At 41.1% G+C, this 72089-nt stretch overlaps 1 protein-coding gene across 1 annotated transcript; it reads right to left on the bottom strand.

The window, feature by feature from the left end:
• Positions 1-36925: 36925 nt before the first annotated feature.
• LOC149309156 (tensin-4-like) lies at positions 36926-65983 on the bottom strand. The gene is made up of 12 exons (XM_089531189.1): positions 65462-65983; positions 60399-60831; positions 56613-57028; positions 55371-55457; positions 54404-54511; positions 51642-51734; positions 49381-49458; positions 48634-48705; positions 45489-45657; positions 44812-44880; positions 38648-38674; positions 36926-37932 (listed from the first exon to the last, which is right to left on the bottom strand). Exons 1-12 carry the CDS (start codon positions 65946-65948, stop codon positions 37791-37793), a joined length of 2181 nt encoding a protein of 726 aa, XP_089387315.1. The 5' UTR covers positions 65949-65983; the 3' UTR covers positions 36926-37790.
• Positions 65984-72089: the final 6106 nt, after the last annotated feature.

The raw sequence follows: 72089 nt of genomic DNA, 5'->3' as shown, positions 1-72089 counted from the left end.
CAGTATAGCTGGTGAGACCAGGAGGAAAATGTCTGACGAACAGGCTGCTTGAAGCTGGTAATGTGGGCCTCCTTCTTCCACCACTGCTGTGTCACTCTAGCAAAAGTGCAGCATCAATAGAATTCTAGCCATTGTTTGCAACTATGCCTTCCTCCTCTTTACTCAAAAGTTAGCAGAAGAGACCTGCTCCAGACTGGGACTCTGGCACAGAGATCTGGGAGGGGCAGGAGGAGGGGCTCAATGTTTTGTTCCTGCTGTGGTCCCAGTTTGGATGAAAGGTGGGATGCACCTAGGGATGGCCTCAGACATTTTAGAATCTCATGTGAAAGCAAAATGATACTCTCTCCCTACTCCAGGTACAGAACAGAGTGGTAGTTGAATCTTACTTTAGCACAGGGAATGAGACAGAATATTAGAATGACAGAGTTGGAAAGGACCGTAAGGGCTATCTCATCCAACCCCGTGCCATGCAGGAATACTCAATTACCGGCGGCCTCCATATCCATGTATTCTTTTTACCCATGGATTCAACCATCTCTAGCTTGAAAATATTCCAAAAAAGATATAGATTCCAAAAAACCAACCTTGATTTTGGTATTTTATATAAGAAACCATTTAACTATGCCATTTTATTTCATGCAACCTGAGCATCCATGGATTTTGGTATCCAGGAGGTTCCTGGAACCAAACCCCAGGAGATAGCAAGGGCCCATGGTACTGCATTCCTAAAAGATGTCCACAGTTCTCGGTCTCCAAGAGAGGGCAGCAGCTGGAGAGTTCATTACAAAATCTAGGAAGATGGCGTAGCTTACACCATGCAAAATTGTAGATATGGGTGTGGTGTGAAATCATTACCCCTCATAAGAATTCTGCCCCATACATACCCATACATAGGAAATATTCCTTCAGTCTCCAAAGTTCTAGCATTCAATAACTTGAAACTTCAGCTGAGCATTTAGAAACACAGTTTAGGCATCCAAAGAAAAGGAGGAGACAAAGCTACCAAGGGATGTAAGCATAGCAAATATTCTAGGTGTGAATTATTTCCAATCAATTGCTCTCTTACAATACTAAACAAATCCGGAGATTGAAGGAAAATTTCATGAGGGGGCAAAATTTGCAGGGCAGTGCCCTCATTTTGCCCATATTTATACCCCTGGCTGAGCCTCCCTGTCTCAAACTGACCAATTGCCTTTGGCCTTCACCATTTGGGCTGCCCAGTAAAGAGCCAGTCAAACATCCAAATGTGGAAAAGAGAAAGAATGATGCCAAACTCAAAGGGATGCAAAATGCAGCTTTATCAGCTGGGTATGTGTATTTAGGGAACATAAAAAACAGGATCCTAACAGGCACAGAGGAGGAATGTAAATGTTTCCTGCTGCGTTGCTCAGAACAATCCCTCCTCCAGGAAACTTCCTTCTGGTACAAATAGGATCTTCAAATAAGAGAGTTTCCTTAGGATTGCAGCAATGGGAGAAAGGCTAAGATTATCACACACGTTGCAATTAGAGAGAACTTATCCCAGGAATAACCAGCAACAAATAATTCACAGGATTTCTAATCGCAACCTCATGTGATAATCTTAGCCAAGATTGCACGACTTTCCCTGGATAATGCCTTTTGGTTCCCCCGATTTCCCCCATGTGATAAAGTCCAGTGTCAAAATAAGACTGAACTGTTTGCTTTGATACATGGCATGGTGAGTGTGTGCACCATCTTGTCCTTTGACTCACATTGAAAAATATCAGAGACGTAACCGTGCTAGCCTGTAATATCAGTATGGAAAGGGATCAGAAAAATATACTGGGAATTACCAGGCATAAGGGCAAAGTGTGTAAGGCTGAAGGTACTTCCCATCAACCCTAACCAGCATAGCCAATGTTGAAGACTGCTGGGAGCTGTAGTCTAGGAAAAAACTAGCAGCCCACATGATTTCTACCTCTGTTGTAACACCAAAACATGACTTCATTTACATTGGAAATTTTACTTGACAAAGAGTAAGGATTTCTGTTTGGAGATAGTGGAAACTGCTGAGATGGTGGAAGGGAAGGAAACTACAGTTGCTCTTCAGACATTTTTTTTAAACCTGCATTAGGAATGTATGTTTGCTTCCACTTCTGCTCTGCCTGTATATTTGTAAATAAAGCAAATGTTAAAAAGACACGATAGATCTCCGGAGATCTCTCATCCAAAGGAAACCAAACCCCCTAGGTATTATTACTGCTCTGGAATCTCTCTCCGCTTCCACTTAGGGAAGTGGGATCACAAAACACAACCCTTAGCTGGCAGTTTATTCCGCTTCCTGTTCCAAATAGCAGATACAAAACACCCTTTTTGGAGGGGTGTGAAAGCATTAATGTCAAACTTTGTATTATTTTTTTTAAAAAAGTTGACTTTAAAATTTCTCCATTTAGAATCATGCATATTTTTAAAAAGATAGATGGCTGCAGCACTAAAATTAGGAGCAGTCTGCTGTAGAGCCTAAAGAGATTGAATTTGTAAAACATCTGGACTAGGTTCTGAACCAAAGTGAATGATCTTGTCCAAGTCAACATCTCTCAGCCTAATTTACCTAAAAGGAAAGAATAAAGTGGGTTAACCCCTAGTGGGGCCATTTATGCATCATCCCAGCATGAAGACACAGATGTGTAGAAAATAAGAATGCAATAATTTGTACATATATGATACACATTCAGCGACAATGATTGAAATGTAAAATCTATCTTTGCCTGTCCTCACAGTAGGAAAACCTCTGACCAAGGGACACCTAGACAACAAAGGGAACAGCAGATGCCAATTGTGGATGGCCTCCTCAAGTTTCCTGCTGCACTCACATCTTAGGATTCTTTAATTTTAAACATTAATATTTAACTTTAAACTTGGATTGGACAATCCTTTAAATATAGGATGCATTTCAGCAAATAGCTGACCCCCTGAGCTAAAGTGGGCATCTTTTCTCATATTAGTTACTTTGGTGACTGGTTACTTTTTGCAGCAACAACCTGGAACAGAATTACCTTTGTGTGTCCTGTAACAGCCATGGATGTAAGTCACTACTTTTCAGTAGAAACAGAACAAGTTGTCTGCCTATTACTCATTACTGACTGTGTGTATTGGCTCAGTCTGTGCGATGGAAGGAGAAGAAGGAAGAGTCAGATGGTTGGCTGGCAAGCCAAGGGCTGTAACTGGAAGGGATCATTTTGCAATCTCTTTTTGCATTTTCTGAATTAATCACTTGGGGGAACCAGACAGCATTTTCCTGCATTTTCCAATGACACTCCAGTGATGGTAACTGTAATTTGTTAGTAATGAATAACTGCACTGTAATAACAGTAACATGTAAATAGCATGTTGAATGATCAGAGTAATGAGTAAAGTAACTAGTTCCTATTAAAACGTAACGTTCTGTGCTCTGCTGTTCTCTCTAAAACAGGACACAGAGTCACCCCAATAGCCTTGTGCAGGATGCCAATATGGTTAAACAGTAAAATAATAATAAACAATGAATGTGTGTTTCCTATTCTACCAGAAAGAAAAATATAATGTTCCAGATAGTTATTTGAACACAAGGTTTGACATCAGCACTTGATACACTGAAGCATTTTCTAGGGCTGCAAGACCCCAGAAACACCTACTTGGGCCTTCATTTTGCCTGGCTTCACCCCACTGAGCAAATAGGTTCAAGCAATGAATAGTCCTTTCCCATTTCTCTTTTCCTCAGTTAAATACTGAGGAAAAGAGAAATGGGAAAGGACTATTCTTCCACCTCCTCAATGCCATGGTCCTAACATGGTCCTAACAGAAATCATGCCCTGACCTAGCTGGAATTTATCTTCAAAAGCCCACAAGCAATTCAGTCACATCACCACAAACAATCCTAATGCCCCCTCATCTTGGATGCAATTGTTAATTTATTGCATAGCTTGTGATTCTGTCTTTTATCCAATGAGGTCAATTTATGGGATGAATTGCTTTGACAAAAGGATGAGCAATCAGCAAAACGGCACCCTAAATGTAGCTGAAAATGTCTAATTTTGCAAAGCTAAGGAAGACCAGGCCTATTTAGTGCTTGGATGGGAGACCACTAGATAATACCATGGCTCTCTAGTGGGACTTTTCTCACTACACAGTCATACTGGTCTGATTCCACTTCACCTGCTATGGCAACATCCTATGGAATCCTGGATTTTGCAGTTTAGGGAAAGATATTTTGAATTTTCACCCAGATTGCTGTAGTGTCTCCCCAAACTACAAATCCTAGGATTTCATAGGACGTTGTCAGGACAGTTAAAATGGAACCATGGTGCTATAACTGTGTAATGTGAAAGACCTATAGGAAAGGCTACAGAAGACTTCTGCTTGATGCAGAGCCATTGCTGCCAGTCAAAATTAACAATACAGGAACCAATGGTTTCACTTGTAAGGCAGTTTCATATGCACCGAACAGGTTACTTAATACATTTCCCCCCAATTCACATGTTGTACTACAAATCATCAAAATCCAAGTAACTGAGTGATGTCCATGCTTGTTTGGACCAGTCTTTCATAACACAATACAACAAACATCAGAGTATCAAAATACAACCATATAACCACTATATGACATCCCATAGCCAAGCAGTACAAATACTTGTTATGTACAAACACTTGCTATGCTTCATCTGAGGGAATCTAGAGTGCCCTTTTGCCCCAGAACATGATGTTGCCAAGACATACTTAGTTTGTCATCAGCTATAACCCCTATATACATGTTGGCAACACTATTGGACAGCAAGTTATTTCCGTCTTTCCATTCCTCATCTTCAAATTCAATCTTGGCTAGGCAGTTTAGTTTTGATTATTTGTGGTGGTAGGTTTTATGACTGAAGAAAAATGGTTGATTATTGCCTAAGTATCAAGGCTGCGGCGAGAACTGTGTGCAAAGAAATGAGATTTATGTCTCTCCACCCTTGTCTTCAGTGCCAGCTAATAACAAATATTATGTAGGCTTTCACATTGGAATCATTCATTTTAATTACCCTTCCATTTGGGAATGAGGTGCTGATAAGATAAATGTCGTTTCCAGCTGCTCCTTCGTTTTCTTGGCAAGAGGACCAAGAACTCTCGGCCTATTTGTTCCCCCGACCTACCTTTCTTGTAGAACTTGTCTGATAAACACACAGAGAAAAGCAGTTCAAGATGGAGGCAGCCGGCCAAGGGCCCCATCAGCATGAATTCTGAACAAATGCCAAGAGCTTGCTAAGTCTTCTTCCTTCACCTCTGGCAGGCTGTCCGGCCTCTTTGGGCATATCAGCTTTCTGAAAAGATGGGAACAGAAAGGAGAGAAGACAGTGAGATCATAGAGTAACAGAGGCAGGGGCAAAAAGGCCTAGGAAGAAAGCAGCTGCCTCCCTCACTCGCAGATAGATTTCTTTTTGAAAAGGCAAAGGAGGATGGAAGAAATGTCTTCTCCTCTGCATATGCTTGCAGTCATGCACGAGACAAGTGAAAAAAACCATTCTGGATTTTTTTCCTTGTCATTTTAGTTAGGAATGATGACATGCCCTCCAACCTTTCACATTTTAAAACCAGGAGACATGTAGCCAAGGCACATCAGAATGTGGTCAAGATGGCAAGTTATTAATGAGAAAGAATACATTAGCTAAGAAGGCTGCATCAGTTTGCTTTCATCTGAACCTGCTGGGAAGGGCAAGATTCCGCTTCTTCCGCTCTTCTTCCCTCTGCTGAGTTAACTGAGTGCAAACTACTTTTGCTTTTAGAACTGAGTTTGCAGCAACTGAGGGGTAAAGGGGGAAAGCTGGAGGAGGAGATAGAAACTGGGACATTGTAAAAGTAGTTGAAAAGTGGGAAGACAGAGGATAAATTAGGACTATCCCTACCAGATCCATGCAAAAACAGCATGGAGATGTAACTTGAAGAAGTCTAGATTGGCCGAATAGGGCCTAAATAGGGCAAATTTGCCAGAGCCTGACTTAAGGTTATCTTCTGGTCCTTACCTTGTTGATCTGTGTTAGAGTGTGTTAAATGTGAAATGGGTGAAATGAAGGTTGGAGAGTAATAGGGACCAACTGAAAATACCCAACCTGGATCTGAGAAGTAGCTCACTAATCCATGCGGCGGCAAAGAATGCCAGTGTGAAAGCAGCTTTAAAAAGAATAACTTTGTCAGTAGTATTATGCAGATGTGCTCTTCCTCATTAAAAATGTTTGTCATCTTGTCCATTCTCTGATGTTGCTTGCCCACATCAGACATGTTTGGTAAGCAGGAACTGATGTATGTTATTACCATCCTTCCTTTTTTTTTTCTTTCCAGATTTTTGACAATCCATTTTTAAAAGATGAATTAATTCTCAGCAAGCATTTGGAGAAAGGCCAAGCATTTGGAGTGACAGAGCACACATTTAGCATTTAGGAAGAAGTCTCATGTTCGGTGCCAGGCATCTCTAGTTAAGAGATCTCATATATCAAGGATCTCATGTATCTGCTTAAGACTCTGTAGCCATTTTCAAAATTTCTACTTTCATGCAACTCTTTCTGCATTGATTTGTCTGCCAAGGAATTCCTGTGGATGCCAGCTTAGATTTGGGGTAATGTTCTCAAATGAACAACTGCTTCAGCTGGATCATTGGGCCAGGCTGGTTGGACTGCCACGTGTGAAGTGTTGCCCTAAATGGAAATGCAACATACTCCTTCGCCTGCACTTTGAAAGGGAGGTTCAACTGTATTATGTCAAGTTTGTCTTTTAGGAAAGCTTGCTCTTCAAGACTGATCCTCTTGGGAATGAGGAATAACTATTAAAATTCTGAGGAACTTCATGGTTTCTGAAGCAGTTTCAAAACCTCTGGACTAGGTAATATTATGCTAGGTAGATTGATAATCTGATTTAGTATAGGTCATAGTAAAATAGTACCCCAGTAAAATCTAGGTCATTATAGTTTCTCATCATATGTCACTCCAAAAATTCGATAGCCTATGAAGCGTCTTATTAGCTGCATGTTAATTATCTTTTATTCACAATGAATCATAAAATCAAGGTTTGTTACACATGCCTAAATCCTGTTGATAGTCCCAACTGAAGTATACCTGTTGAATCATCTGTTAAATGGTAAGCCAACACTTCTGTAAATCCTGCTGATTCAATAAGTCTACTTTAGCTGAGACTGCAAATAGGATTCAGACTATTATATTCAGAGCCATCATAGTGTAGTGGTTTGAGTATAGGACTAGGTCTCTTGGAGACCATGGAAACCTACTGGATTACCTCAGGTGAGTCACATACTTTCAGCCTCAGAGGAAGGCAATTGCAAACCCCCTCTGAACAACTCTTGCCAAGAACCATGTGATAGGATTTCCAGTTAGGGTTGCCATAAAGCAGAAATTATTTGTAGGTATACCACTACCACTATCACCACTACCACTCCCACAATATATTATTCAGAACTGGTATAGGTAGAATGAGGTGCTAATCTCAGGTGACAGAAACATCAGTAATGTTGCAATACCTCTTGGGCCATTCTCTATGCAAAAACAAAGATGTGTGTTTTAGTCTAGCTGATTGCCCTTAAGGTGAGGTGAATGATGCTTTCCTACAAGCAATATTCTGCTTCCAGTCAGGTCAGATTCTGTAAGTGAAAAGTTGAATATATTACGCATGATGGTACCTGTGGTGGGAAGTTGACTACACTAAGAATTTTAAATTTAATATTACCATATACACACTATAAATCGACCTCATGTATAAGACAAGGGCAGCTTCTGTCACCAAAATTATGGATTTTGATATGATCCATCAATAAGTCAAGGTTGTGATGAAGTGGTTTGAGTGCTGGGCTACTCTGGAGACCAGGATTTGATCTTCACTTGGCCATGAAACTCACTGGGTGACTTTGGGCACATTATATGCTCTCGGCCTCAGGTGAAGGCAATGGCAATCCTCCTCTGAACAATTCTCCCCCCCCCCCCAAAAAAAACCCCATAATAGTCTTAGGGTCACCATAAGCTGGGAATGACTTGAAGGCACACAACATACATGCACAAAATTTAGGGGCATGTATAGCAAAACCTAGGAGTATATATAGCAAAGGATGTAAAGAACAAAGCAAAGGAAGATATCAAAGAACATACAAAATTCACTCAGGCATAACTGTTTGGATTCATCCTATAGGCTGGCTGGATGAAGAGAGAATTATGGTAAATCATGGCTGTGCAATGTGTAGGGGAGGCAACCAGGCACAGGCAGGGCTAAGAAAACACACACATTCCAAAAAGGATGACAAGTCAAAGGAAAGAAAATGGCAACTACATTAGCAACAATTATAACCTTTAACTTTAATATGATAACTTTGCCTGATTTTAAATTAAATTCAGATTCAGATCCTTTAAAGTCCAATTCCTCTTAACACTCTTTTGAGGGGAAGTGCCAAACTGCTACCAGGATCACCATTTTCCTGCCCAGGCAGAGGGTGAGGGAGGAATTCTGGAATGGACTTTGGTTTTGGCATGCAGTGTACACAAATACACACTGTTCTGGTTTGGAAGATACCACAAAACAAAAACAGACCTGAGTGTAAGGAAGGTGGATCATGCTCTGTTTTATTGTTCTGGATTAATGTGTGATGAATCAGGTTAAAATCACAAGAAAGCCCTTTGGTTAGAGAGTAAAAGGTGAAACCCGGGGGGAGTTAAGCATTATTCTAAGCTAGGCCAGTCTGACCATTGAAGGAAAACCACAGAAAAGTATTAAAAACTGGAACTTGTAATGCTATTCTTTCCTTACAGGGAGAACAGCATTACTAGTCCCAGTGGCTGCAATGAACAGTGCTGTTGTGCAGTCGAAGGCTTTCATCCACAGTTTTTTGTAGGGTTTTCAGGTTATGTGGCCATATTCTAGAAGAGTTTATTTCTGACATTTCGCCTGCATCTGTGGCTGGCATAATCAGTCTTCTCTGAAGATGCCAGCCACAGATGCAGGTGAAACATCAGGAATAAACTCTTCCAGAACATGGCCACATAGCCTGAAAAACCCACAAAAAACAACAGTGCTGCTGTTTTCACCCAGCATAAATAAGCTCTCATGTTTTGAAAACCCACAGGCTTCTGACTGCTGAAGGTAGGAGAGACAAATTTACATGTTCTGTTAAAATCACACCCTTGGTTCTCTGCCAATCCATCCAGTTATCGTATTCAAAGAGCAGAAGACTTTAACATTTGAAATTGCTGTGATGGAGTACTGCTTCTGCTAAAGAAGCTATTCAGCTGCCAACATGAGAAGGCCCATCTAGCTGGTTGGCATCTAAATTCTCTGTTTTTGAACCCAAGGGAGACTTTCTAACACAAATGAAGCAATCCTTATCATTGTGAAGCAACCTCTTCTTAATCAACAAGGACAATTTGTGCTCTGTATATGTGGACAGCAGGATCTAAATCCAATTATTAGGTCTAAATTGAGTACAATCACTGAATGAATGGAACTTACATACATGCTGACCTACCAAGTTCTCATTGATTCAGTGGGTCAAAGCTAGTTGGGACAAGTATTGTAATTGAATTTTGGCCATTGAAAATAAAGCAGGATTGTTGTGCAAACACACACTACACAACACCAAAGCCACAGGAAACTGTTTGTTCACTCTAGGCCTGCTACAAAGAGAACCCGTTACATGTGCAAATGGGTTCCAGAACTAGGTACATGGCACCATCAGCACCAACCCATACCCTGCAGCATATATCATAGATAAAAACTGGGACACATGTGGCCAAGCAACATGAGAATGTGGTCAAGATGGCAACACTTATTAATGGAGAAGAATGCACAAGCTAGGAAGGCTGCAGCTGTTTGTTTTTCCCTGAGGCTTCTGGGAGGGTAAGTTTCCACTGATTCCTATCTGCACTGCTCAGTTAACTGAGTGCAAACTACTCTTGCACTTTGAACTCAGTTTGCAGGAACTGAAGTAAGCTGAGGACAAAGGGGGAAAGTGGGGGTGGTGAGAGAATTTGGGACACTTTAAAATAATCTGAAAATGTGGGAATACAAAGTATTAATATAGGAGGAAGGAACTTCAACAATCTAACATATGCAGGTGACACCATACTACTAGCTGAAAGTATCACAGAGTTGGAACAAACAAAAAAAAATCAAAGAAGAAAGCACAAAGGAAGGCTTAATGTTAAACATAAAGAAAACAACAACAACAAACTAAGGAGGCTGTACATAAATTCAACCTAGATAACAAGGAAATCAAAATAAGGATTTCCCCAAACTTGGATCAAACATTGATCAGAACAAAACTGCAGTCAAGAGATCAGAAGAACATTACGAACGGGAAGGACAGCTAGGAAAGAACTAGGACCCTATTGCATGGGGTTAAAACTGTGGCTTACTTTTCCCAAATTCAGTCCTAATTTGGGAGGAAGCTGAGTCCTATTACATAGAAATCACCACCAAATCACTGCCTGGGTCTATCCTGGATGTAGCCCAGGTCCTATAAGCCACTTCGGTGGGTCCTTTTCAAATATGGAAGCTTCCGACTTCTAAAAATGATCGCTGAATCAGCTTACATAATCCAGGCTGCACCCAAGATGGACCCGGGTGGCGATTCGGTGGTGATCGGACCCAGCTTCCTCCTGAATTAGGACTAGATTCAGGAAAGGTAAGCTGTGGTTTTAACCCGATGTGATAGGGTCTCTGGACAAAATCCTAAAGTGCAAAGATACACACCTGAACACTAAAGTTCAAGCTACTGTATTCCCCATTGCCGTGTATATATGTGAGAGCTGGGCAGTGAAGAAAGCAGAAAAGAAGATAATTAATTCATTCAAGATGTTGTGCTGATGATACTGTGGATGGCCAAAAGGACAACTAACTGGGTCCTATAACAAATCAAGCTTGAACTCCCCCTGGAAGCCAAGGTGGGGTACAGACTGCCAGAAAGAGGCAGCCGGGAGCTGCCTATCTTTTCCACATAGCCGCACCACAACAAACAAATTGTGTGGTGCAGCTATGCAGAAATAAAAGGAATGCTGAAAAGCGGCTCTTTTTAGCACTGCGGCAAGCTGCCTGTGGCGGCGCGAGCATGTCACTGCTGCACGGGTCCATCTGTATGGCACACAGCAGTGACATCATTGCTATGTACGCCGTGTATATGGCGCTGCACAGCGATGACATCATTGCTACATGCTAGGGTTGTGGGGCTTGTGCACATGTCACCCTGAGGCAACCCTAGCACATCGCCAGGATGTGCTAAAGGGCCCGTCTGTCCAGGGCCCAAGATAACTAAATTGAGGCTGTCATACTTTGGCAACATGATGAGAAGGCATGACTCATTAGAAAAGACAATGATGCTAAGGAAGGTAGTGGGCAGTAGAAAGAGAGGAAGACTGCATGTCACATGGATAGATTCAATCAGGGAGACCATGGGCCTGAGCAGGAAAGTAGAGGATGGGGAGGTTGGAGATGTCTCATTCACAGAATCACCATGAGGTCAACCTGAAGGCTGCTAAACAACAACAACAGCCCCTCCTAAATTCGGACAGTTGGTTGTATACCAGCCCCTATAAACCAATTTTCTTGCAGATGTCCCTCTTCCAACCCAGTCAGATATGCACTCAGTTGTGAACAGTAACTGTGGATAGTATCCACATATATCCACATATCTATGACATATTAACTGTGCAAAATGCACACTGGAGCCAAATTTTCTGTGTACTGTGTTTATGTACATTAATAACTTACAAACATAAGCCATCTTATGTTTGGGGACTGGATAAAACAACATTAGTCTCAAACAAGACTAAAGAGACATGCTCAGGGGCTGCATTCCAGTGGTGGGCAGGGCCAAAGGGAAAAGGATGAGACTAAAACTAGTACTATAGTTTAGACTAAATCTCTTGCTGCCAGCATCTAAGCCTAGGAGAAGCCTTTCAACCTTTTAAAATGTGGAGAAACCCTGTACAAAAGCTGGGAAAGCAGGAGATGATGGTGTCACCTGGGGAAGGAATGTAGCCCTCTGGAGAAGACCAGAGGGGGGAATTTGAACCCTGGACCTGAGGTCCTTCATGCCACCTGGGCTTGAGTCCTTGCTGGATCTCAGGGTGCTGTCTGGAGGTCCCCACCATTAGTGGGTTACTTTGTTACCCATGCTGCTTCATATAAATTTTGGTATAAATGATAGCCCTTAATGACCCCTAGATGAACTCTGGTAGCCTGTCTGCCATTAACAGCAAAGCGTGAGGATATGTACACCACCTCTAAGGGGGCACCTTCATTATCACTCTAGATAGTTGAGGGAGTTGCAAAAGAGGATTATCATATGGCCCAAGAAGAGCAAATGTTTGCCCTGACTTTTGCTGGTGGGCGCGTCATTTGGAAGGTCTCTATACTCCATGTCAGTCAGACCTCTGCCTTGGACACCGGCAGCTCTGTTCAAACCACGTTGCGGAACAGAATAGTCCCACTACCACGCATCCCATTCGATTCCCAGAGGGAGTCTACATTCTGGTACGTATCACCCTAGTGAAGCCTGAAATCCCATTCCACGCTAATCCCTGATTTTCTTGAGCCTTGTATGTGTGTGTGTGTGTAAGCGCATTGAGTGTGTTTCCCCCTATTTCAATAAATTGATCATTTATAATATCTGTCTCAGCTCCATTTATTGGAATTTCCTGGTCTCTTGGTAGACATAATGGGAGGAGATTTTGCAGGGCCATCATAGCAGGCCCCCTCTTGCAATATTGAGCTAATAATAATAATAATAATTTCCTCAAATCAGACCCTTGGCTACAACTTTTGGGTGACAAGAATGGGTTCACATGCTACAGTTTTCATGGGCTCAGTTCCAGGCATGAGACAAGGCTGCATGCAAACCTCATCAGGGAGAAAGCCTTCCAGCTGCACTTTGCAAAAATTAATTGACTTAAATCAAGTTTCTAATTTGCAAAGTCAGTTTAATTTCCAATCAGGAAAATAGGTTCTGTCTGTGTGTATCTGGGTTTGAAAGACAAGCTGTGAGCAACTGTACTTGTTGCTTAATGCACAATGCTTTGTAAGCTCACCAGGCTCCACTCCATGACATCACCAGGGCTTTAGATTTCAGGTTTTGGGCCCAGAAGGGTCTGGGATAATCCTGACCTAGCAATGCTAAATCCTGGCCTAAAGTGTGACCCTGGCCCTGCTGAAAGTTCACACTACTTTTGGCCCAGTACAGAGCCAACATTTGCCTCACTCCATACTTAAACAGAAGCAGCACCTTTTCTTATTGCCAGAAAGTGCCACTTGAGGGAAAGGAGTTTTGAAAACCACAAAAGGGGGAAATAAATGAGCATGCGTAACAATATTGGCCAAGCTACCTTCTTCATTGTGCTATATGTATGTTAACACAATTTATGATCTGGCCCTTCCTCAGACAACAGATGTATGTTTGTGTCTGTGTGTGGGGAGGAGGGTTATGACAAAGTGTTGGAAGAGACCAATGTTATACGTGCCCTAAGGACTGCTCTGTGCCCCATAAGCTAGCCTGCTAGAAGCAAAAATTGGCCTATCAATAATAATAATAATAATAATAATAATAATAAATAATAAATGATTTATTTATAGCCCACCCAATCACAAGGAATCCGGGTGGGTTATAGCAATAAAATACATAGAAAATAAAATAAAATTCAAGAATTATTCCATTCCCAACAATGTTGAAGTAAGAACCTACTATTTGTATTACTAGCTTCCAGACATCATGAAAAGGAAGGAGGATCCTAACTTGTCTTCAGGCTATAGTATAATATAGAACGTCTGAAAAACAAAGGATATGACTGTGGTTTCATCCAGTCATGATTTCCTACTAAATCTGGGGTTTTTTTGCTCCTATGTGTCATAGCCTTTGAGCTACATTCATTGTTAGTCCCAACTACAGCAGTTTTATGAAAAACAATGGAACGATGGCTTAACAAGTCCCATGAATTTCAACACACCTTTTATTTCCTCTGTGGAAAAACACATTGTAACATTTGTGGTAAGAACCAGCATGGTGTGGTATAGTGGTCTGAGTGCTGGACTATGGCTTGAGGTCAGGGTTCGATTCCTCATCAGCTATGGAAACCCACTGGGCAAGTCACACACTCTCAGTCCCAGAAAGCCCCATGATAAGTTCACCTTAGGGTTGCCATAAGTTAGAAATGAGTTCAAGGCACAGAACACAACAACAGCTTTTGTGGTACCTCTAGGATTTTTCCCCACAAAGGGAAAAGGGAAAAAAGTGACCTGCACTATGGTCCTGATACAACATGAGGATAGTTCTAGTGTTTGCATACATTTTTTTAAAAGGGGAGAGACAGGGTGGGTGTTGAGGACATGCAAACCTTGCTTTGTAGATCACTATGACATTGCAGTGAGGTAAAAGCTCAGCAGTCAGCGCTAACATCATTGAAATGCTAAATGAGATTACCAGGAAATTACACCAACAGCATAAAGTGGTAAACAATGAATCTTTACAGGAAATCATGCCAAGAATTAATAAGTAATCCGTAGACAGACCCTCAGACAGAGGAAGGCAGTCCAGTTATGGTTCTTAATGAGTCTTTGGAAGGTTTTGAAAGAGGACAGAAATGGAGCTGAAGGATTCTACTGAAGCCAGAAACAAAGCATTCGATATACAAGTAACAGAGAAAGATAGTAATAATCATAAAGGAGCCAATGTTTACCCCAACTAGAGCTGCTGCTGCTGCGAACTGCCTTCAAGTCAACTCCAACTTATGGAGACCTTATCCTAGAGTTTTCTTGACAATATTTATTTAAAGGTTTGCCATTGCCCTCCTCTGAGGATGAGAGAGTGTGACTTGCCCGAGCTCATCCAATGGATTTTCATGGCTGAGTAGGGACTTGAGCCCTGGCCTCCAGAAGAGCTAGTACAAAAGTCAAACCACTACACAACACTGACTTTCTCCCAACTAGAGCAGGCCTAACCTAATGAAATAAATGTAGCTTGTTACTCAATTGGTTCAACTGGTTTTAATTGGATTCCTCTGTTTAGGACTAACACTGGATTTTATTCAAAATCCAATTCATTCTGAGGAATGGAAATATTAGATTTAGTGGAAAATCATGACACAACGAAAAAACACTCATATCCTTTGTTTTTCAGATCCTCTATATTAGACATCAGGGGAGCAACTTAAGTCTAAAGAAGCCAAACACAGCTGAGTATATTACAAAGTTTAACAAAAATGAGGTTTGAATGAGGTTTTGAATTTCAAAAACCATCAACAAGAGGGATTTGTGGGTGGTTTCCATCATCTGGAAGCAGATGGACAATTCTTCGAGTGAAAGAATTGTTTTCTAATCTATTTCAATCTTTTATTGAGGCACGCCTCACAGGTTTCCTGATTGTAACCAGCATGAAAAGAGGAATTTCCCACAAACTCATTTACATATATGGAAGGCTGAAACAGAATTGTCGCATGGTGCAAATTAAACTCTTACTCCATATCCATCTCTCCATCCAAATCATCCGTCCTAGTTTCAGAGATTTTGCCAGTATATTATAAATGTGGTATTCTCTTTATCCTGTTTTTGGACCATCTTGGCTCTTGGAAGCAGCGGGACTGAAATGTGAATACAAGATATTGTCTTCAAAGCATTCTGGATTCTTTCTGGATTCTGCTCATGTTATAGATACCTGGCAACAACACTTACCTAGCCTTGGCAGTCTGCAGTTAAGGCAGCTGTTTCAAATTTTGGATGAGTGTCCATAGCATGCCTTGCTCAAAACTGTTATCTATTTGTGAGATGGGAAGAAACGTTTATGCAAAGTAGGTTCTCTTGGCTGTAAGATTTTTCCTTCTCCCATTAATGGAAAACAGTATATTTTAACCCTCCCTTCTTCCCTAAATGCAGGAGTTCCTTGCTTATTCAACAGGTTAGGGACCAGAGAACTATCAGAAAGTGGAAATAGTTGAAATGTGGAACCCATATTACTGTATATTATATGTCACCCAATGTGGTTTGAACTCCCCACACTCCTCTAATGATGCCTCTGGATATTTATACTTATATTTGTGCTTATATTTGTAGAAAGAGTGGACCACATGTCAATTAAATGGATTCTGGTAGTAATTAAATAGCATTGAAAGAGTAGGATTGTCAAATAGGGGGGATGCCTACACTAAGAAGTCCAAGGCAACACTAAAGAGTTTAGCTTCCCTGGGGATGGGAACATAATGTAGATTTATGATGTCTTTCTTAATATTTTCTCTCTTTGCAAACATGCAAAAGAGGATAGCATAAAGAAAGAGACAGGCCTACAATAAGCAACAGGTTGCTAAAAAAAACAACTGCAAAATAAACATGCTTGAGTTGCAATGAACTTGAAGGCACTCAGCCTTTAGTTGATCCTGTCCTGGTAAAAGGACAGTTAATTTCCCTCCTCATATATTTTACAGAAGACTGTTTGAGGAGGCATCCTTTGTTTGAAGACTCTACAGCCCAAGCATTATTACGACAAAACTCATAGGAAGGGAGAACAGGCCTAATAATTGGTTCTAGTCAAGACACCAAGCAGAAGACCCACTGGTTACAGTGACACAATTTTCCTTACTTTGGTGAGATCTACTGTATCAAATTAAAGCAATTATTTCTAAAGCACACCCACATACATATACTTTAGGGTATGTAAGTCTGAAACAGATCTGTACCCTCTTGTCCTCTTTTTATTTGGTGATGTAGCCCCTTTTTTCTGGTGATGCCTAAATTAACACTATTCCCTTAGAGGGCTTGGGAAAGTTACTTCTTTGGACCAGAACTTCTGGAATCCCCCAGCCAACATGGTCAGACTTTCTAGGGAATGTCTACATTCCTATATAAAATCAAAAAGTGCTTGCAGTCCATGACACTATTGGGCTGCAGCCCAAGATGTCCCCTTTTCTGACAATGCTGAATGCCGTAGGACTCCACACCTTCGCCAAACCCCCACTGATCTTCGTTGGGGGGCATTTTTGTTTGGCTTTTCTGACTCATTAAGCACAAGGCTGTGAAAATAAGAGTTTCAGCAGGGAACTTGGGTTTGTGTTTTCTTAATGGCCAGTGTAAGGAGCACTCAGAAATTTCTCCTGGATTAGATATTACAAAGAAAACACAAGGAAAAATTCAGGAAACTACGTAGGGGCCTGGGACTAATAATGGTCTGAGAGCCAACAGTAGCAATGGAGAAAGACTGTTGCAGGATGAGAAATGGAGCAGAGCCAAAACAAACCAGAAAGGTCCCCTTTCACCTACATAGTTCATGAAGTTCAGGAGACTGTCCAAGATGTAGGTCTTCTTTCTTCTTCTCAAGTACCTTAGAGGTTTAACTGCCACAATTGTGTCCTAATCATCAATAAAGGTCATATTGTTAACACTGAAGACTGCATCAAGCACGTCCATGATGGGGTAGACTAACATTCAGAGTACTAAGCCAGATCATAATAGATGGTGAATCTTCAGAGGTTTTTTTTTCTGATGAAGCTTTTATTGTGAGGTTCCCATGACTCAGTCATGGAATTGCATTGCATCTTGGAGTGAGTACCACTTGCAAATCTCTCTTGTTCCTGCAAAATATCGATTAAAGAGAGAGGGATGTGCAATGCCTTTTCAGACTGATAGTGGTAGACGTCTTCCATCTGGAAGCAGCTAAAGGGTGGCTTGCGTGTTTTTCAGGATGCTCATAGGCATACAACTCTCTCCTGGCTCCAATAAATAATATTCCCACCCTTCCACTGTATTACAAACTGAATTGCAGTTGACTTCCCACATTTTCAGGGACAACTGTGCATTTCCTGTGAGTGCATCCAGTGGACTTCAACTGCAGTTCAGATGCTGCCTCCGCACTGCAGAAATAAGTAGTTTTTGTGAGACATTTCTCTACTGCAATTCCAGGAATCCCATAGTATTGAGCCCATGGCAATTAAAGTGGTGTTAACCTGCATTTTTTCTGCAGTGCAGACACAGCCCAGGACTGATAATTGTACCACAGATGTTGACTCTTCTCTCCTTCTCTATATTTCAGATAACACACACACCTTTATTATTAATTAGCTCAATAATTTTATGCACTGAGTGGTTATATCAAGATGTGTGCGCAGTAAGCTCTTGCTCTTACAGCAGGGATTTCCTCACTCCCTGAAATAAATTACATGTTGCTTGAGACTTTGCTGTTTGTTCCATATTGTATTTTTTCATGATTAAACTATCTGTATCAAACGGTGGTGCATATAATTGGAAATGATGAAAGATGTCTATTTGTCTTAGCACATACTTGCACTCATTTCCATATCTTGCATTCAGCTGATACTCTAAAATGACAGTTTATTGAAACATTTAAAAGAATCTGCTTGGGGAAATAAATACTTAGCTGATCCTGCTTCATCATCTTTATTGCACTGAAACATACCAAGATTATTTTTTTTAAAAAAATAATAAAAGCCAAAATTTGTTGCACAATTTACAATTACAAATAATTTTAAAGTATCAGTTTGAGGTTTCATTTCCCTTCTTGTCTTTTATGCTAACATATATTCAAAGCAAGTGTTTTGGAAGTAAGTTTATTTATTTATGTTACTTACATAGTAAAATGTCTATGTGATATGCCTTAAAATACATATATAAGACATTTTTTTGGCAGGGGTGGGAAACATGTTGTCCTCCAGATGCTGCTGAACCTGAAATCCCATCAACCCAGGTTGCATAGCCAATAGGTGAAGTTAGGGGAGTTGCAGTCCAACAAGAATGATGGGTCAGATTCAGTACCTCCACATGTCTCAGATTCAGACCAACCCTTTCTTTTGTTTGCCTCCCTATGGACCATTTGTGGGGGTTGCATTTTCTTTGTATTTTGCTTCCACTCCTTGTTGTCTGTGTGCCTTCAAGTCATTTCTGACTTATGGTGAACCTATCACAGCAAGATTTGTTCAGAAGGGGTTTTCCATTGCCTTCTTCTGAAGCTGAGAGAGTGTAACTTGCCCAAGGTCACCTAGTGGGTTTATCGTGGTGGGCTTTAAAACTAAGGCCTGTTACAGACTGCCAAAATAAAGCTGCTTCGGGTCTCTTTGGAGGTATGCTATTTAAATGATGCATGGGTCCTAAGAGTCCGGAGGTCGCGCCAAAGCCACCCTCCATTCCTAAGCACCGGAGTGCAGCTTTGGTGCAGCTTCCGGATTCTTAGGATGCACGCATCATTTAAACAGCATACCTCCACAGAGACCTGAAGCTGCTTTATTTTGGCAGTCTGTAACAGGCCTAAGAAACTTAGCGAAATTAGATAATGAACTTCTTTAATATCCTTTACCATGTTGTTATGAAATTACAAGCTTGACAGGGTGTCATTAATTTATTTTATTCAAGAACCAGACAACAAAAAGAAAAAGATAAATATTGTAATTCCATGGTGTGTGGCAAGTAGCCAAAATAATTATGTGTGTGTGTTTGTGCCTTCAGGTCACCTGCTGACTTATGATGACCCCATGAATATCATATTGTTTTCTTAGGGGAGAAATACTTAGAGGTGGTTTTGCCTGTTCCTTCCTCTGAAATATAGCCTACAGCATTGGATATTTGTTAGCAGTCTCCCATCCAAATACTAACCATGGATGACTCTGCTTAGTTTCCAAGATCTAAATGACCCTTGGAATATTTGTGTGCACATTCCCATCACTGATTTGCTGGTAAAGGTGCTCAAAAGAAACTGGCTGCAAAAATGTTGAATATATCACAATTGGCATATGGGGGATTGTAAAAAAAAAAAAAAAAGCAGCAAGAGCACTGCAGATGGTTGAGGCCTGAACCCAAAGGGGAGCTGGATCAAGGTGTTTGAAAAACAGGAGGATGGATGCGGCAGGGGAGAGCTTCCAGTGAAACCCCATCTAATATGAAAATCCTAGGACTGAAGCTATGACAAACGAGAACAAATCTTGTCCTGGTCTGTTTTGAAATTCCCAAAGCTTTGCACTGTGAGGAAGGATTGGCCTAGAGAGGGTGGCAGCAAAATTAGCAGAAGTGTTTTTATTTGTACATTTTCTATTATCATTATTCATTCACATCTCACTTATGTACCACTTTCACTCCCCACTCTTTCTCTCACACACACATCCCTACCGATAGTGTTGTTTTCTTCTCTGTATCCTTTCTACTAACAGTTCCATCTGTCCCAGCTCTTATATGTGCAAATGGGATTATTGTGGTGATATGAATGGTTAACTTGGAGCTATTGGAGTGTTCTTCATATTCTATAACCTATTCTGTGCTTTGATTAAATGACTTTCTTCATGGAGCAGTCTCTTAGATAGCTGGCTGAAGAATCTGAGAGTTAGCATTAAGATTATTAGGGTCCAGAGGGATTTTGTAGTTGTGTGCCTTCAAGTCATTTGTGATTTATGGTGACCCTAAGGCAAACTGATCATAGGGTTTTCTTGGCAAATTTCTTCAGCGGGGTGTTGCCGATGCCATCTTTGAGGCTGAGAGAGTGAGACCTGGCCAAGGTCACCCAGAGGGTTTTTATGCTCAAGTGGGGAATTGAACCTTGATCTCCAGAGTTGTAGCCCAACATGCAAACCACTACACCATACTGGCTCAATGCTCTAATGTTAAAATCTCCTTCATTTTACATTGATCTCTAAACTGAAGGTAGCAATCCTGGTTCTAACCATCTTCTTTTGTAACTTTAATTTCCTTTCTAAAACCTAAGTATAGCAAAAGAACCTGAAATTCTGAGTTTTAGATATTTCCTTGATCATTAAAATTCACGAGATGTATGTATAGCAGAAAGTAAAACTCTCAACACAATTTAAAAAACATAATCCAACAGGAAAAAATAACAACTCAGAGATTCTGATGAACCAATTTAGCCTGCTACAAAGAACAGTATTGTTAGTTACAGTTTGGAAGCTGAGAAGAAACAGTTAAAGTCAACAGAGATGAATGGGTGCCAGGAATGCAAAAAGCCTGAGAGGAATTCTTACCAACCTCTGTCTCTGGCATTTTAATTTCCAAATGGAACAATTCCAGAAAAGAAGAAAGGAAATATGAAAGGAGGAATAATGATGATGATGATGATGATGATGATAATAATAATGATAGTTGCACATAAAAATGTTTAACTGTCCTAAAGTAGAATTATAATCAGATCCATTAGCAATAAACAGAGCATCAGTAACTGAATATTTCCTGCAGATGTTAGGCATTTAAAAGGGTTTATATGGACCTCTGATTTTCTGGAATGATCTCCAGGTGGTGACTTTTGGCTGGGAGAAAGGTTTATGTGAGTATTGAGATTAAGCCTTCATAACCTTGGCATCTACATAGCCTCCAGGACTTTACAAATGAAAACCAGGACACATGTGGCCAAGCAGCTTCAAAAGGTGGTTGAGATGGCAAAAGGTGTTAATGATGAGGAACATGCAAACTAAGAGAAGCTGCAGCAGTTTACTTTTGCTTGAGGCTGCAGGGAATGAGAAGATTCTGCCTCCTTCTTTCTCATCTGGTAGGTTAAGTGAGTTGTAGTCCAAAACTGGAAAGCTCTAGCAATGACTTAATGGAAGAAGGCCAAGGGCCCCATTCTTAGAGCTAGTTGGTCTTTGCTGTGTGATAATTGCTCCTTTTCACCTAGTTGATTAAGATACAGCAATAATGGATGTAGTTATACCTTCATCACTGGACCTAATGGAAGAAGGACCCAGGTCTTAGAGGCTGGTTGGTCTCTGCTGTGTGCCACATTTCACTCTTGTAGGTGAAAGGGTTGGTGAGAATTCACCCTTGCAGGTGAAAGAGAGTGAGAAAGAATGTAGTTTTCATGAGGATATGTTGAACAACATGCTTTAGCAACACTTTTAAAAAAACATAATAGGTGGATTTCTCCTCTCCTTTAAGACATACTTAACAACCACTGTGTGAAGTTAAATCTCATTAGTTAATTGTATGGAAGCAAGGTCCCTGTCTTCTTAGTATATGCACTCCATGGCTCCATAGCTGAGTCAGGGACAATATTTGAAATACTACCTCAGGCATAATGGCTCCTGGTCCCCACTGGGCCTTGTATTCTTCCAAAACAAACTTTTGCTTGCATGGTGCCCAACACAATGCGTGAGGCTTTAACTTTTGCTGTTCAGAGTTAACAGCCTGTTCTTTCCCAAATACATTTTTGGAGACAAGAGGGGAACACGCCGTGACCCTAGATCCTGTAAACAATTTGTGCAAAGCTGGAGTGAACAAAATTAGAACTTCTCCCCCTCTCCTGCTCCCTCTCTCTCTGTCTCACTCCCCCTCTATTTCACTGAATCTTTTTGCAAAGCATTTTGGCCAGGAATAAAGTTTGGGTTGCAGAGCGTTAGTTGAATATTAAAGAAAGGAAAAGCTTACAAAGCCTTTCCTAAGAATCTTAAAGTTCCATATCAAGGAAAAGGGATGGGGGAGTAAAGGTGATTGTGACCAGAATAAATAACATGGATTTACCTACATTGATTGTGACTGCAAAAGAAGTTGTGTTTTGCAAAATTTCTTCCAACATTTCTAGTAGAGGCTGTTTTTGGAATAGAAAGGATGTCTACAGGAGATTATAAAGATAGGGAAAATTGCAAGTAGGAAGCATGAGATGGGGCAGGAAACATCAGTTTATGCAACAACAACCACATGTTTATTGTGCTAGCTAGCTGAAGGTCATGGCAAATACATTAAAAACATACCAAAGTATAAAAAAAGAATATGATAACACTGATCATATTAAACAAAATCAGAATTACCAAATTACTGGAAGCAATCACAATTTTGACTTAATACTCTGAATCCAAGTCAGTTGATTGCAATTTTATCTAGTTTTTTTTTCTTTCTAATCATTTTTGTTTGTTTGGCAGACAAGGCAATGAGAGCCACTTAATGTGCCACGCAGATAAAGGAATTACTCAAAAGAAACTGAATTTTCTACAAGGGCATTCCCACTTCCATAAACAGCAAAATTATCAAACATCTCTCTCTTGAGTCTTTGTACAAAGGGCACATTGGCATATTGAACAATGTCTGCCTTCAAATAGTACCCTTCAGTTATTCAATCTTATGCAAATCCTGCAGTTATTAAGGAATGGCATATCAAGTGATCATGGACTATTAAATAATCCACAAATGACTAAAAGTAGTCCCAGACTTCCTCCCCAGATGAGAAGGATTGTTGGATTAGAGATGAATAATCAGTTCCTCTTTTGGACCAGGATTGACAAAGCCCAAAGGTTGCTGTTGTTGACAGTCCTTGAGTTGACCCTGACTCCTGGAGACACTATGGGTGAAACATCTGAAAGCCCCCCTGTCCTCCACTGCTCTGTTCAGGCCCTGCAGTTTCATACCCATGACCTCCCTGAGTCTATTCATCAATTGTGCGGTTTTTCTCTCTTTCTGTTTGCCTTCACCCTTCCTAGCATTATTGCCTTTTCTAATGAGTCATGCTTTCTCATGACGTAGCCAAAGTACAACAGTCTCAGCTTGATTATCTCCATATTCTGTTCTAACAATAGTGTCTTGTCCTAGGTACAGATTCCTCATGAGGCCTATTGGGTGCAGTGACACTCCCATGTCCTTCAGAGCCATCCATAGTTTTTCATGATCTATGCAGTCATATGCTGTGCTGTTGACTATAAGGCACATGCTGATTTTTTCCTGGAATTCCTTTCTATGCTCCATTAGCCATTATATGTTTGCAATGTGGTCTCTAGTGCCTTTCCCTTTCCTGAGCCCCACTTGCACCTCTGGCATTTCTCTCTCCATGTATGATTGGAGTCTATGTTGAAGAATTTTGCCAAGGCGTATTGCTGCCTTAAGAGGGTGCCCATAGACGACTGCTTTTTCATCTTTCTTGTTGTTACAGGTTTACTAGCCCTGTCTAAAGGTGCATCTACATGGGTCAAATAAAACAGTCTCACCTAGTTTTCAGAGTAAGCTATAAAATTTCAAATGGAACAATTTGGGCCAAAACCAGATGTTTTCATTGCCTCCGGATTTTAATCCAGAGAGGAAAAAGTGGGAATTTATTCAAGGTTTGAGTGGGAAATCCTGATATTTGCATGTGTGTACTGTGCTCTGTAGTGAGACTGTGGGCCAGAAGTAGTTGTTCAGAAATACATACATTTGCATGCATGGTGGGAGTGGGGAAATGGGGCAGCCAAGGCATACTGCAATGTATCAGACTGAGATGAATTTGAAAGGGAGAGCTCTGTGTGGCCAGTGCTTTCAAACATGCTTTAGTGTGTATGATAATTTTAAGGACAAGCACATGGTTGCTGCAGATTGGGGTAATATGAAGGTAAAGATGGGTTTTCCTGTCAGTATAACACATCTTGAGTGAGCAGTAAATGAGGTCTGGCTCTACCCTGGAGCATAGTGAAATAAATGCTGGACACATGCTGTTGGCTGTGGCAATCACCAAACCATTTCTATGGTGTCCCCTGGACCTCTACCCTTCTCTTAGATGTCATAGGGCCAGCCCAGGGCAGAGCTTTGGAGTAACTTGTCATTAATAACTGTTTTGTTGTTGTTGTTAACTGCCCTCGAGTCAACCCTGACTCATGGCAACCCTATGAATGAGACCTCTCCAAGCCCACCTATCCTCCACTGCTCTGCTTAGGTTCTGAAAATCCAAGCCTGTGACCTCTCTGGTTGAGTCTATCCATCTGATGTGCTGTCTTCCTCTTGTCCTACTACCCTCTACCTTTCCTAGTGTTATTTAGAAGAAATAAATTCAACCTAGACAATGAGGAAATCAAAACAGTTAAAGAGTACCCATACTGGAATCAAACATTAATCAGAAGAGATTATTACACTCGATGGAAATTGCAGTCAAGAAATAAGAAGACTAGGACTGGGAAGGGCAGCTATTATTTATTATTATTATTATTATTATTAACCTTTATTTATAAAGTGCTGTAAATTTACACAGTGTGTACATACAATCTCTTCAAGAACTAGACAAGATCCTAAAGATTAAAGATATGCAATAGAGCACTAAAGTCAGAATTGCCCAAGACTCTGTACTCCCCATGACCATCTATTGATGTGATATCTGGACAGTGAAGAAAGCAGATAAAAAGAAAATCCAATCATTTGAGATATGGTGTAGAAGAGGAATGCTAGGAATACTGTGGACAGCAAAAAAACCAAAAAACAAATGGGTCCTTGATCAGATCAAATATGAAATCTCCTTGAAAGCTAAGATGACCAAACTGAAGTGGTCTTACTTTGGTTACATCTTGAGAAAGTGTGACTCATTAATCCCTCCAAGAACAATTAATTAATCAATTTCAAGTTATAACTTAACAAAAGATAACCTAACTACTTTAGTGCTGTATCTATAACTTTTGATTTACTACTACTGCTACTAATGCTGATGCTGCTATTTACTTGTTATCCGCCTCTCTCTCTCTCTCTCAGTGCTCTTACCTCTATGGGGCATTAACCTCATTATATGGTTGTGAGGGAGGACTACCACATGGCTTTCAGTGGTCCCCAAACTGTGCCCTTTAAGAGATTTTGGACTTCAGCTCCCAGAAGCCTCGACCATGTTGGCCAATAGTATGGGATTCTGGAAGCTGAAATCCAAAATCCCTTAAAGAGCACAATTTGGGGACAAGATAGTGAAGCAGCAACGTGTGCTTCACGCTGCTACTTCAGCCTTTGATTCTGGGCGTTGTGCTGACAAAACAGGTGGACAGGAAAAGAATATGTTTGGTATCATAGGCCAACAGTTAAAACAATAACAATAAGGCATAAATCCCATTGTCGGTTCCAGCTAGAGCAGACGTCTGGAATCAGTTTTGCTTATATGCCACCCTGTTGACTTACCGAGGTCTCCGTTGACCCACGAAGCCTACTCTGTTGGAATGAACAATTGGATTTAGGCCTATTTTGCTTATTTTTGAGAAATGGCTACACAAAGAGGTCATTTTAAAAATTGTTAAGTATAACAACAGTTGAGTATATATTTGCCAGCTTTGGAACTCTTACTTTCCAAGCTCTGCCTCTCCATCCCCAAAACCAGTCCTCTGCCTTCAGGGGCAATTGAAGACACTGTCTCACTGCCAAAATGGAAATAACTTTCAGATGCCAGTTTAGTTTATTACTGTACAGGGAATGGATACCGGGGTTGGGGGAATTTGCCTCGGGCAACAAAATGCCTTAGACTGGCCTCATAATGAGAAGCAAAGTAGCATCATGTTCCTACTCCTTTGGCAAGTGGTCAGATTTGGCCAAGAAGAGAGAGAAAGAGATGGAAGAGGGAATGGCAACAGTATTGTTGGGAGGAGCTGGTGGGACCCTGAAAGGCTTTTGATCAAAACCTGGCTAGGACTGCCAGACTGAAAACTGGAGAAAGCTCTTGTATCCTGAATGGTTGTGTAAAAGAATGAATTTCAACAGGTGTTGCAGACCTTGTTGTATGATAAGCAACACCTGTTGAAATTCTTGCTTCTAGACAATCATTAAGGGTACAGGAACCTTCTCCTGTTTTCAGCCTGGCTTCCCTATGGTTGGCAACTCTGAGTCAAATGCAAACTCGAGAGTCTGGGCCAGGGAATAGAAAACCACTTGTGGAAGGGCATCCACTACTTTTGCTAGGCAACCACACTGCAGTTATTTTCCATACCTTCATAGGGTTGCCAGAGTGAAAATGGGAGATTTAATGTACAATAATGGATGTAAAGAAGAAACAATTGTATCAGGTGTTGCTTGAGGAACCAGGTAACAAGCAACATCTGATGAAATGCCTTCTTCTATGCGGCTCTGAAAGGTATAGGATCTGTTTCCAGTTTTCACTTTGGGAACCCTATAATAGTGGAAGGAGGTATGGGTAGCAGATTTTTCATATGAATGAAGACTCACTTTTACTACAATCTCCCAGGGTTCAACCACACAACAGCAACAACATCGTGTGGGAGGGGGAATTGAACATGCAGTTATCATGCCACTTTGATGACTGTGTGCAATAAAGGCCATAGAAAATGGCTAGCATTCAGAATATAAGAAGGAAGGGAAGGTCCTCTAAAAGTCTCCCGAGTCATCATATTTTCTTTCTTGGATGCCATTTTCCTAATGGCTGTGACTACTCCATGATGAAAAGAGAAAAAAAGTTACACTGCAAATACTCAGATAGGCTTTTGTCTTTATTGTTACTTCAGATGTTTCACCACCGGAGATCCTTGGTGCTAATCAGACTTTGGAAAGCTTTGCATTTCCAATTTAAGGCCCAGATTATTATCTGAGAGTAGGTGCAGTGGGCATTTATTCTTAAAGCTCTAAGAAAGGCTAGCAAATAACAGTACCAAAATGAAAACCAGCGTACTGAGAAGCCCCATCTTGTTTGTTTATTTATCTTAAAAACAAAATAAAAACCCACCCTTCCTCTTGGAATTGGATATGCATAAAATCCTCACAACTATCTTCATCCCCTCAAAAAATCTTTCCTCAGCCCAGGCTTTGCAGCAGGTGGTAATGGGAATGGGACCTTGGTGCAGCCTTTCCCCTTCTAAGGCCCATCTTAAAGCTGTTTTCTTTTCCTTTCAAAAAGCAATTAAAAGGGAGTGTGGGGGCAACCAAGAGCAAACATTCCAGCTCGGAAAACCCTTGGACTCCACTTCGTGATCCAAACCTGCTGGGCTCTGTCATCATTTTTCAATTAGGACTCAAGGGCGAAAGAGGCGTCCCACCATCTGGGCACGTGCCAGGGCTTGGCACTGATGCTTGGCCTCCCCCTCCCCCAATTGGCACCTGATGACAATTTTTCCATTAAATAAATCTCTCTTGGCAAGAAGACCTCGCTCCTTTATCAGCGTGTGCAAAATGCATGTTCAGCACCAGCACATCCTGGAGTGCATGTGCGTACATAGATGGCCTTATAAAAATTAGGGCCTAAATCTAATGGTTCACCCTGACTACACTAGAACCACTGACTCAATCGGTGAATGGGAATTCAACATTTCTTTTTCTTTTAAAATCCTTTTTATATAATGGACCTATTCTAGTTGGGACTAATGACTAAGCCAGATCTTCGGAACTTGTTGTTGTTGTTTTTCCTTGCTGTTATTACTCATTTTGATACATTGCATGACATGATACTCTTTATTTTTCATGACTTTTTTTTTGGAACAACCCAGTGGCAATGCTCACTGGGGGATTCTGGTAGTTGTAGTCCAAAAAAGGAAAATTCCCAAGCTCCAGTAGGGACCTAATGGAAGAAGGGCCACAGTTTAAAAGGCAGGTTGGACTTTGCTGTGTGCCACATTTCACTCTTGTAGGTGATCATTCACCCTTTGCCTAGTAATTTTCCATTCATCGTGGAGGTGTTTGGATGCCAACACTTTCATGCCCTTCAGCATTTTACAGATGAAAAATGGGACATGTATGGCTGAAGAACTTTATAGTGTTGTCAAGATGGCAAGAGTTATAAATGAGGAAGAATAGACAAAGTAGGAGATGCTGCAGCAGATTGCTTTTGTTTGAGCCTACTACTGGGAAGAGAAAATTCCATTCACCCTTTTCTCTCCCCATTGCTGAGTTAGCTGAGTGCAAACTACTTGGACCCTTAAGCTCAGTTTAGAGCAACTGAAGTATGATGAGGACAAAGGAGGAAAGTGGGAAGAAGAGAAGGAAGCTGGAGCATTTTAATATAATGTGGCTTGTCCATTATAAGGCCTCCTGATGGGTAAGAAGTGGAGAAAATATTTCTCTGGATGCTAGTCTTAGTTTGTTGCCTCACCTTTGCTCCCTTTAACAGTGGTCCTTTACTGCCACCCTGCCCACCAGTGGCCATGACTTTTCTCTTAAGACAGAAATATATATATTCACTTCCAGAAATCTAGGGCACCTTTCCATCACCTCAAAGAAAATTCAGCCTATCCCTGTGGACCTAGAATTAAGGAAAAATATTTCTTTCCACCACAAACAGCAAGGGTTCCATTCAGGCCTGAACCTTGGCACCTCTGTCTCTTTAATTAAACACTGCCTTCATTCCCCCAGACAGCATTCCAGATCACAATCCCATTTTAGTTTATATTTTAACTCCAAATGCTAAGACTGCAATTTCTCTATCTGAAGTAAAGCCTATGCCAGTACTCCATACCAGATTACACTGGCTTGCTTCCACCACTTCCTGTCAGGAAGGAAGGAAGGAAGGAAGGAAGGAAGGAATTCTGCAGTGCAATGTAGCAACACAAGCGTCAAATCTTCAGTGAGGGTGGAATTAATGAGCAAGTCATTTGGTTTTATTCATCTTGCTATATTTCAACCCATCAGTGTCTTTCAGTTCCCTCCAAAGAGAGGAAGTACAGCCAGAACCTACCAGGTGCCATTTTCTGTTCTTGCCAAGTACAACTACAAATTATGAGAATCATGCAGCCCTCCAGATGTTGTTTTACTGCAGATCCCAGCAGCCCTAGCCAAAATAGCTGGAAATTTGTAATCCAACAACTTGTGGGAGGCTGTGTGATTCCAGCTCCAGGTCTAACCCTATGATCCCAGCCACTGTTCCCCTGTGTATTTGAGTGTGAGCCTCAAATGGTTGAGAAATCCCAGGCAGAAAGCTTTCATAGGAGTATATCACACGGGGCATTTTGGAGCTCAGATCAGGGTGACTCCTGGCTCAGCTATGCGAATTCACGTCATAATGTGAATTTTTTATCACACCTGGTTGCCCTTCCGAATTGAGGGGGAATCGAATCCAAGGTAAGTCACGTGATGTGGATTCATGCAAAGCGGAGTGAGTGCAAATTGTATTACCACACCAGTGCATACCATACGGATTCAACGATTCAAATTGGGACCCTTGTGCATGCTCAGTGGGAGTCTGAATGCTGTCCTTCTTCCCTGCCCCCTCCTTAGCTGTCATCCTTCATTGGACTGAAGGAGTAGTCAGGGGATGATGGGATAGGCCACGGGGGTCACTGAGGCCAGGGTTCACATGCAGAAGAAGGCAGAGGATGATGGGATATGTTGCAGGGGGTCAGTGGGGCCAGGATTCGGATGCAGGAGAAGGCAGGGGATGATGGGATAGGTCTCAGGGTGGCAGAGAGGATGAGATGGCATGAAGGAGGAGGAGAGGGATGGACAGCAAACTAACAGCTGAAGGAAGGAAATGTGAGATACAGTGCAGACTACATGGAAGAGAGAGTGCCTTCCAGCATTCGTGCCACTGCTCCATGCCCATAACATCTGCTTCATGATGTGGCCATATCTTCCTCTCACTAATGTAGGGCCAGCCTGTCTTCTGGGGATAAAGTGGCCCAGAATGAACAGAAAGCAAAGTTCATACATTCCTGATTTGGCAAGGATAGCCCAATTAATCCTGTCTCACCCCACTTTTTAAGCTGCTTTTAAAATGCTCCGGTTTCCCTCTCCTCTTCCCACTTTCCTCCTTTGTCCTCATCATACTTCCTGTGTCTTCTGGTCCTTAAAATCTTTCCTCCAAATAACTAACATCTACCTTTGGTTTTCACTTTTGGAAACAATTTTCAGTTGATTCGGGGACTTGGAAAGGATGGCAGTGTTTGTTTTCACCACCACTTCATGCAACAGTTTTATCTTTTTCACCCAACTAAATAAATAAATTATGCTACTCAATGTAGGAGCTCAGGGAGAACTTCGGGGGGCTACCGAAAAGGTGTGCAAGGTGAATGCAACCTAGAAATTGAGCTTTTCCCATTGCTTCTCTAGCTTTTTCACTCATTTTGCAGTAGTGGCTTTCATCTCAGTTGCCAACATCTGTTGTCAGCTGTGTTAGCAGCGCATCCTTGTTCCTGGGGAAGCAACTGCTACACTTCTAACGATGAATCTGGACACCACCGCAGTTGATCTCCTGGCTATGTTTTTGCCAGGCAAGGTATTGGATGTAACAGTTCTGGGCTGTTTACAGTGGGAAAATCAATTTTTTTCTAAACATTGTGAGACTTGCAGCTAAGCTCAGAGAGAACAGAATAAATAGTCTTAGGTGGGTAGCGGAGGATGTTGCTGTCTCTGTTGAATGATCCTGGCACTTAGATCAGATGCTATACCACCAGTCCCAAATTCTATTTCTTGGTCACAGCAGAGTATGTGAGAAGTGAGGCTTTATGGAATATTCTGTAATGTTGAGGTTCATCATGTATGATAGGCAGGATATGTATGGAGGCAGGGAGGCCTTTTCTCTGTGGTTTCTACAAAAGAGAACTGCACAGAAATTTCAGTGCTGAGCTCCAAACTACAAAGTTTCCTTTCAAAATCTCAGTACAAGTGATGAGTTTACAGAGTGGCCTTAAGTGAGGACTGGAGAACCTTTGTCCCTCTAGATGTCTGGGGCTACAACTCCCATAAAGCCTGAGATCATGATGATGGGAATTCTTTGGAAGTGCCGTCTATAAACATCTGGAGGTGCTTTCCTCTGCTTTAGGTAATCTGTTGTGACAGCCTCAAAAGTGTCTCTCCTCCTGCAAGCAATCTGTAAGAGAGAGATTATAATTCCTTTTCAGGGCTCTTTTTGTTCATCTTACTGAGATCGTGCACAACAATTTTTAAAAAGAGAGCTATTTTAGTCTATTGCATTATGAAAAGAAGGATGGCAAAGCGGGTGTTATGAAACCTTTAAGACTAACCAATTTCAACATAAGACTGTAGTCCATAAAAGTTTGTGCTAAAATAAATACAGGTATGCCTCAGTTAACAAAGTTGATGTGTTCCTGGGCATTACTTCTTCAGCAGAAAATGTGGTATCAGAAGCAGAACTAACATGGAAAGAACAAGGAGAGGTAACTGTACCACCAGAGAGAAATGTTTCAGCAAACCTTTTATTCAAAACATACAATATGCACATGTGAATTGAAGAAACCCTGTCAGGTAAACCTAGCATAAGTAAAAACCTTTTGAATCTTTTCAAGATGACTTGAAGATTCCTTACAAAATGCATCCAAGGATGATTTTTTTCTTTCACCAGCTTTCACTTAAAAAAGAAAAGATTATTTCTATTTGGCGGCCAAACACAGATTTGTTGTTGGTTGCTGTGTACCTTCAAGTCCTTTCAGACTTATGCCGACCCTATCATGAGATTTCCTTTGCAAAATTTGTTCAGAGGAAGCTTGTCATTGCCTTCCCTTGAGGCTGAGAGCATGTGACATGCCCAAGGTCACCAAGGGAGTTTCATGGTTGAACTGGGAATCGAACCCTGGTCTCCAGAGTTGTAGTCCAACATTGGAACAGTGTGATAAAATCCACCTTTGACTGTTAAATCCCACATCTACCCTGCAGGTGTATTGGTGGTGTGATAATCTCCGTAACTACAGGCATACTTCCACTAACAAAGCCTCTGAAAAAGAAGCTCATTTTAACCTGTCCTATACCACATAGTCTCTAAACACACAGACCTATCTTTTTCTTTTTCAGATCGAGTTTTATTGTATTGATTCCTGCAGACACACTGCTGCAACAGGACACTGAAAGTCTGTTCTGCCCTCTTTCACCATCTTCCAAATGTTTTACAGGTGTAAACATGAGCTTCTTTTTCAGAGGCTTTGTTAATGGAGGTATGCCTGTAGTTATGGAGATTATCACACCGCCAATACACCTGCAGGGTAGATGTGGGATTTAACAGTCAAAGAGGGATTTTATCACACTGCTCCATAGTTGGGCAGTAAGCAACCCATATGTAATCTATGCTTTTCTAGGCTTCTCAGGCAGTTTTTCAAACACGTGTTTGAAAAACTGTGCAAGAAGCCCGGAGAAGCCCAGATTGCATACGGTTACATACTGCCCAGCTATGGGGCAGAGCAATCAAACCTGTCTTTGGGAGCCTTGGTGGCGCAGTAGTTAAATGTCTGTAATGCAGCCACTCACTCAAAACCATAAGGTTGCGAGTTCAAGACCAGCAAAAGGGCTCAAGCTCGACTCAGGCTTGCATCCTTCCGAGGTCACAAAAATTGGTACCCAGATTGTTGGGGGCAAAATAGCTTACAGTTGTAAACCCCTTAGACACTGCTTAGGTGGTATGAAGTGGTATATAAATGAAGCTTGTTTGTTTAAATCCCGCACCTATCCCACTGGCGAAATGCGGTGTGACAATCTTTTTCTTGAAAGTGCCACAATACTCCTTTCTCCCCTTCCCTCTATAATAGGGGTGCAAAGGGTGGCCTGTGGTCCATGTGCAGATTCTGAATTCCTCCAGGAAACTCACAAAGCCTATCAACCCAATTTTAAAAAGTACTAAATTTCTCAGAATTGTGAAAAGAACATGATGGTTTGGGGCCCTTTGCCCAAACTGTCCCCTCAGCCCTTGGAAAAGTGGAAAAATTGGGAGGGGGGGTTCTATCACAAACTGAAACCAGAAGTGATATTGGGTAATTTCCCAGTCATGTTGGAAGTAACACTGTGGCCTGTGAGGAAAGGTTTCATGAGGGGAAAAAAAACAACAAACCAACTCCCATCCCTTTGATAGTTGCTCACTCCTCTTTTATACTAAAATCCTTATTGTTAAGTATTTGGAAGATTTTTGGGAAAGCAATATCTAAATAACATTAGTAAACTGTGGGCCATGGTTTAAAAAAGTGGTCCTTTTTCCTTTAGTCTCTTATGATCCCCTTACAGTTCTGAATTTATGAGCAATTGTTACTCCACAGAACTAAGAACCAGACTTGATTTCCTCCTGCACCTCCTTCTCTGTGGCAAAAAATTGAACATAAAATGCCAAATCTCCCTCCTCTGCAAATCTGATATAGCGCCGCAGAGTCCATTAAAGAAAAAGAAACTATAATCCAAGTAATAAAACAAAGGGGGAAAAAAACTGAGAAGGAAAAACAGCCGGCCTAGAAAGCGCCCAATTCCACTGACAGCTGGGGAGCCAAAGTGTTTGCCTCTTCATAGCCCCCTGTACGATTATAAAAGTGTTTTTTATGGGATGCAATTGTCAAAAATATGAGTAAATTAAAAGGCAGAGCCTTGTTTCTTGAATTGCATAAGATGCTTTCCCAGATGCCCTTAGAGAGTTGGATTGTAATATGCCAGGATTATTTTTTAAAGGGAAATAAAAAGCCAACTTTGAACATTAACAAGAGTGACTATGTGTTTTTTTTGCTTTAATCAAAACAGGACTGCACCAGTGAGGACAAGACTCTTCCAAACTTGAGATGGTGAGTGAAAGTCGGATTAAACCAAAAGTGCACTCATTGGCACCCCCTGTGGGGCTCAGGACTAAGAGGTATGGGTCCTTTTCTGCAAGAGACTGCAATCTAGTTAAAGAGCTTTTACTATCTGCTTGCAAGAAAAGAAGAAAGGACAACTTTGGAGCAATTTCATCAAGCAACTGCTCCATAAACCTATCCAGCAGAGAGACCAGGAGCACAAAAACATATTTCTCTCACTTTTGTGTGTGAAAAAATTAGAAATCACGGTCTCCAAAACTGAAAAATATGGGGTAGAAGGTCAAACTGGGCACTTTTCAGTGTGAATGGAAGGGACATTTGTTTAGATCATATTTAGGGCTTATCCATAGGCAGCGTGAGGACATCACAAAGGGTTTATTGTTGCTGTGTGCCTTCAAGTTGTTTCCAACTTATGATGACACTAAGGCGAACCTATCACAGGGTTTTCTTGGCAAGATTCATAAAGGGTAGTGATTTGTTACTGCTGTTGTTCTGTTACTGTTCATGATGGGGAAAGTTGAGGGATTTCCCACCCAATGCACATGAATGGTCATGTGGACTTTAAGAAAAAAAACACAACTTGCAGACCAATAGGGGAAAAGAGTAGGAACCACCTTAAGACCGGGGAAAATGAGAAGCTGGGAGACACAGAAATTCAAGAGTTCTTCATCCTTATGAATGAGGTTGAATCGTCATCCAAAAAATACACCTCAATAGCAGACTGACAGACACATACCTCATCTGTGACTAACACAGGGTTATGTATAAAATTAGGGTTTACCATCCTGTAGGAAGTTCTGAGAGAGCTAGCATGATGCAGTGGTTTGAGCATTGGATGTGGCTCTGGGGACCAAGCTTTGAATTCTCACTCAGCCATGGAAACCCACTGGGTGACGCTGGGCAAATCACACTCTCTCAGCCTCAGAGGAAGGCAAAGGCAACCCACCCTCTGAACAAATCTGGTCAAGAAAACCATGTGTTAGGTTCACCTTAGGATCTCCATATGTCAGAGATGACCTGAAGGCACAACAACAAGGAAGTTCTGAAAGAACTATCCCAGCAATGTATTTGTGTGTGTGTGTAAAACTGGGCTTAATGTTTCTGAGTTTTCCTCAAAATAGTAAACCCTAGTTTTATAGGTAACACTGATGCTAGTGATAATATTGGCTGGTAACATGTAAAAGGAGAGGGCAGTGCAAAAAGAAAAGGATATTGAATACTTACTAGATTTGAGTGACATAGACGACAAATTAATCAGTTAAACATTGAAATATATTGAAATCTTCTTCTTGTGGAAATGACTTCTCTAACTCTCCCACCTATGCGCTTAAAAGAGCCCATTGAAAGCCTTCGTTTTATTTATACAGTTTTGGCTTCAAGAACTACCAAGAACTGATCACCCCTTCTTTTGAATGCCCCTACAGCTGGGCAAGTTTATACTGGGCAGGTGCCTATTCAGCCATGCAAAGGGGGAACCAATTTGTTTCCTTCATGGGAAAATTGACTAGTCTGAGGAAAAACTGATATCCTTAAAGTATTATATAGGACAGTGACCATCTTCTGCCCAGTGCGTGGAAGTATAGCCATCCTTGTCTTTTTGATGGTTCATTTTTGGATGTCAGATCTGAATTATAGCCATATGTATTACACCTTTGATTTCTGGCCTTCTCTTTCAACCATTGCTGCTGCTTTTTTTCTCAGTTGACTAAGCACACTTTTTCTCTTTCTCTCTCTGTCTACTTGGCATACTGGGTCTATCCCCCTCTCAGATGAATTGGTGACATCTAGTGTTCAGTCTCGCTGAAAACTAAAAAGAGACTGGGTTTACCCAATCAATTCCACTTTTTGACAGTCTTCTGGTCCCTAACGCATTAGATAAGAATGGAATTCCTGTAATATTTTGCTATATATTCAGTGCAAGTGAGAGCCATGTGTTTTGCCTCTGCAGGTGGGCACCATACCAGTAACTGGATGCATGGGGTAGGTTGGGAAATCCACTCAGAATTATGATGATCAACAATGAGAGGAACCAGAGCAAGTTTTCCTGTATTTTTCAGCGGCACAGTTACAATAATTGTAATGTGTTAGTAATTAAATTCAGCAATTTACTTTTTTTGAACTGTAGTAGCAATAATGAATGATGACTGGTTGAGTGGTGTAATGAGTAAGATCTAATTCCCTTTTAAAAGTAAAATTCCAGGCTTTTTTCCTGTCACCTGTTTCTGCAGACAAAGACAAACTACAGCTTGTTGTCTGATCCACTGTTTTAGCTGCTTCAAGTTCCATCCTCCAACAAGTAGCTTTCGTGACACAGGAAGCCTTTACCTGATTCAAGCCAACTGCACTGCAGAGTTTATCAGACAAGGGGAATTGGAAGTATAATCTGATGGCAATCTGAACGCAATCATGAGGTTTCACGTTATTGTGTGATAGACTGCCACACGCAAATTCAGGCAATGGCATGCTATTTTCAGGCAATGGGGAGCCAGTTCAAATGCAATGCGTATTTACGTAATTGCGCTAAACTAGCGACTTTAAGTGAATGCGTTTTGGCCCCACTTTCTTTTCATTCAAATTGAAGAGAAATTCCTCCCATTTGATAAACTCCTGCATTAGATTGTGGAGCTGTGCTGAAAGAAACAATCACACTTTTGGTTCTACGTCTTCCTTTAAATTAGTAAAAGCTAACAACCCTATAATAGTGATAATATCACTGGAAGAACATGCAAGCAGCCAAAAGATTTTTTTTTAAAAAATCAAGTCAAAATAGCTTGTAAAATTATTTATTTATTATATTGCCCTTGTATCATTACAGTAAATGCAAGAAGGAAATGGGTAAATACATTGAAAACAAGTCGATATCGATATTATTTCAAAACCTCTGACATAACAATGAATAATATTGCTGATGGCAGACTTCTCCTGAGGACATGAGCAATGTCTCATGTGACTAGAATACATTCCCTTTTAGCAAAGACACACTCAATTTGATATACTGTCCCAAAGGGTAAAAAGAGATTGGTAATTACTTGGTTGTCCTAGCTGAATAATCTATCTTGAGGCAGAAAACTTTAGTGAGAGCCCGCACAGAAATGAACTGGACTTTGAAAGTAGATCTCTGTAGTTGTAGGTGCTTGGTGAGTTGACTGTCCCTTTACGACAGAGACCTAGATGTGGCTGGATAGGATGTTCCTGGAAGGCTACCCAAGAAATGGCTGTGAAAGGAAGTTCAGTTTGAAGAGAGACCCAGGTGGGCTGAAGGAAGTCCTCTGATTCCCTAAAAAAAGGTCATCCTCTCCATGCCTAAAAGCATAGAGAAACGATCTGTTGCTCCCTTCAGAGGCTGGAGGGATGCTATAGGTCATGGGGGGGGGGGGGGGGGAGTTTGAGTGTCCCAGTTTGGGACTTGGAAAATTACAAAATGGCTTTGCTGGCCACATCGGATCTGAAGCTCCACATCTGGCTCACACTGCTTGCTCCAGACATATGTGCAATTCCCAATTGCTACGTTTTTACTCCATCCCTCTAACTAGCAGCTTACATTTGCCTGATGCCTTAATGAGTTTCCAAAATGCAACCCAGGCAGTTTTTAAAACTAAAGAAAGCTTTAGGCGCAGAGGGGCTGCTCGGAGATGAAATCATCTAGTATTAAGCAGAACCTAAAGCAGCAGGTAGAAGTTTATTGATAAAGTCAATCACATGAGAAGCTGGATGTACTGCGTCATATTCTGCGAAGAGGTGGCAAATATTCTCAGCATCTGATGGACTCTTGGCAATGACACCAAAGATCCTGTGGCAAGAGACAGACAGGAAACATATCCTGAAGTGATAGTTTTACAGTCATGACAGAAGCAATAGCTTACATCCGTCTTTAGGCAGGGTAATGTGTCACTTTGTGGTTTAAGGATGTATCCATCTACTTACGTTGCACAATATATTTTTCTTCCATTTACAGGAAGAGGCAAAAAGACACAGAAGAGCCTTTCCTTTCTCTTGTATTCATTTGTTTAAAAGGAATTTAAATTGCAAATTTCCAATGGAGGGGGAAATAGACACTATCCAAACTGACTCAACTGCATTATGTACCCATTTCTCTCCCCACCGTTCATTAATTTGTTATATAATTTGTTTTACAACTGCAGGGGGCAAAGATCAGGTTCCAAATCCAAAATAAATGAAGAATATAAATAGTAAATGGACAGAAGCAGTAGTCTTACCACAAACATTTGCAAGTTAGTCCTATTAAAATCAGTGGGACATGCATTCAAGTAAATAGAATCAGGATGTGGGGATTAGTTTACCATTAAGGTATCTATGTCTCGTCTCTGGCTTTTAATGACATGTCTGTTATTTACTTTCCCCCTTCTGATGCTTTACAAATTTGTTTCTCTGGGCACAGGTTGAAAGAAAATTCCCCTGACCGATATCAAATGCCTCCTATCGTATCCCTTAGCCTTCATATATTCCAACAGGACCTTGTTACTCAGCCCATTCATATAACTCACCTTGAGGTTTTTGAAAATTTTTGCCACCTTAAAAACAAAAACAGGAAGAAAAAAAAAGAGAGAAATGTTAGACTTTGTATATACCGAGGTTGCTCTCTGAATGGAATAGTAAATAAAAAATATAGAAATTTTCTTCTGGTTCAAAAGAAGATTTTAGTTCAAATATTTTAAAGAATATCTTATATTTTAATCATTCCTTTGTAAGCCTTACAGGATGGTGGGTGCTCTATGATTTAGTAGATGCCCTGGGAGAATTTGCTAGTTCTTGACCTGTTAAAAGAACAACCTGATCTTACTCAAAAATAGTGCTTTAAAAATATCAAACTTGGCAAAAGTGGCATTTGGACCCTGCATATGGCTTGCAAGTTATACTTTGTTTACCTCTGTTTTAGCACTTGCGTCTTTGGTTATTTTGAACCCTTTCCCACAACCTTGAGGCCATGCTGCATTAAAAGCTGAATTCATATGTGGAGAGTACTTTTCGACTCTTACCATTCAAGATGTTATCAGGGTTCAAAGTACTGGTGCCTGCCATGTCAAAAGATGATAGATTATGTAAGGTGCTGAATCTTATCTCTAAAATAGGACCAGCACCTTAGGCTGCATTTGCACTGCAAAAATAATGGAGTTTGCCATTGCTTTAACTGCCATGGCTCAATACTGTGGATTTCTGGGAAGTTTTGTGAGATATTTAGGCGGGATACAAACCGCCATATAGTACGTATTCTATACGTACTAGGGTTAGGAAGGGGCGGTGCTTCCGCACCCCCCTAACCCTAGTACGTATAGAATATGTACAACATGGCGGCGCCCCTTCCACATGGGGGCCGCCATGTTTACGTACTGGACGCATAGCGTCCAGACGTGTCGCGGCACCTATGACGTCGCGAATGCGCTAGCGGCACCTCACAACGTCATAAAGGCGCCGCAAAAAGAAGCTCCGAAATGGAGCTTCTTTTTTGCTCCGCGCGGGAGCCGCGCGGTTTGGCTGTTGCAGCTCCCGCGCAGAACAAATGGCGCCGGCGGGAGACCGCCGCAAAGCGGCGGTCTGTATCCCGCCTTAGCTTTCTCCCTCAGTGCTCTCTGGTACCTCCATAAACTACAAATCCTGACTTTGCAATAGAACACATCACTGACAGAAATGGTAGTGACATTGCTTCAATTCTTGCTTTGATTTTGGTTGATTTTAAGCTCTTTAAAGGTGTTTTTTATTTAAAAAAACCTATGTGGGGACTTTGAGGTGGGGTTTTAGGCAGTGAAAATTGCCTAATCTTTTAATTTGGGGTGGTCTGGGGGTCACGCAGGGTTTGGGGGGGGCTCCATGAGCTGCCCTTTGGAATCTCAAGGGTTGTGTGTGGTGCATGGGCTGCATTGTGTTCACCCTGTACTATAGGTTGCTTTCCGTAGGATGTTAAAATTGGGAAATCTGTAACAGAAGTCTAGAGGAATGTATTCTTTAAGATGGAAGTCTGAGCAGTATGTCAGTTGTTGCAAGTCCTGCGACTATACAATTTGTCATTCAACACAAACTGGAAAGATTCAGGCTCTGTACACAGAAGCTGGCTTGTGACCAACCTCAGGCAACACTCAAAAGTTTCTGGGAATCATCAGTGCCAAGGGTTTTGGGTTGCTTCCCAACCCTAGCTTTTAAAAGCTGAGCTTGTCATCATCCATTCTCTCAGTTATTGTATAGAATCCAGACAAGGCTGCTGCCAAACACAACTGAAGTGCCATCCTGTGTGGACTGGCACAGTGCTACTGATGCATCTGGTGGGAAGAGTGGTGACGCTCCACCGTTTCCCGGCTGTAGTGTTAATGTTGCACAACACATTCACGTCCCTCATTAATTTTAAATTCGTGTACAATAAAAATCATTCCAGTGGCATGTCGCATTGCACAGGCAATAGCATCAAATTAAACTGGATTTTTACAAAATAATTTCCCTTGAGTATACAGCAGTACCAGTATGATTTTTTAAAATATATATCCCAACAAAAGCAGGAAGTGACACTGAGAAAGAAAAGAGGTAGACAACCACCATTTCTGGGGAGCAGACACAGAATCTGGATCATTAGTAGCTGGCTCCTTCAACAATTGAAACTAGGCTCAAGACAGTCATATAATCATAGAATAATAGAATAATATAGTTGGAAGAGAACATAAGGACCATCTCAATCAAAGCAGCCCTGACAGATGGCCATCCAACCTCTATTTAAAGACCTCCAAGGAAGGAGACTCCACCACACTCCGAGGGAGTTTGTTCCACTGTTGAACAGCCCTTAGTGTCAGGACGTTTTTTCTAATGTTGAGGTGGAATCTCTTTTCCTGCAGCTTGCATCCATTGCTCCGGGTCCTAGTCTCTGGAGCAGCAGAAAACAAGCTAGTTCCCTCCTCAATATGACATCCCTTCAAGTATTTAAACAGGGGTATCATATCACCTCTTAATCTTCTCTTCTCCAGGCTAAACGTCCTCAGCTCCCTAAGTCGTTCCTCATAGGGCGTGGTTTCCAGCCCCTTCATCATTTTAGTTGCTCTCCTTTGGACATGCTCCAGTTTCTCCACATCCTTTTTAAATTGTGGTGCCCAGAACTGGACACAATATTCCAGGTGGGGCCTGGCCAGAGCAGAATAGAGTGGCACTATTACTTCCCTTGATCTAGACACTATACTTCTACTGATGCAGCCTAAAATCACATTGGCCTTGGTCTGGAACTTGGGAAATTCAGGTTCTAGTCCTATCCAAGTCATGTAATTCACTGGGTGACCTTTGATCAGGTGCCCTCTCACAGTCTCAAGTACCTGCGAAGATTATGATGAGGATAAAATGGGAATCAGGGCAGCCACACATGCTGTATGGAAGAATGTATATGTGTAGGTGCCTTCAGGTTGTCTGTTGACCAGTGGCGACCACATTAATTTCATAGGGTTTGATTAGGCAAGGAAAACTTCATAGGTAGTTTTGCCAGTTCCTTCCTCTAAAACATAGCTCACAGCACCTAGCGTTTGACCAGTTATAGCAATAACATTTACATTTCTATATCATTTATCAGTGAATTTAGCACTCTCTAAGCATTTTACAATCTGTAAGCCAATTGCCCCCAACAAGCTGGGTACTCATTATACTGACCTACGAAAGGATGGAAAGCTTGGAGCCTTGGGATTAATGTTTGCTAAAGTGGAAGGCAGGCGGAAAAGAGGAAGCCCACATTAAGTGGATTAAAGAGTCGATCGATGGGACCACAACCTTCTGACTGCAGTGCTGGCATTTAATCACTGCACCATCAAGGCTCCCTAGAAATTACACTCTCTCATAGTCTCAAGTACCTCAGAAGGTTATGGTGAGGATACAATGGGAATCAGGACAGTCATACATGCTGTCTTGAGGAACGTGTATGTGTAGATGCCTTTGAATTGCTGGTTGATGTATGACAAACGCATTGATTTCATAGGGTTTCCTTAGGTAAGGAATACTTAAGAGATGATTTTGCTAGTTCCTTCCTCTGATATAGCACCTGGTATTTGTTGGCTATCGGCCATGCAAGAACAAGCCAGGGTTGGACCTGCTTAGCTTCCAAGATCAGATCGAATCTGGTGCCTTTAGTGTATTTAGGCCTCTGGAGAAAAGGATGGATTTAATTGTAACAAGCAAACAACAAAGGTTTCCCTCACTGCATGCATGCAATTGGCTTATAGACTGATAAGGTGCAAGTTGCAGAACATGCACCTTGATGTGTTGGGAAAAGAAGGTTGGAATATATATATTTTTGGTGATTCTTATGCCAAGAAGAATTTCCAGTGGTTCCGGTCCTACCTCTCTGGGAGGTCCCAGATGGTGCAGCTGGGAGACGTGTGCTCCGATGAGCGGGCCCTTAAAACTGGGGTCCCTCAAGGAGCCATTCTGTCTCCCATGCTATTTAACATTTACATGAAACCGCTGGGAGAGATCATCCGGAGACATGGGGCGCGGGGTTATCAGTACGCTGATGACACCCAAATAATTTTCTCTATGTCTCCGACTGATGCAGTGACTGAGGATGGCGTCTCTCCTCTCGTGGCCTGTCTGGAGTCAGTAATGGGCTGGATGAGGGAAAACCGACTCAAGCTGAATCCAGAGAAAACGGAGGTACTCGTGATAGGTTCCCCTGGTCCAGGAATGGCGGTAGTTCCACCTGTCCTGAACGGGGTCACGCTCCCTGTGAAGGACTCTGTGCGCAGTCTGGGGGTGCTTCTTGACTCGTCGCTTCACCTGACTGCTCAGGTGAATGTGACGGTCAAGAACACCTGCTATCAGCTTCGGCTTATTCGCCAGCTGCGCCCATACCTGACCCAGAGGGACCTTGAAACAGTGGTACATGCCCTGGTAACCTCGAGACTGGACCTCTGCAACGTACTCTACATGGGGCAACCCTTATACCAAACCCGGAAGCTACAAATGGTGCAGAATATGGCAGCCAGGCTGGTCACTGGTACTTCCAGGGCCAGCCATATAACACCGGTGCTAAAAGATCTCCATTGGCTGCCCGTTCGCTTCCGGGCACAATATAAGGCGTTGGTGATTACCTATAAAGCCCTAAATGGCTTGGGCCCGGGATACCTGAAGGACCGCCTCTCCCCGTATATTCCGCCCCGCACCCTCAGAACATCTGGGCAGCAATTACTTAGGGTACCGGGGGCTAGGCTCACCTCCACTATGAGGAGGACTTTTTCCATCGCCGCCCCGGCCCTTTGGAACACGCTGCCCACAGAGCTCCGCTCTGCCACCTCCCTGGCCCAATTTAGAAAGGACTTGAAAACCTTTCTATTTCAGACTGCATTCCCCGAATAAAGTCCAACCAGACCTCCATCCCTCTTTAAGGGCAAGAGGATCGGCTAACGGGGCTTTTAGTTATGTTATTTTATTCTTACTGTATGTATTTTTTTTATTGATGTATGTTGTTCATTTGTATTGTTGTTTTATTGTGAACCGCCCTGATCTTTGGAAGGAGCGGTATAGAAATAAAAATTTTATTATTTATTTATTTATTAAGTGCTATCTAGCCCACAGCAATACATTACCACCACCCCTCACCTCCCCTTTCATTTTAAGGAATAATTTAATGTAATTTCTTGATTTCAGGCTGAAGTTTATGAAACAGGTATTGTTGGTATGCAATGGGGAATATAATTGCAGTATAACAATATTCATAGTGAGCATAGTTTAGTGGTTTGAGCATTGGAGTATGACCTTGGAGACTAGGGTTCAAATTCCCACAGAGCCATGGAAACCCACTGGGTGACCCTAGCCAAGTCACTCTTTCAGAGAAAGGCAAAGGCAAACCCCCTGTGAACAAATCTTGCCAAGGAAACCCCATGACATTGCCATACGTTGAAAATGACTTGAAGGCACGCAGCAACAATAACAAAATACCTCAGGAAATCACCATTTCAGTTCCACTTGCAGCTGACTACACAAGAACAGTGACTCAACAGTGTGGAACCAACCTACGTAGAAGCTCTGCCACCTCAACCCCATAAACTCCAGTGGTTTATACCCTGGGTGCACATAAAGACCTCAGGGCAGGCCTGCTGCTTTGGGAAAGAAAACCAATATATTGCTCAGAAACGTCAGAAAACATTTTCAGATACAAACAATGACTAGATGGAAATAATCAAGTTTTTCCCAAGGTCAGGCTAAGACAGGCTGAGACCTTAAGCAAAGAACAACAAGAAACTACCATCCCACTCCATTCTGTGTAGATAAATGAACTGGACTGACAGTTGAATCAACAATTATGAAGTGACATTGCCCTCCACCGTACCTGAGGGTAGCAGACTAATTTGAAGAAGGGAGGAAGACAAGGCACTCTTGTGCCCAAAGAGACCCAGGAGGAATAGCTGGGAAACAACAACTGCTGTTTGCCTGCCTCTGCTATCTGAGACTGTTGCCTCACTCTGCCTAATGGCAGAGCTGGCTTTGGTACTTCTTCTTTTGGAAATAACAATTTAGCAGGCAATACAGTTCAGCACTTCATGACCAAGAAGATGGAGTGATTCCTAAAATTGAATATCATTGGGGATCTGATTGTGTGGAACATAAACTGTGGTGAGACACTCAAATTCTTGCATATGGCTGCCCATTAATATTAGTTGCTGGGTCTGTACTGAACAGCATCTTTAGTACTTACTTTCTGTTTTCAGGATCCATGTTACAAAAGCTGATGGTAGCCAGTGGATAGTGCCGCCTGAAGAATACCCTGCAGGAAAGAGAACATTTTAAACTATGGTCAGTGTACTCACATATACATATTATCTTTGCTTTTAGCATCACTCCTATAAATGTCCCTTAAAGAATGATTCTGTGCAGTGGGGGTGTACCACTTAGCCTATGGACTGGAACTTGGGAAGTTCAAGTATAAAATTGTCAATCAATCAAGTATAAAATTGTCACTACAATCTGTTTGACTTGCAGCTAATCCATAACAGTGGCATCGCTAGGGTTAGTATCACATGGTGCAGTAACTCATGGTGCCACAACCCCCCATTGACCTCCTCCCATGTTATACCATACAGAATCCTTACTAACTTTTTTGATACTAATGTTACTCATAAATCATAATTCTTGTACAGTTGGCCCTCGATATCCGTGAGAGATGCGTTCTGGATTCCTCCCACCGTGGATACCAAAATCTGTTGATGCTCGAGATGGGACTCAAGTCTAAACGTGACTTGTTTAGACTTGAGTCCCATCACCGAGATATCTCATTTTATATATATGTAAATATTCCAAAAATTGGAAAAACTCTACAATACAAAACACTTCTGGTCCCAAGTATTTTGGATAAGGGAGACTCAGCTTCCTTACTTCCTCTGGATGTCCGTCAGGGTTATTCCTTGCTCAGTAACTTTGAAGTGGACGATGGTGGGTGTAGGCAGAATCTCCTGCTTGAAAGTGGAGGACACAGCTTTCTGAACTGCTGCTTTGCCAGTGAGAGTCTCCATGGTCACCGAGTGCAGGTACAAGAGGTTGCATACTGCAAGGCAAGCAAGCAAATAAAGAAATAAAGAAATTCAACCATTTAGCTATTGTTACTGCCAATGTCTGATGTCTTTCAGTGGTGTAAGACATTCAGTGCTGGCTCGACCATTAGGCATAAAGAGGTAATCTGCCTCAGTCAGTAGATTAAAGGATGTCAAGAATAAGCAGCAAATTGTTCTCCAGTTACAGGTATACCTTGGGTAAGAAAGCATGTAACAAAGAATTTATATTTTACAAAGTCCTTTTACACCTGGCCAGTCCACTTCCCTTTTTCTTGTCCTGGGAAGAGTGATGAAGGAGGACTGGAGAAACAGACTTTCAGTGTGGACTTGTAGCATGTATACAATAAACAGTGAAGTTTATCACATGGGAGGGAAGTGCCCAGATCCCATGGATTAATGGGGATTAAACCTGGGAATATCCCACAAGAGCAGGATTGTTTTCAGATGACATCACGCAACTTGGGCATTAATGCAACATTAACCCATGCAGAAAGCCGCAAAATCATTCCACTTTTTAACTTCAGGAAAATCCCAAAGTTAAAAAGAGGCACTATTTTGCAATTTCTGCATGGGTTAATTTCAGGTTAATGTCAAAATCCCCCAACATGTCTGAAAACAATCCTGCTCTTGTGGGATATTCCCAGGATTTAAACCCTGATTATTCACAGGATTTGGGAACTTCCCTCCTGTGTGATAAACTCCAATGCAATAAAGCTTGAGTTGGGAAGGAAAGATATTCTACTCTAGTCAATCTTACTATTGCTCTATGTATGCCTATCAACAGCAGGTAAAATAAACAGCAGCTGTATCCAGAATCCCTTACTGAGTATGTGTGGAAAAGGTGCAGAGTACCACCAGTGTATAAAAAACATTTACATATCTTGACAGAAGTGTAATAGGTTCTTTAGCTTCACACTCACTTGTCCTGCCTCCTCAGAGGAAGTTTGGATTTTAGTGTGGTAATGGAAAATTATGTGCGATTATATTTCTGTTTACAAAAACTTTTATGTATATAATTGTAAATGTGTATCTTTCTTAATGTTCAAAATATTCAATAAAGATTATATATATATAAAAAAACATTTACATATCTATATGTTTGGCGACCACGATAAAAATCATCAGAAAGGTGGAGAATGGTGAAAGGAGAAAAAAACCAACCCAAAAAACCTTTTATGCATTTTGGAAGGTGCTTTCAAGCAGCCTCTATAAGGTTCATTTAAAAAAAACCAAAAACTTTGGAATGCTTTCCTAACCTGCTTGTTTCATTTCATATGAGAATATTATTTTGAATAAAACATTTACTGCAACATGTGGAACTGCTGTTCTTTTTTGTGGTGCAGGAACCTATCCTTACTTTTTCCATGCTATTTCTGGTTCTGGTATCAGATTTCCTGTTAAAGAAATAATCCCCATGAACCCTTCTACTTTGCTAACTAAAGTATACCTGTAATTTGTTGTTATTGCATTTTAACTGCCCAAAAGGAGGAGAGATGCTTGTTCAGTTTTCTGCCTCAAGTGGCAAAATAATCTGGCTGTTTTTGGGAACTAAACATCTTGGCTTGGATGGAAGATGGCATTTGCTCCTCTACCTTGGCAGCAAAATACCTTGGGCTGGCTTCAATGAAAATGAATCTCTTCCCCTTCCCCCAGTATTGGTATAGTGTGAAGTTAGATAGTGTTTTTAACCTTAAAGAGCAAACAAACCAATAGTGGAAATGGATTTTTGAACTGAAGTAATAGACAACTAAAATCAAACAAACAAAATAAAAACAACTTCAAAAAGATAATGAAAGAGCATGCTGCAGGACTCTCATAATTCCTCCAGCCAGATGCATCAAAGCACTTTTGGCTCCTCCACTTTGGACAGGATGGGTCTTGAATTGCATTGCAATATAGAAAAAATATAACAAAGTCGTTTGAAAAGGCAGGGGAACACCTGGGGACAATTGGACTCAAATTAGACTTTCCAGATTTGGGAAATGACATGCTTTTATTTTCTGGTCCTCGGAATGACAGGGAGAAATTTCAGGGTGAAACCACTGTCTTGAAAAATATATGTGTATATACAGTCCTCCCTCCGATCTCGTGTTCTTCGGACTTGCACTTATGTGCGAACGGAGAGGGAAATGAATGTAAGCGAAAGTCCATTTTTGTGAGGGGTTCCAGAATGGATGCCCCATGAAAAAGGAGGGGTGACTGTATATATGTCTTCCTCATTTGTTAGGTTTAAGTTTTTTTTTTAATATGAACAGTGTGCTCTGTGCAACTGTGGTTGATGCTTAAGGCATCAAGTTTAATAGCATAATCAGAGGCTAACCCTTGTAACATCACTCTTGTAACATTACCAGAAACTGCCCTCCGTCACATCACAAAGAACTGTCTCTAGATTTTAAGTTTTGTCCCTAAAATGTCTGGGCCTAGGATAGCCCTGACCTGGCAACTATAAATGGAATGGTTGGTCAAATGAGATGAAAGTGATTTTAAAAGAGTTTAGAAAAGTGATTCTTTTGAACTGCAACTTACAGAAACTAACAGCCATGCTCTAAGTTTTATCCACAATGTGCTTAGTATAGAATGGGCTGCCACTGATTTTTCAGCATTCTCATGAGAATTCATGTTAGTCAGGAGATCATCTCACAAGAGTTTGCACCACACATGAGATCTTAAGCATGGGCCACCTGCTATGCTGCCTGGGAGTTGTAGTCAAAAATAAATAAATTTCCCAAACTGTGCTTAAGCACACTCCAGACTGCATTCACAAAAGCAAAGATTGCTATTGGTGAGTAGAGAGAAAGATGCCATTTTATTTGGGTATGGCATACTATGGTTTGAATGATGGCAAAATGAACTTATTTCACAATAAGAGCATACCAGAAGACTGAACTACAGATGTGCATTTAGAACATTAATTTTTCAGTACATTTAGTAGTCCTTGAATAAATGTGAATTTCTCCTGTAACACTCACCAGCAGCTTTCTGTGAAATTGGAAGAGAGGCTTCTGAGTCTGTGGCAAGCTTTTCTTCCCCTCCAGTGAAATCTGAAATAAGAGGGAATGGGAATCAACTATGAAGACACAGGTGATTGTGGAAAAGAACTTGCCAACTACAATAGAGAAACAATATTTGATAATTCAGAAATTGTCAATGTCAGTTTTTGGATTACAACTCCCTGAATCCCACAGCCAGAATGATCACTAGCTATATTGGGTGGGGGATTCTGGGAACTGTACAGTATGACTCCCATATTCATGGTAATGGTACTGGTACCCAAAGTCTCAGAAAATAATTCCTTCTGATTCTACTGGCTCTCTCCCTCCATTTTATACATGTTTAAAATGCATGAAACAACATTTGTGTATTTTGAATCAACATCAACAAAAAGCACGGATGTCACTATCTTCACCACCCATGAAAAATGTTTTGGATTTTGGAGCATTTTGGATTCAGATTTCCAGATAATGGATGCTCAACCTGTACTTCATTTGGACAAAGTAAACAATGCAATGTAGTAGTTTAAGTACTGCACTATGATTCTAGAGACCAGGTTTCCAGTCCCTGCTTGGCCATGGAAACCCACTAGGTGATATTGGGCAAGTCATACTCTCTCAGCCTCAGAGGGAGGCAAAGGCAAAACCCCAATATAGATTCGCCTTAGGGTCACCATAAGTTGAAGGCATGCAACAACAATTACTTGCTCAAAATTTCAAATTTACCTTGACTTGGGATGACCAGTTTACAAGGTAATGCCAGAGGCATAATTGTGTGTTGATATACAAATGCTGAAAGACTTCCTGCAGAAAAGAGACCGAGAAAGTGGTTGGTAATTAATTAACAACAATTAATTTTCATGCCGTCTACTACTGATAAATGCATCCATTTATTTGTTTATTTATTAGTACAGTGGTGCCAAGTCTCTCTCGTTTATAGGGTTCTTGCGAAAGTAAGGAGTTTATCAGACAAGGGAAATTGGAAGTATAATCCAATGGCAATCTGAACGCAATCATAGGGTTTAATGTTATTGCATGATAGACTGCCACACACAAATTCGGGCAATGTGAAGTCAGTCCGAATGCAATCATGGGGTTTCACGTTATTGTGTGATAGACTGCCACATGCAAATTCGGGCAATGGCATGCTATTTTGGGGCAATGGGGAGCCAGTTCAAATGCAATGAGCATTCACATAATTTCGCTAAACTAGCGAATTCACGGGAATGCGTTCTGGCCCCACTTTCTTTTCATTCAAAATTAAGAGAAATTCCTCATGTGTGATAAACTTCTGACTGAGTTTTTTGTTAGAGTATTCTTTGGGTGGGGAATTCTGACAGGTCTGAGGTATGTGTGGCTTACTGTTATTTATGATATGGCTATGATCAGGAGAGGCAGTATTTGTACTGCCCCCACTACTTTACTGCTGCCTGATCCCTTCATTGCTCTAAATCCCAGCTGTCTTTCTCCATTATTTTGTTAGCTTCAGTTGTTTAGCTTAGGCCAGGGGTGAGCAAAATGTAGGGGTGTCATTAGAGGTGTGTGGGGAGATCAGATCACACTGGGTGACACCTTGCTCCTGTCCATCCCAAAACACCCCTGGCTACCCTTCTCCAACAGCCAGGGCACCTCTGATTGCGGCCAGAGGTGGGAATGGGATACTGAGGCCACCTGGCATTCCCTTCCAGATCTGGTGGGGCTGCTGGCTGAGTTGGAAGGGGAGTAACTGGCAGAAGGTGTGTGCAATTGTGGCGTGTGCCAGGCAGCCTAGAGATGACAGCATGAGTTACCACACTGGGGTAACACCAGCTCTAGTGACGCCACTGGCAAAGTGTACCTCATGGGCTGCATGTGGGTCTCAAGCATTTTCTTTTCTGCTCCCCAACATGCTGTGCCATTTTTCTTTTACACTACATTCTCTACAATTAATGGGAAAAGGAAATAGGACCTTGTTATACACAGGGGTTTGGTTTCAGGCCCCCTTGTAGGTACCAAAATCCGTGGATGCTAAAGTCCCATTAAATACAGTGGCAGAATACAATAGCACCCCTTATATAAACTGGCCAAACCAAGGTTTAATTTTTAGAATGCACATACGTTTTAAATATTTTCAAGCCATGGCTGCTTGAATCCGTGACTAAAAAATCCGTGGATGTGGAGGGCTGACTATAAATATCAATGAGACAGTCCATTGTCAGCATTATAGTCAATGCTGTTCCTTCTTGTTCAATATTAATGATCAGTGCTATAAATGTTGTCATATTAAAGTAAAATCAAGTGGATGTAAAGTTTCCTATATAACTATACATATAAATTTAATAATACTTTTCCAAGAAAGAGTGAGGAATTTTATCGGGTAACAATGGGGAAGTGGGTTGAATTTAATGCTGCTTAATGATGAATTAATTTTAATTATTTTAATTAATTTTAACTATTTAGAAATATGTACCTGCAGGGGTGTAGTGAGACTATTTTCATGGAGGGCCAGAGGCTAAAACTGAGAGGGAAGAAGGGGTTGGGCATTGGTGCCTTATAAGAGAGGTTTGTGGAGGAAAAGGTGGACATTTAGAAAGCATGTTGCGATGCTTCTAGAAAAGCAAGTCAGTCTTAAGTACAGCCAGCCCTCCATGTTGGCGGAATCAATCATCCACAGATTCAACCATCCACAGCTTGAAAAGATTCAAAAATTATATAAATTCCAAAAAGCAAACCTTGATTTTGCCATAAGGACACCACTGATTTTGTCATAAAGGGCACGTATTCTCTGAGAGACATCTGTCAGGGTTCTCATAGCAATATGATACAAAGGTAGAAGCACCTGAATCCAGCAAGACTCTTCTTTAGGGTAAAACATAATTATAACATCAGCATGACACCCATTATACAGATTGTGAAAACCAAGCCTCCTCAGCCAATAGTTGTGAATATAAAAGCATCATAGATTTAGAATTATCTATATTTGAAAGAAAATAGGCAGATAGTCTTACCAAAATATGGTTCTTCATCAGCCCCCTTAAGATGCACTCCCCGGGCAGAGGACTCAATGAGAAAATGCCTGATGTAATCACAGCTGTTTTCACCTTTAAAAGAAAAATGACTAGGTGTGAAATGGATTTGAAATGGGACTTTTGGAAACACACAACAACAACAAAAAACCTTTCATCTGACTATGTGCAAAAATCAAACCTTGGCAGAATTGGCTTTTTAAAAAAATCTGGCTTGCATCCTTTCATTGTTTAATTTTTTCAGATTTACCTAATGTTAGTCCTCCAAAATACCCTAAAGGCACCAGATCCTGTCTGATCTTGGAAGCTAAACAGGTAAAGCCCTGGTTAATATTTGGGTGGGAGACTACTAGTGAATATCAGATGATATAGGCTATATTTCAGGGGGAGGAACTGGCACAACCACCTCTGAGTATTCCTTTGCAATTCATGGGGTCACTATATGGTGACAGGTGACTTGAAGGTACATAAACACATACAAGTGTGTGTGTGTGTGTGCATGCATATCTGTGTATGTGTATGCATGTGCGCACACACATACACATTAAGGTGCAGTTTCTGGATATAGCTTTGCCTATAATTTATAACAGGAATAAGCAAAGGCATCTGGCCCTTTGGATCCACAAGTGTGACCTCTGAAGCCTCCCAAGGCCTTTGGGCTAATTTTCATTCAATTTGTTTTGCCCCCAAAATGTGTCCAACCTATAGTGGTTTGTTTCCCCTGACCCTTCAAAACTCCTACAAAACACAATAGAAATTTTAAAAATTAGCCTAATTCCTGGTTTAGCATGAAAGGTGATCTCAAATGCTATTTAAATGAACAGATAACTCACATTCTGTTCCTCCCTTTTTTTAGGTTTTCAAAACAAAAACACTCACTATGGTTCTATCTACTAGCAATACCAGATGGAGACTTCTGGGAGTTATAATTCCCCAAAATTAACTTTTACAAGAGCTCTGTGCAATTGGCATAGACTTGAAATGGTTGCATGTATTGGTCTCAGCTCAGCACTTTATTCTTCACTTGGTTTGCTTCTGTTCTGTAACTCTTCCGTGCCATAAAAGACCACTGGAGAATTTACAAATTCTTCCCTGAGTACGATCTTTATGTGGAGAAACAAGGATTTATTTGACTGTATTCTTCAACACTTCTGGAGCAGATGTGAAAAACATGAAGTCCTTCAGATGTTTTTGAACTGCAGCTCCCAGCAGTCCTAGTTATTATTGTCAATGGCAATGAAGGTTGGTTGTTGCAGTTCAATATTTGGAGAGCTGCATGATTCCCACAGCTGTCTTAGATCTTCACAGACACTTAGCTATTATCTTCATTTGCTGACTTTCTATTGTTTCTCTGGTTTGTTTGTTTTTCCTTTTTACATATTATCAGTGCCTGCCTCCCACATCCATTCTTCGTATTTAAAAGACCTGAAGACTTCTCTGCTTTCAGGTTTTGTTTTTTTTAATTCAAGAATGATTGATCATTTTTGAAAGAACACACTGTACTTCAAAAATTATATATCTTTTTGATAGTTTCCAGACTGTAGGCCATGAGAGAAGTGCCAGTGGGCAATGGAAAATACAGTACATGAAATGATTAAAGGATGCTTTTGCTTAGAGCACATGTGAAAGAAGTTTGGACCCTGGTGGCACAGTGGTTAAATGCCTGTACTGCAGCCACTCACTCAAAATAATAAGGTTGCGAGTTCAAGACCAGCAAAAGGGCTCAAGCTCGACTCAGGCTTGCATCCTTCTGAGGTCACTAAAATGAGTACCCAGATTGTTGGGGGCAAATTAGCTTACAGTTGTAAACCACTTAGACACTGCTTAGGTGGTATATAAATGAAGCTTGTTTGTTTGTTTATTTGTTTGCACCCTCTCCGCACCAATGGTTGTTGAATAATTCACTGTGAAGGGATACTACCTGGTGTTGCTCTGTAGGAGTCACTGATCTGCATGTGAATAAGATGCTCAGAACTCTGACTTATTAAGAATCAGGGACAGAAGGAACATCAGTTTCTGTTGTTTCCTAGCAGGTTAATGGCTTTCCCAATACTTGGCAAACCCCAGTAAGACGAAAGTAGCAGCAACATTTTTCACACTTTGTGAAGTCTTCTAGGATATTATTCTGCACAGAAATATACAAAGTTTTTCTGCGTGGTACACTCTCTCTGTGCAGAGTATGCTCTTCCTGCTTGTGAAGCAATGCAATTTGCACAGAAATTGCTATTTTTTTTTACTAAAACACGGGTTTCTTTACTTAGAAAAACCATATGCAACAATGCATAGAATTACTTCCCATGAAAACATTGCAAGGCGCAAATGTCTCCTCAGAAGTGAGTGGAAGTCTTCTTTACGTCCTGAGGGGCGAGGAAGGTCAAGAAATATGAAGATTTACATCTCTACAAAAACATGTTAGGGAGTAGGCTCTTTTGAGTTAACTCTTTCGCTCCCTGAAAATATGTATTTTCAGTTCAAAGACTAATAATGTGCATCCCTTCAATTCGAACATTTTAGAAAAGTGTCCACCAACTATTGGATGGTTGGGAAAAATCCAGTGCATTCTAATCATCTTCCCTATTCATCCCATCTATTTTGTGTTTCATCCATACTGAGATTAGGAACCTTCAGGCAAATTCTTTTTATAGTGTGACTTCCAATGTGGATATTCAAATCCTCCAATGTCTTGCAAAATAAATGCTTTGACAAGGTTGGTTTCCAGTCCACAAAAAGGGAATTCTCCGTACCTGGTTTACTACCACAGACTTTCATGGCCAATCCAAATGAGCCACGGTAAGATGTACTGTCTCGCATGATGAAAGAGCCTGGGGATTCATCTATTAGCAGTTGGACAGCTGTGTAAGAAGGCACAAGAAGCAAAAGGTCACAATAACAAAGATGTGTGGCATCTTACAAAGGATGATTAAATAACTAACAATAATATTTGTTTATTTTATCAGTTTATAGACTGCTTGCTATATTATCTTGGCGTACAAAAAGACATAAAAGCAGAAGAATATTTTCAACAAGTATTCAAAGCACTTGTATTATGTATTACCCAGATGTCATAATTACAGTAAGCCTGTAAGCAAAAAGCAAAACACAGCTCCTTGTATGTTTCTTGCATTTCTCTGCTCCCTGTTGCTGCAGAATTGATTGAGGCCGAAAAAGAGAGGCCACCTGGCTAATTAATGGCAGATGAACCAGGGGTTTATTCCATATTCTGAGAGCAATGCCAGGTGAGCCTGTCAGGAAAACAGATGTACCTAACAATATTACATGTACAGTGCACCTGCTCCATATGCGGGCGCACCATACGCGGCTTCCTGTTTACGCGAAAGTCGTGTCGCCATTAAATGAATTTTGTTAAAAGTGAACCTGGTGATCAAAAACTGCCCAGTGTGTCCCCACAGAAGATCTGTGGGCCTTCATTAGCCTCATCATGCTGCACACTGATTGTGGCTTGACATCTAGACTTGTTAACAAACTGCGGTTTGAATAAGCTACCATTTGATGAATTGAAAACATGATCATAACCTCTCCATGTACTAAGTATATGGACCAGAGTGGAAGTTTGCAGTAGGTAATTCATTTAAGAACAAACCATAGTGTTCTAAACGCTTTGGCTAAACATGTTGGACATCTTATTAGATTCTTACATTATATCTTTTGCTCTCATCCTACCTCCTCATTGGCTCTTGTGTGTTATTTTACCTTGCTCTCTTGTGATGCTTGGTTTAAACCAATATTTAGAGGTGTCCATTACAAACTTCATGGTTGTTTGTGCTTCTTTGGAGTAGCCTGCAAAAAGGAATAGGATGTAATATAGCGGAAGATGTTAGAAAGAAATATGACTAGCAGGATTTGAGAGGGTTTTTCTAAGACAACTTGTTTACCTTTCACAAAGTTTTGAAAGTGACTTTTCAAAACAGTTCCAGTTTTAGTTTCACAGCCCCCGCCCCCAAAGTATTTACAGTAGTTAGTTTTTAGAAGTGGCCTTTTCAAAAACGTTAATACCACTAACTACAATACATTCTTCATTCATCCACTTTGTTGTTGCCTCAGTCCCCACAATAGAGCCAGCAGGGTGATGCATGGCATAAGGAAGCACATGAACAATGTGAGATTCCATCTCTACCATTTTTTTTTGAAGCTACCTAAATCTTGGTTTGAATTCCTATACCTTCAGCTATGGTAATGTTGAATTAGAATAACTGCCTCCCCTTTTCCCCCTGAGTTCTGCCTTCCATCTTTAACATCTATATGGCCCTCTCCATGCTGCCAACAACTGTACCAATTAAATATATGGCCATGCATTTGAGGAAGTAGACCAATTCTAAAAAGTTCATGCTACAACATCTTTTGCATAGTTAATCTCAAAGGTGCTGCGAGACCCCTTTGCATATTTATATTCCAGACTAATACAGCTATGTCTGTCAACTGAATTTGGCTGGTGAAGATGGGAGAGAATTTCAATTCATTTTTGAAAGAATTACCAAAAGTGCACAAATTTCTTCATAAGAAAGAATTTGACATTTAGGAAAAAATTAACAATTAAAAACAGGTGGAAGTGAAATGGGCAGTTACCTCCATTTCTGTCTATTTCTCAAAATCATTTCAACAATCCAAAAGGGGAGGAACGGAGTGAGCATTAGCGAATAGAATTCCTCAAATCATCTGGACTACACTGGTGCTACTCTTGAGCAACATATAAAACATCCCAATCTCTATTGTGCAAACAGGTACACTGACATTTTTAGCCCAGACCATTCTCCCCTCCCCAATGCAGGCAAGAGAGTTTTCTTTCAGAAGCAGCTTAACAATATATTCTTTATCCTATCCACTCCATGAGCAAATGAAAACTGCTGATGAGAATTTCATTTGCAACAACATGTGAATCCAATTAAAGTGAAACAAAGATGGATTTTCTAATCATGGGGCCTAGGAATGACTCACTGTCCAAAGATGAAGAGGAGGAGTGTGAGCTCTCAGAAGATGATTTGTTGGAATGATTAATGCTTGAAAACATGCCAGAACCAGGCTGGGTCATCTTCAGTTTGAAAGAACCTGGATGAATCCTGCAAGATTTGTGAGATATCTCACTATCTTCTGGACGACCATTGATGAGCACAATGGGGATGGTGGGAGGGGAGTTTGCAGTTGGTGAAGGAGAACAACCATGAGTCTGTCCCTTCTGGTATGGATGAGGTAAGGAAGAATTCTCTTTATGGGAGCAAGAGGCACCAAGGAAGTAGGAACCTGAGCCACTGGAGCCAACAAAAGATCCATTGAGGGAGCCAGCAGAGGAAGGACTTTGTGTTGACCTGGTCTGAGGAATGTCAGCATCATTGCTGGACAGTGATTGTGTGCTGCTGCAAAAGAGAAAGAAGATACAGAAGGATTAAGGGAAATTCATACAATGACTATTTTTGTGTCTATTACTACTACTAAGCATTCATACAGCAATACATAATCATACATTACTAAACATTTATACATAGGACCAGCCTTATCATGAGGCAGAGTGAAGAAACTACGTCAGACAGCAGATGCTGGAGGATAGTAGCTATGACAACATTCTGGATTTTTCTTATGAATTCACCAACTGTTCTTCTCTCTTGGACGAGGGAGCCAGGTAGAACATAAAGCCTATCCTGCATCTACTTAAACTGATCTGCCATCCTCTAGTATGATGGTTGTAGACCCTGTCCTGTTGTCAGTATTGAAGTAAGATTTACCTGCCTGTCCAGTTGATTTCTAGTTCACGTGAGCACATGTATGTGCATGGATTTCCATACCTCATCGTTACCTGTGACAGCACAATATCTTTGGCTGGCTTTATTTACATAACATTCATATATCATGTTAGATGCTGTACAAATAATTTAAAGTGAAAAAGTCCATTCTTGTGCCATCTAGATCAGCATCTAGTTTTACTTTTGAAAGAAAGCCACTGCCAGTCCCAAAGCAACCCGCTAGTGCTGTCATGTATTATAAACCTCTCTTTTCTTATCTTCCCTTTGGTTTGAGAGTGGGAGGAGTAAAGGCAAGTGGCTTCCCTCTGGGGCCAAATCTGGCCCCACAGATCTCCAGTTGCTAATGCTCCTAGTTTGCATTTAGATATTTCTTCTTTAGTTCCACTGGAGCTGTCTGCATCCGGTGGCTTTGTGGCTCTGCTTTGTAAGGGCAACGTGCGGAATCAGCATCATCAAGATTAAGTATTTGGAATTTCCCTAATTTTTGTTATGCAAAAGTGATGATGAGTTAGTCATAGGTAAAGGGGGAAAATTATTTGGGAGTGTCTAAGTGGGGGTTAAAGCAACCATCAATAAAATGTGTTCCTTGTCTTCTCTCCTCAAACAAGGAATACTCCCAACCACGTGACACCTCTTCATCCTATGCTGTTTTCCCTTCTTCCTTCCAATTACTGTGCAGGATTACTTATTGATCTGAGGAGTCCTTGGTAAAGTGCTCTTGGGAGACAACTGCATTGTTCCACTCCACAATACACTACAGCCACTTTCTCCTTCACTTGTCATGGTTTGTGTAAAACCTACTCACAGTCAGGAGGCTAAGGAACACTAAGGTTTTAAAAGCTATTTAAAAAAAACCTCAGGGAAAATAAATCTTAAGATGGAGAAGAAAATCTTTAAAGCAAGCTAATGTGGAGAACTGAATTGGACTTTATCACATGAGGCTATAAAGGTGAAATTTTAACAAGATAAAAGTGTCTTTGGCTGGTACTTATCACATGACACTGTGTCTGTCCTGTTGCTGTCTTGCATTCCATTTGTTCCTGCTGTGTACCTTTTCATCGACAGGCAAAACCCATCAATAGGCTCTCAGTCTCTGCCAATCCATTATCACTTTGGTGCAATAGATCCCTTTCACTGCAATTCCACTTCTTAAGCAGTCGCATGATGTGAGGAGATGTGATTCTGCTCCTCTACACCTTTCTCCCACCTCTTGCAGTGAGAGTGGCTATGAACACCTTCCTGAAGCTGGCTGCTATTTGTACATTTATATAGTAGCCGGTTTCAGGAGGCAGCCGGCAGCCGTGATTGCTCATTTCCACCCACAGTTGGCATTTTACAGTACAGAAAACAGATCACATGACCACGGATTACCAAAGTGCTTTCAAACGGAAAAGTGTGATAAGCAACGACATCAAACTGGTATGCTTCCATTCTTAAACTAACATGATTGTGGCAGAACAGCAGGCTGGTGTGACACTGTCCTTAGTGTCCATGGAAATCTGACTGACTTTTTGGGGGGAGTGGGGAATGGAGAAGCAATGAAGAGGGGAAATGGAATGAAGTGTTTAGAATCTTGGTCAGGGAGCAGTCTACATTGCAGTATTTTGTCATAGGCTGTACTTGTACTGTAACCTGCAGTTAGTGACACATCTGTGTAACAAGATTAAGCCATAATAATACCCAATTAAAAATAAATATTTACTACCTTATTGCCTTTTTAAAACACCAGATAAATACTGACAGCTTGTCTCCAAATTGAAGAAAGTAATCAGTTCCTAGCAATAGATTTTGTGTTTGCTGTGAATTTGTCTAGTGCAGATAACTATCAGTTTTTTTATTAACCATTGAACTTTATTAGGCCTCATTCTGTATGGAAGGAAATAGACTAGAAGAGGTTGGCTATGGGACTGGCCCAAGACATACTTGCTCACTGAAGCAGAGAGGCAAGGATCCGTAGTATTTTGGCACTTGAAGCCAAATATCTCACCATTTTAGTGCCTTCTGGCACTAAAAAAAAAAATCACAGTAAATTAAATAATTAGCTATTTGCTGCCCTTTTATGATGGCACGCCTAAAATTTGCTGCTTGAGGTGACTGCCTGATTCTGCCTAATAGGAGGGCTGGTGCTGGTTGAATGACAGTGGAACTCATAGAGGTGGACAGGTTAAAACTGTCCTGGAGATCTAATGCAGGTGTGAGTAAATGTAGTGGGTTGGCGTGTGTGTGTGTGTGTGTGTGTGTGAATTGATGCCCTGGAACTCTCTGGACCACTAATGGTACCCTGATGAGAAGTATATGGAAGACCACTTTTCCTTTTGAAAAAACTGGTAGTTTAAAAATGTTAAATAGTGCAAAGGATCCCTGAAACCTATTGATATGGTGAAATACCACTGCTCTAGACTTCAACTCATTACTTTTATGACCAGAAAAGGGCTGAGGGCCACAAAGCCCACATTGGGGGCTGCTTGTAGCTGTAGTATTGCACTGTCTCTACCACTTATCTAGCATGTGGAAGGAACTTCTCCATCCAGGCAGATAGGCAACATCTCTGATACTGGAATTAGGAGGAGGTGAAGGAGAAGGAAGAGAAAGTAAGGGGTTTAGCCACTTTTCTATGCTTTGACTTAAAGATAGGAAACCAAGAAGCTTCTTTCACTAACTGCCAACTGATATCACTCTTATGGTATATAGACCCTTCCATCATCAGAAGTTAGAATTTTCAAGGATACAAATAAGATCCACAAGAAAATGTTATGGAATACATAATATGGTGCAGAATGTCAGCCAGACAGCCATAGCCTTTTTCTTTCCTCGGTCCTTGGAGGAGTTTTCTTCCCTAAATATATATACATATTTGTAATTCTGTGAATTTTTGAGTACTGAGCCTATTGATACCTCTGTTGTATGTGGATGCTGTCATTTGTTTCTATAAGACCATTGGCACTAGAAGGATGAATTGCTGTTAGTATATCAACATCAAAGATACCTTCCAAAAATGTAACTGGTGTCTGATCCAGGGCTTGCTGAAAGCACAGAAGTCTCACTGCACCGCTGCATCATCCTCCCATGCTGGGACAACTTCAACAAAATCTCAATGGCTGGGGAGGAACTGGATCCATAGGCAACAGAGTTGTTTGGGTTCCCCTGTGGAATGGAGATGCTCTCAGACATTTGGATGCAAGCTGGTGACTGCCTCCCTGCTGGTGGGAGTTGCTGGGGGCCACCTCCAGAATCATGGCCACCCAGGAAGGTGATGTGGCCGTTGGCATCAGTGTTTTCCCCCTGGGCCCTTCCACAAGGAAACAAACTCCTGATGTTCAGAGGAGACACAGAATGTGGAGTGCTGGTAGGACTGGTGGAGTTCTGCCAAGATTCCTGACCCTTTGCTCTGGTTGGAGACATTTCAATGTACTTTATTTCTGGTAAAAGAACAAACACAAGACAAAATTCAGAAGAACATTTCCTTGAAGAGTCTTTCCACAACCTTCAACACTACCAGCAGGTTGAAATGGAGAAAGATAGGGAAAAGGGCCATTCTGCTAGTCCGCACATAGAGCATTTGCTGTTTTTCTTTTCCCTCCACATCCTCCTTTTCCTTTTGTATAGTGTGTACACACTTTTACAATGTGTAAGCCTGTGACTGTGGACTATCATTTTAAAAAAATGATGGTGTATAAGCTTTCCCAAGACCATTGACTGAGGAGTGGGATAGAAAGACAGTAAAATAACACACTGACACAGACATACTGTAACCATACACAACCATAGACAACCACACACAAGATCAGTCAGAGCTCAACAGAAGTTAGATTTTGGTCCTTTTAAAAAATGCTTTATTCATTTAATGTGATAAGCAATGTATAGATAATTAAATATTTTGAATTTTTAATGTTTTAAAAAATTCAGATCTATGGGAGAGTTTGTTGATATAGTCATTTTATTTTGGAGTTTTGTTTTATAACCTTCCCTAGCAGCATTGCTGATGGGAATCAGTGCATATATCACTTTGAATATTTTAAACAGCTTAACCATCCTTACAATGAGCCAACACATATACATATCCTCAGAAGGATAGCCAGGTCCATACTGCAAAAAGAGGATGATGTGAGAAGAAAAATATCTTCCTTAGGGAGTCACTCCATGAATTATCATGGCAGAAAAGAGCTTAGACAATTATTTTAAAGAAGCCTGAATATAAACATGCTGAAGCCACCCATAACTGAGCAGTGGCAAGATGACACTCCAGGAATATATATTGCCAAATATAGATTGCTTCTTGAATAGAAGTGAAGAAAGTGCAGCAAAGTGAAGTGAAGTGAAGCAAATATATTAAAAAAACAAGATCAAGATCTATGTCTTTTCGAGCTCTGCCTTCATTTATTTTATGCACTTAAAGGATCTTACCTGCCTGAGCTGGTAAATATTTCAGCCAGGGAGGGTAAATAGACAAATGGGCTAGTCTAGAGACAAAGAACTTGTGATCCTCAAATGTTGCTGAACTATAATTGACATTAGAGCTTTGGGTTTTTGTCATCCAACAACATGTTGGAGACCATAGGTTCTTTGCTCTTGGAGAGATACACCAGGAATGTGCCATTTGTGGTCCTGCAGATTTTGTTGGACTGCAACTCCCATCAGCCATAGCCATCATATCCATTGGTGAGGTGAAGTGACTACATTATAAGACATACTAATACAATCACCAGCCAGGCTGCACACAGATATCTAAATAGGAATGTGTGCGATTCAGTGTGTGTGCAGAGGAGGCCTTCTACGTTAAGGGCCATTGCTTTGATTCCAGGTATTTCTCTTTTCCTCCTAAAAAGAACCACCTTCCTGGTCCTTTATTTGGAAGGCAAACAACCCTGCCAAAGCATGGCTTGTGTTATGTAGTCATTTTGGTGCTCATTGTATTACTGAGTGCATTGCTTGTTGACGCCTGTATTAGAGGGTGGGGATGCATGCTTCAATGCTTTCTTCTTCTTGCCTCTACCTGACTCCAGATGAAAAACATCTGGAGGCAAGCAAAGTGAGCTTGCACAAGGCCACACCTCAGAACTGTTTTGACTGCAACAAGGCAATGATCTTACACTGACTTTTTCTGAAATGGATTTCATGCTATATAGAAATACAAATATGGTGGGGGCATTCGGGTTGCAATATAAGGGGCCCTCTATGGCATGGTATCAAGGCAGTTTGTGCAGAATTTCAATAGGAGTTTAGAAAACTTGTTTTGAGATGGCTGCAGTTTCCAGAATCCCGTAGCCAGCATGACAGGAAAAGAATTTCTTTACAAATGTTTGACTCCTAACAACCTTTCTCTTGACAAGTCTATTATTAAGACACTTCCTCCTACCAAGCATAAATGGCCTAAAATGAAAATTCAATCCATTTTCTTTCTTTCTTTTACTCTGCATGCATGCTTAAGGAAAGAGTCATAGCTCAGTGGTACAGCACATATTTTGCATACTGACACTTCCCAATTCAAAATGTGGAAGCTCCCAGATAAGGCTGGGAAAGACTTTCATCTATTTGAATCCCAGGAGAGCCATGTTCTGTCTGTATAGATCCAGATGGAGGAATGTACAGCTCCTATGGCGTTACTGGACTGCAGATCTCATCAGCCTTTACAGTTAGCTGTGCTGGCTAGGGCTGATGGAATTTGAAGTCCAACAGTACTTGGAAAATCACACATTTCCCAGTGCCAGAGCAGAAGTTACTGAGCTATAAAGCTCCAGAGTGATCTCATTCAGTAGGAGGCCGTTTCCTATATTGTAGAGAGGAGACACATAGATTTTAAAGGCTTTTCTTTTGTCAACTCATTTGCTTCAAATATTGTCCTGTGTATTTAGGAATTGATTTCTAGGCCTAAAATGCATACAAGGAGCACCATTTATGCACACACGCACATGGACATACACTTTTGTCTGTGATGTATATAATTATGTTGACACACATGCATATGTGTGCAATTCTTTCCTGGTACCTGTTTGCATGGATTTTGCAGGACAAACCAAGACTCTATAAAACATGCAGTCTTCCCCTGCCTACTTTGCAAATAACTATCTCTGTGTGCCTTTTGTAATTAGAAAGCAGTGTCAAAGTACAACGCCTAACATACTCTTGTGAGTCATGCTGTCTTGTTCTATGCAATGTGAATTTGCCTTGCCTTTCCACTTTGGCATGGCATAGGAGTTTATCAGACAAGGGAAATTGGAAGTATAATCTGATGGCAATCTGAATGCAATCATGGGGTTTAACGTTATTGCGTGATATCCCTTTAACAGAATATCTGTATCTGCAAATGTTTACATTAATATGAGAAAAGTGGCGGCAGGGGGGAGATAGAGACAGGGAGATTGGCAATTGCCTAGGATTGAGCAGAGGGAGGCAATTGCTTCAGGGAGAAAATAAAGAGGAATAGCAGTAGCACACCTCACTGGTCCTCCAAACCACTTGGACTTTTCTTTCTCTCCCTTGAAGAACAGAACTATGTGAGCCAGCCGTCCTTTCTTACATCTCCTTAACTAACCTGCAGCCTTCTGCTGTGTTAAAGGGCCCTATCTCATTGCTGCTGGTCCAGCTGGTTTCTGTACATCAAACTGGAGGGAGGATCTTTGCCTCAGGCAGCAAAAAGTTTTAGGCTGACCCTGCAGAGCTGTAATTTATTTTTATTTCAATTTCCTGACGTGCCTGGCGGCCATAGTTCAAAGACGTATCTGTGGCGGGAGTACAGGGTTGGGGAGGGATGACAAATAATCCTTTATTGCCTTTGGCACTCACCGCATGGAACACCCTCTGAGGCATCACTGGAGTTTTAGAATGAGTAAGTAGACTTGTCTGAACAAGCTCCCCTGCCTCCAGGCCCAGCCAAGCCAAATCAATGACGGAAGGTGTGTGAGCGCGCGTGGATGCACACACATTGATGTACATGGTTGCATCTAATCCGCTGCTACATCAAATCCATTACCATTCAGACAAGTCAGTCAGGTGTTTTAGGTGGAACAGTCATCTGGAGCTAACCGGTGACCCATGGAGATTAGCCAATAGAAATCTCCACAAACTGGAACAAGATGATTTTGGGGTGCATCATCCTAGGTTTAGGATGAAGTGGTAAATCTGTGTCTGACTCTGCCACTTCATACTACAGGCAGAGACGCACTTGAAGAAGTGCTTCTGTATACATAAATATCTAGTAATGTTCCTCCATACATAGAAACAGTGTGGTGTCATGGTTGGTCTGGGACTTGGGAGAGCCAGGTTCGAATTTTCACCTGAGCTAGGAAATTCACATGGTCTTTCTCAGCCTGATCTACTTTGCAGGGTTTTAGTGAGGATAGCATGCCTCTTGTTTAGCAGAGCTGGGCAAAGAGGTACTGCCTCATACCTACTATAAATCCTATTTGCCCCTCTCTGGCTTCTGAGGCTCCCATTTAGTCAAGTACGGGAAATCTTTAGCTCTCCAGATATAATGGATCACAACTCCCACCAACCTCATCCAGTATGGCAATTGGTAAGGGATTGTGGGAGATGTACTTCTTCTCCTCAGCACTAGCCTTTGTTTTTAATTGATACAAGAGAGAGGTTTTTGCCAGCATTAAGGCCTAGCAACTTGTATTTTTTAAAAAATAAATAAATAAGAGAACATACACAACATGCTGAATCCAATAGTATGTGCTTAGTTAGATTTACACCTATGTCCCCTGTTGATTTTCATGTGTGGTCTCTATTTTCAGGCACTGACAAACACAATATATTTTTATATGAAGGTCATATACTCTTTAGGGGCTTTTGGATACAGAGAAATTTGTGTGCAGATGACTCTCTCTCTCTCTCTCTCTCTCTCTCACACACACACACACACTTTATTTTGGAATATATCAAGTAGAAAATTCACCACTACATGTTCTAGTAGAGCTATTTTGGAGCAGAAAACCAGTCTTACGATTGTTCTACTATATTTAGGAACTGTTCAGTGATAAAATACCAGGAGACATCTAACTGGCTCTGTAGATTGGCCCTTGTGACTTTGTACATTGAATACCTTACCTGGAGAATCTGCTTCAGGTTTTGGGCCGACCACTGAACTGTTTCGTGGAGGAGCTTGTACAGGACTCTGGGTCTGGGTTGGCTTCAACTGGAGAGGCTGAAAAGTAGGATCAATTTCCAAGATTAGGCGGTTCAACTTTTCAATGGAGACATCCAAAGTTGGAGAGACTGGACAGGTATCCTTGCTTGGTTCTATAGGCTGTTCTTGCACACACTCATCTGCCAGATTTGGAGGTGACATAGGCATAGCCTCTGGAGTAGATCTACAAGAGTCATAGCAATCCATCTTGGATAGTGCATATGCTTTGGTTTGAGTCAATGAGCTCTGTCTTTCCCAGCCTTCCACTGAGTAATATAAACACTGTGCTGGCAAAGTGCGACAGGACAGGCACCCATTAGGGTGATGCAAACAAGCATGTTCTTCTGGGGTTGAAACACAGATTGTTTGTCCGACCTGTATCACCTGACTGGGGATGACTTTTGACATCCTTCAGCATTGAAGTATTCAGGAGTTATCTATGTCTTCTGCCTTTTCCCAGGGCTTTCCTCATTCAAGAAGCAGATTCAAGCAAATGGTACCCTACAAAGATAAGAAAAGTGGTTATGATCATTCTGACCAAGCATGCGTTAGTCCCATAGCAACAGAAAATGGGGAAGGGAGGAGGATTGGCATTAGCAGCTCGAAACCTCCACGTCAGTGAAGCAGTAAATCTGGTTTGGGTTCCAGCTTGAATTATTAAAAGAGCCATCCAAGGTACTAAGCCTCATCTACAGAACAGTTCAGCACCTTGGATAATTCCTTTAAAGTTTGGACTACAACCCAGAGTGGATTCACTGCCCCACCATGACTTGACAGTAAACAGTGGCCCTTGGGGAATGAGAAGAGAATGCATTTAACAAAGGCTGGTCTAGCACATTTTGCTTCCTGGGGCACAGTAGCAAATGGTACCACTCTTCCAGGTCAGGTTTCATAGTGCACAAGACAGGATATATTATTTTGACCCTTAGGCAGAAAATCCCACAAGCATCTTACCCCCACAATAATAAATAAGAAAAATGCTGCTTTGTCATAAAACTGTGGGTGCGGTGCTTGTAGGATATTCTGATTCAGGTGCCAAAATAACTTGGTCAGCTTTGGAGAACTATATACCTTGCCTTGGGTATATCTTTAATGTAGACTAATATTGCTAGGGTCACTTTGCTTCCATCTCCTTCCCACAGCTCTCTCTTTAGCATCCAAATTAATCATCCTGTCTCAGATGCAGTCCCTACAATATAGCTTATTGTTTGCATTTCTCCTAAACTTATCTTTTGTTTCTTAATCATGCTTCATATTGACACACTCATAACCCATTACCAGAGTTTGAGGGATACACATTTTCAGAGTTTATCAGACAAGGGAAATTGGAAGTATAATCTGATGGCAATCTGAATGCAATCATGGGGTTTAACGTTATTGCGTGTAACCCACTACACACAAATTTGGGCAATGGGAAGTCAGTCCGAATGCAATCATGTGGTTGCATGTTATTGCGTAATAGACTGCCACACGCAATTTCGGACAATGGCATGCTATTTTCGGGCAATGGGAGCCAGTTCGAATGCAATGCGTATTCACATAATTGCATGAAACTAGCGACTTTAAGGGAATGCGTTCTGACTCCACTTTCTTTTCATTCGAATTTAATAGAAATTCCTCCCGTTAGATAAACTTCATAGATATAAGGGAAGGAAAGCATTTTGCATGGGAACAAAGTAAGTCACCTATGGATGATTGAAGTTTTAGGGAGCTGGGGAAGAGGCTTGAAACCTGATCACCGGCAACTCTGATCACTAAAAGTAAAATTCTTGAAAAGGCATCAGCCAAAAGTGAGTAAGATACATCTGTGATCAACACCATCCTTGCTAAACATAAACTGCCTGAATCTTTGTTATAGTAAGTCAGACAAAAGGTTGTCAAAAGAGTTTTAATCATGGGCAAAGAGAGAAAAAAGCGAGAAGTTGCATATGATAAAGCAGCTGCTGTAATAACATTTGGCAACCATGTTAGCAGTAGATACCCATTGCAAGGCAGGAAAGTGGAGGTCCAAATGTTGCCACATTATCAGGAGCAGTTCATGGTCCAAGTGTGTGTGTGCGTGTCTCACTCCATAGTGGCAAGGTCTGTGCTCAGACCCTGAACTGCTGATCCACAGTATATATTTTTGTGGTGACTTTACACAACTCTCCTTAAGAGACTTTAAAGTTTTTATCAACTACTGAAGTGTGCTTTTCAGGAGCAGACAAATTAGTGTTGGGGAATTTATAGCTCAAGCTTGGGGTGGAGAAGCTATGGCCTGCAATTGGCACCACAGTCATGTCTAGCAAAGGCTGACTAAATGCCCTGCAGGCTGATGGGAGAGGTAGATGAGGAACCTTGACAAATACCCAGAACATTATGCTCTAGGATGGTATTAGGTATTAGATAACCATTGGGCATGACCAAACAACTCCTCTTCCTGCCTTCCTTTCCTTAAAAAGAATAGGTACACAATGCTTTTCACTGGGCTTCTTCATCAACTGAATGCTCTTTCAGAGGCTGTGAAGGAGTCTAGTGCCTTTTCGTATCATATTTATTAGGTAACAGTGTACATGATGCATAATGGGATGCACTATAAGAAAAACTGGTTTCTCAATATTGTGACCACTATCCTTGTTGAAGCTGTTCCATCTTCTGCCCATTCACCAAGAGTCTATTTTTCACAATGTAGTTTTATGCAACCTTCTGCTGTTACTACCTGCAGGGACAGATCTGTGTATTTAAACTCTGAAAAGAGAGGAGGCCATCGAGTATCCCTCCTCTGCCTTAAAACCTATATTGCAGATTTGGGAAACTGTGGCTTAGTAGCTGTGTGTGGGGGCCACAATCCTCCAGGGATGCTCCAGCATCCTCCTCCATCTTTTTGGATTTTTAAAAATCACCTCAAATTTTCTCCTGATGTTTACCAAAATCTGCTTGGAAGAGAGTAAGCTGAAAGTTCTGTCTGAAGATGCAGTGCACCCAACCAATTTCTTCCTGAAACGTTGGACTACAATGCCCACCATGCTCAGCTGACATGTCTATGACTATTCTGGCTAGGTTTGATGTGAGCCATAATTTGGCACATCTGGAGGGCACTGGGATGAAGAAAATTGTGGTAGGAGATCTGCTGCCTTGTAAGAATGCTCCCCTCCCCTCCAAAAATGTTCTACCTGTGGAACTGTAAATATAACAAAATAGTACAAAGTCATCATTTAATGGAAGTCAAACCTGAATAGTGTTGGCCCTGCAATTTCTCATTGTTCCCTATATTCATGTTTGGTTGATGAGGGAATGGGATTCACAGCCTTGCAAATCCAGTGTAGATGGCTGAGACTAATCTGGGACGAAACATGCAGCATACCTAGGTCATGGTGAGGGGTGGACAGACCTATCCCCACAAAAATTGTAATTGCAGTCATCCCTCCATATTTACAGCTTTGATATTTGCGGATTTGATTATTCACAGATTTCATTAATATGTTCTCTCTAGGACTGTCTAGGTCCTCTAGTGCAACTCTGTGGTCAACTTTAACTAAAAGTTGCACTGAAAGACCATTTGTAGCTACTCCAGTGCCATTCTATGGTCAGTGTATGTTGGACATTGACCACAGAGTTGCACTGGAGGACCTAGAGATTCCTGGAGAGGTGTCCTCTCAGGTAAAAACAGTGTTTTTGTTATTTGCGTTTTTTCCATATTCACGGGGGTCTTTTCCCCTAACCCTAACGAATATGGAGGGACAACTGTAGTCTACAAAGTTAAGATTGCCTCAGTCAAAACTCAAGACCAAAGTTCTAGCTAAATCTTGTCGTGTGCATACAAACTGCTCTACAGTTTGAATACTGGGTACTGTTATGCATCTTGATGTGACACATTATGACATTTCACATCATTGCATTTTCCATCTCTTGTACAATTAGATGTTTCTACATGCTGTACTGTTTATAGTCAGTAAGTATTTGTTATGGATCTGTATAGAATGGCCACTGCTATGGTGCGAATACACATCTTGAAAACACTGCAGTGTGGGTCTATGGAACAGAGTAGCCAGATACAGAATGAAAATCAAGCCATGTGTAAGAAGGACATATTGAAACAGGGGTGGATACTAACATATGAGTTTATTTTGTCAAATATGATTGATTGGTTGAAAGATTTCAAACACACATTTTACACTAATTGGTTCCTTGTACATCAAAACCAGGGTGTTTATATTTACTTCAGAGAGAAAAGGGTTAAAATCACCAACATAAAGTGCAGAAATAGTAGAGATGCTTGGCTATGTAGAACATGCAGGCTCAAATTTACTCTTAGTCAGTCTGGATTTGAATATTGAAAATACAGTACAGTAAAGTTAGTTATAGAACTTGGGGGGGAGGACTGTTGGGGAGTACAACTCCCAAGGTAAATCTAATACCTTTCGTCCAAACCATACCAAGGAATACTTTTTCCAAGCTCTCGATGACTATACAGCTGCACAGGCTCAGTACACAAATAACTTTAACAACCCAAACCATCTGATTTCACATTTTCAGCAGCATTGCTGGGATGGTAAGAGAGGAATGTTCTACCAAGCTCTGGACCCTGTCCTTCCTTGAAACTTAGCATACAATCTTTTCAGTTCTTCATACATTGAGAATTACATCTTGAACTACAAGTCCCCACTAACTCTCAGCATAGACTGATATGGATTGATGGGCATTGTAAGTCAAAACATCTGGAGGGCCACAGCAACCCATCCTGCTGCATGATATTGTTTTGAAAGTAAATATGTTGCAAAGGGGAGGTGGTTGGAAGGAGAAAAAGAACACTAATAAGACTATGCATTGGTGTGGACTTGAAAATGCAGATTTGTGTATTGCTAAATAATATTACCAATTTAAGGGCTGTGGAGGAAGAAGGGTGGGCCAACATTCCAAGGCATTTGTCCTTCGAACAAAACAAAAAGTACACACTACTCTTGGGATCAGTTTTAAGCTTAAGAACTCCTGAGGCAATAACAATATTATTCCTGTAACTTTTAATGATGGAGTTCACATTGAAAGGAGACAAGTCCTGCCTGCAGGCAAACCGTCTACCATAGATAATAAAGGAGACAGAGGGAGAGAGAAACAAAAGAAAGCAGAAAGCTGGAAGATATATAACTGTGAAGTCGAAGGCGTGCATGGCCAGCATCCATAGTTTTTTGTGGGTTTTTCGGGCTATGTATCTTCATCTGAAGATGCCAGCCACAGATGCTGGTGAAACGCCAGGAAGAAAGTCTCCTAGAACATGGCCACATAGCCCGAAAACACCACAAAAAACTGTAGTTATATAGCTGTTTGGGAAAGCAATTTTAGTCAGATAGATTTGCAGGTATCTTTTTAAAAATAGGAAGTGATGGAACAATGGTGCATATGCTAGAAAGAGGCCTGTTGGACAAGAAACAGAAAAGAAAGAGAAAATAGTAGAAAATCAGAACAGAACTGAAATTTTTAGTTTATAAAGGAAGAAACAGAACAGAGCTTGGAAAAGTTACTTTCCTGGATTACAGGACCAAGAATCCTGCAGCCAGTATGGTGCCATGATGGCTTCAGTTTTCTGTGGATTGCAATCCAAATACTTAACTTTCCAAGCTCTTGAAAAGAAGATCGACAAGGAGCTGAAGAAAGTATGTAGCTTGCATACCATGTTGCAGAGAGCAAGCTTATTATATTTATATCCTGCCAAGCAACTGAAGGCAGCATTGCAGCCTCTCCCTGCTACCATTTCCATCCTTGTAACAACCCTGTGAAGTAGTTTAGTGTGGCTGGGTGTGACTGGCCTAAGGTCATCAGCAAATATTCTAGCCGAATGGTGATTTATATGAGGTCTAGCAATATACTTTGCTCTCTATCTCTATCATCATTCAGAGTTATACAGATGTGCCCTAAGGGAATGCAAGATGTTCAGTTAACATTGTGGCTGATTTCCATTTGCTTAAAGCAGACAAGAAACTGCTGTGGAGTCAGAGACTACTTTGGGATTGGTGAAGTGTATAAGGACTGCACTTTTTGGGTTTTCATTAAGGTTTTGGTGGGGAAGTTTAGAGAGTCTGTGTAGCATAGTGGTTTGAGTGTAGGACTACAACTCTGGAGACCAGGGTTTGATTCCTTGCTTGGCCGTGAAACCCGCCAGGTGACTCTGGACAAGTCACACTTTCTCAGCCTCAGGGAAAGGCAATGGCAAACCTCCCCTGAACAAATGTTGTCAAGAAAACCCTATGATAGGTCACCTTAGGATTGCCCTAAGTTAGGAATGACTTGAAGGCACACAACAACAACAATAGGGAGGTTTAACTTTTTGAGTTAATACATAAATATATAAAAATACATAATACTGAAAAGCATAAAACAGGAATATATGTGAAATTAATTACAATTAAATCTTCATTCGTCATCATTTCAGTAAAACTTCTATCACTAATTATGATCAAATAAGACCAATCACTCATACTTGATTAAGTATTATTAAATGTATACTTATATATAATCTGGAACCAAATTTCTGGGATCTATTCTGTTATATATATATATATATTCTTATACTGA

Source organism: Sceloporus occidentalis, unplaced genomic scaffold (assembly GCF_023333645.1).
Source record: "Sceloporus occidentalis isolate IW3139 unplaced genomic scaffold, rSceOcc1.0.p SCAF_7, whole genome shotgun sequence".
Lineage (NCBI taxonomy): Eukaryota > Metazoa > Chordata > Lepidosauria > Squamata > Phrynosomatidae > Sceloporus > Sceloporus occidentalis.
Note: the sequence above shows the minus strand (reverse complement) of the source record. Positions and strands in the feature narration are given on the sequence as shown.

Coding starts and splice junctions, on each gene's coding strand:
- LOC149309156 (XM_089531189.1), bottom strand. CDS start 65,948: ATGTCAAAAGTCATCCCCAGTCAGGTGATACAGGTCGGACAAACAATC. Junction 57,029..60,398: donor ACCAGTTACATTTTTGGAAG/GTATCTTTGATG, acceptor TCTCTTTTGCAG/CAGCACACAATCACTGTCCA. Junction 54,512..55,370: donor AAGCATCACAAGAGAGCAAG/GTAAAATAACAC, acceptor CTTCTTACACAG/CTGTCCAACTGCTAATAGAT.